Genomic DNA, 72,089 nt, shown 5'->3' on the forward strand with positions numbered 1-72,089 from the left:
CCGACCATATGGTTTGCAATTAACAACTCTTTGGGAAATAAGGATTCCCTTTTTGAACGTTTCAGGACTATAGCTCACCTGGATAAGCTGAAGTTGCAGAGCTTATTACACCAGGAGGTAGCCAAGCATCGAATAAAGTAGTTGCATGACCTTAGAGCGAAGAAATATACCTTTAAAAAAGGGCAATTAGTCCTCTATTATGATGCGCGTAGGGAGCTGTTTCTAGGGAAGCTGGAACCTAAATGGGATGGTCCCTACAAGATTGTCAGGTTAGAGAAGAATAGGTCTACGGCCCTCTTAGCTAATCTACAGGGAGTAGATCTTAAAAATAAGGTTAATCTTAATAAGATTAAACCTTATTATTTCTAAGTATGCTCATACAAAAGAAATGCATTGCAGGTCCATGCTAGGGATGATTTGAGACCTGCGGAAAAGACCTTAAAAGTTGGTTGATGGGTCAGTTAATTCCTTATTTGGAGCACCCATATCTGGAGCAAAGATACCATCAGGGAAAACTCATCTGGTGGAGAAAAGGATACAAAGTGATTGAGAAAGAAGATGGAACCTTTGTGTGGGAGATTAAAGTCTTCTGCCATCACTGCTTACGACTATTGACAAGTATCCCTATTGAGTTCAATGAAGAAGGTGGGATGAAGCCATCAGTTCATCCTCTCAATATGCTAAACTTTGATTATCATAATTATGAATAGAGGAGTTCGTGATGGCAGACTATGTAAACCCATCGTGGACGTACACATTATATTTTGATGGAGCGTCCAGAGGCCCTAATAGAAAAGGGAGTGTTGGAGTAGTAATCCAAGATCCCCGACGTAGAGTTACAATGAAGTTAGCTTCTTATCTCGGGGTAGGATTCACTAACATTATGGCGGAGTATAACGCCTTGATTATGGGACTACATATTGCCAAACAAGGTGGTATTCGTCGGTTGTTAGTAAAAGGGGATTCCCAGTTGATCTTGAATCAGCTAGATGGGACATACACAATGCGATGGCCCTACTTGAAGAGTTTGAGAGAGTGTCTTTTCAGCTGATTCCACGCTACTAGAATCAGTTTGCGGATTCATTGGCAAATCTTTCTTACGAGGAAGACCTCTTCTTTAATTGTGGTCCTAGTTTGGATATTGTGATCAATGATGAAACAGGACCCGATCGCTTGTGGGGAACGTTATCAGAGCATGCAATATATAGCAGACAATGGTTGATATGGGTAATGCAAAGAGTAGCCGAGACCAATCTACCATTATTATCCTGGACCCACAGGCTAATTAGACAACATGTTATGCGTACGCCTCTTGCTATCTATGCAGGAGGGATGGGTCATAACCTTATGCATTTAGTTTAGGGCCCAAGTATGGAAAAATAAAACCCTAAAAGAAGAAATGTGCTACAAGAAAGTACTTTTTTATCAGGCTATACGTGTCCTCACCTAGTAGGAGCTCCTAGATGTGTTGTCTTTAGTTAGGTAGGTAGTTCAGACCACCACTTAGGGAAACCTCTTTGATAGTTCTTTTTAGTTTGGCCGTGTTGGAGCAGTTGGTTAGTGACTAGCTTCAGACCTTTTATCAGATTATGCTAGGCCTACTCCTTGTGGATGTCATGCCTTGGTTTTGTCAAGGGGTAGGGTGAGCATTGTGCTGTGTTTAATATCTATCTATTTTGTATAAGCTTGACGCTTCCTTTCGTTGTTTTGTGCAGATCTATTGTGGGATTCGACGGGCTAAGTCGCCCTATCCCGTAGTCGCCAATGAGAGTAGAATTTTGATGCTGAGAAGTGCTTAAAAATAGCTAAAAATTACGAATATCAAGGGAAAAATATTCAATGTCGAAGGCGGCGGCTCGATCTAGGACGATTTTAAGCGTCAAAGTGCTCTAAGGACACCGTGCAACACTTGTGGATTTTTAGTAATTTTTCCATGTACCTATGTGAGTCAGGGAAGCTACCGGCCAGTCCAGGATGCCAAGACGAGCTCACAAAAATTTTCAGAACTGAATTCGGACACCGTATGCGAGAAAGCCCAAAAAAGGGCCAGAAATGAAAGGGTGGCCAAAGGGGGTGCCTCTTGGGACCCCCCCACCCCCAAAAAATTAAACGTGAGGGGAGGAGGGCGGCATGCAGTAGGCGCACGTAGAAAAAACGCCCCCCCCCATAGGTAAGATTTTGGGTTGTGAATAAGCCATATCACTGACAAGGCAAGGTTGCTCCTCTCTTCCTTCGCTCTATATTGCCGTCTCTCATGTGTCCAATGGCAGGCTATAGAGAGAGGACAGAAATCAATCTTTCTCTCTCCTCCCTCTCTCTCCTCTAAGGGCAGATTCATGCGGTGAAGAAGAAGAAGAAGAATGGATGACGGATGCTTGTCCAATGAAGACCGGATTGCTTCGTGGTTCAAGAGGAATGAAGATTGCTGATTGTGGACTGTCGTGGACATTAATGGCTGCTGGAAATCAGTCCTGAGACATGGCAAATAAAAACCTGCAACCTGCAAAGAATAGTAATTTCATTTTTACAAAGGAAATTGATGTTTTATGCAATTTGCTTCATGAATATTTGTTCCCATGGGATGATTATGCATCATAATGTTGTTTTCTATGATCTTGATCAGTTTATGCTCAGAAAATCAGAAAATCATAAGTGTTGTGATTGAAATTAATGGTGTAAAACCCGTAAAACAAGTGAAATATGGGAAAATTGGGTGTTTTTGATATATAAATGGAAAATATAATAAGACACACCAACTAAATTTGTGTTTTTTCTGCAAATGAACCTAAGGGCCATAGCCCACAACTCATTTTGTATTTTTAGTTATTTAATATTGTAAAAAATACAAGAAAAATAGGAAAAAAAAAGGAAAAAATAGATTTTGAGTGCGGAAAATTAAGGAAAAACAAAAACCATGCTTGTGAATGTTTGGGGGGTCTAAAGTATGAGGTCTAGCCTCATTTCAGTCCTACCTTTATGTTTTAGTGAGTTTTTATTGTTTTTTATACAAAAAAAACATGGAAAATATTACCCTAAACCTATGCATCGTGCTGAATCTAAACGGCGAGGGGATACCAAGTGTGATGGACCAACCCTCAGAGACCCTTCCGGGACCCTTTCGGGACCCCGTCTAGGCCCCGGGGCGGCACTAGACCCTTTCTGGAAACTTTGCATTTCGACCCCGGAACGCGTCACGGGGCACCTCGACACGTCACGGAACACGTCACGGAACGCGACACGGAATGGAGCACGACGCGAGGTTTTACCAAAGGGCCCATCTTGGGGGCTTTACGTCATATTCATAGCTAGGAAGCATTTACAAGCTTGCACGGGCTCAGCAAGGGACCATGTCACGGAGGGTGGGTGGAGCTATCAACGCGCATCAACACGACGCCCAAACCGTGGGTGAGGGAGTACAAGGAAAGTGCTGAGAGAAAGAAAAGGCTGATTTTTTTCATCTATGCATACCATTTAGATCGATCATTAATTTAAAATAAGGATCTAGTAGCACGAGGGTTTCTCGGTGCTAGGTTCATGCAACGCCGCATACAAGCGATAGTCAAATTCATTGAAAGAATGTTTTTGCACTGAGCACAATGCTGATTTTTCTTAATTGTTTGAGCACGTGGGCATTCACTACTTGCATAAATCATAAAGAAACATTAAGATATCAAGAACTCTTGGATGCATGGCAATTGCTTTCTAGAGGAACATGACCCGCGTGGAGTGAGAGACAGGATATCCCAAGCTGTAGGCTAGGCATTGGGTCTAAGGGGAAAGTAAAATGAGGTAAATGGTACATTCCTGGATACGATCAATTGGTACCTTGAGTGGAAATATGTGCGATATTGTGTTTTATGTTGAGCTACGCATCGAGGGGCGAATCCCCAAGATGTAAGAGAGTCGCAGTGAGGTAGCGGCAGTCAGCCGTGGGAGGACCTCCTATGTTTGTGCTTCGTGCTATTTGACAATGTGTTGGGACTCCCTCTGAGGAATATTAATTGGGTTAGAGTTGGACTACGAGACGTGATACAAACGCAAGATGTTTAGGAAGGCAATGTATGATGTATGTGTCATCCATGCTCCTGGCCGTGAGGCCGTGGGGTTGTTGAGCGCATGATAGAGGTCCGGCTAGTGCATGAGCCAGTGCCGGCCCGTTTTAGGTCCCATCATACCTCAATTAATCAATCCCCGAAGAAAATTGTATTATCCTATAGCTCAAGGATCCTCACACTCTCATCATTGGTCAATAGTTTAAACAACCAATTGTTATGCATCCATGAGACTTTCTCTTTCTTGATACCATGTATAAGAATGAAAATGCAAGATGCAATGTGATATAGTGCTCAAAAAAATTAGCAACAAATTAGCCAATGTGTCTTATGAAAACATTATTTCAATGATTTCCTTTCTAACATATTGTTGCGTTGTTTGGAAACAATACCGGACTAATCCATGCTATTGTCCCTTTAGACTTAAAGAAATGAAGTCCTATGTATCATGATATGAATGAAAATCAAAATTTAATTCACACTTAACTTTTCACAACTCCTTTTCCCCTACCATTTAGGTTTTGCAATTGTTTCATGTCAAATTTTCATGTAGAAAAGCAGTAAAAACATGCTTTTACATAAAGATGGAGATAGACTGAGGCAAATCTCCATGCCCTACCTTTACCATACATCCACACACATATACCTAATTTACTGTAAAAAAATTTACACATGAAAACTAAATTTTCATTTATAACTTTATTTTTTTATTATTTCTCATAATTTATTTTAATACTAATTGTTACTTTTTTTAATCTTCATAGTTATGAAGGTTCTATGGATTATGATTAAATATTATATTCAATATAACTTCATAGGAACACCATTTGAATCATCGAAAGCCATAAAATTATTATTTTTCTATTAAATCCCACATTGCGAGTTTTACAAATTTGATTTTAATTACGTGACTTGCTGAAAGATATTGATTATTCTATAATTTTAGACATATTCAACCATATTCAACAATTTTCAATCATTTTCTATAAAAAAAATGAAAGATTCATAATAAAATTCTATAAAAGATTACTTATGCTATAATTATTTGCAAAATGAGAAGCTAATGGCTCTCTTTTACAGTTGCTAATGCCTCCTTTACACTTTCTTATTCCATTTCTCATATGTCATCATGAACTCACACCCATTTTCCCTTGTCTTCTCAGCCCATATGAATCATGTTTATGGCAAGGGAGAAACACAAGAGAGAAAGACTAAATTTCTTTCTTTTCATTCAATGTGTCAAATTGTTGGTTGTTTCTCGCAATAGAGAGCAAAGAAATCAATGAATACATGGCCAAGAGCATAAAGCCTGATTCTAAGAGTGACAAAAATCAAAATTTAAGGATTTGAGGGGTCGTTAAAAAAATCGCACCCCTTCCCCCCTACATTTGTGATGTTCATGCTTCATAAGCATATTTTAATCAAGATTAAGCTCTAATTTACAAAAAAAAAAGTTTATCCTCATACATTCACGTTATATTGCAAGTGGTTTTTGGTCAAATAGAGGGGCAAACAACCTTGGATTCTCGATCCAATTGGATGGGTGGCTTTCTAGCATCGAGATCTATTACAATAGCCTCTATCACTTGCTTTCTGGCTTCCAGATCATGTAGCTACTTCATAATGCCAAACCATGCAACCATTAAATAGGGGGTCAATCAAACTCTGATTGACAAGCGCACACTTGCATAAGGTTTTTGGCGTCTAAATGCATCTAGAAGAGGTGACACTAAATCCTTTTTCTTTTGCTCACTTTTGTTTGTACTCCAACCATCCTTATTTATTTTTTGGCTAAATGCTAGTCCTAAGAAGACAAGCTATCTCTAACTCATCCCTAGGAATCCACCATGCCTTCACAAGTCAATGATTATCTGCTCTTGGAAATTTTCTTCCTTTGTTTTGTTATTTTATAGGTTAGAATCCCTTTTACACGTGTCTATATTATATATATTATATATATATTAATTGATTTTCTCCTCTTTTATTTGGCAGGTTTCCCTATCTACCTCACAACTAATAGGGACTACCCAAAAAAATAACTCTTACAGTACTCGATAATGTCTTTTACAAGAGGTGGAAAACTACCCAAACCTCTCTAGATGCACCTAATGTACTCTTGGGACTTCATACCTTGAATGGTAGTCTTGAAAAAAAGAAAAATATCCCACATACATATACACATATAGCATAAAGGGAACAAACACGTAAAGGAAGAATATTACCTCAACTTGGCCATAAGAAGCTTCTGCATAGCAAGACACTCTACAAAAACAAAGGGCCCTCTTGGCCTAATGAGATCAAACATTAAATCCAATTGGAATAGCCCTCTTGGACTAGCAAAATATAACCATAAAGAACATAATTCGAGAACCATTTTGTTGAAAGTAAATCCTTGGTCCCCACATAAATCCTACTCAAGCAAAAAAATAGACAAAGGAATGGCCACTCAGGTCCTACACTAAATGCATTAAAGTATTAGCTAAACCCGGTGCATAAATGGGGAGGGCTATCCAAAAAATATGGCATTGAATGATTCAATGTGTCCATGGTAGAATAGAAAGATGGTGAATCACTACCTGGCTCATAACCCATACTAACTATCGACGTCAAAAATAGGATATCTCAGCAAATAGTCCCCACAATAGTCCTAAACTAACATTAAGAGCCACTTATAAAAGTCCTTCTGGACCACAATTAAGAAAGACATCTTCAACAAAGGTATAATTAGCCAGGGAATTTGCAAACCAATTCCACTACTATCAAGGAATTAACTGGCAAGTCATTGCGTCAAAGATCTCAAGGGTGTCCAAGTTACACGATGGTACATCCTTAGAATGGGATCCCTCACACTATAGGTTCCATTCAATTCATTGATGACTAAGTGTGAGTCACCTTTCACCAATAATCAACAAATACCATCGTGTTTGGCTAGATTTAACCCCATAAGCAAGGCCTTGTATTTCTCCATATTATTTGTAAAAGCAATGCCTAAATAACTCTTATGTTTAAAAGCATCAATGATTGGAATCTTTTTTGACAACCCCTACACTCGCATGCTCATGTGTATGTCTATGCCTATTCTTGCTATGGTTGTCACACCACCTGAAAAACAGACTGTCCAAGATATGGTGGAGGAAATTTAAAAGAACTTAAAAAGACCTACAAATTAAGATGACTAGATGGAGCAAAATCCACTTAGTCTAGCTTCAACTTCAGCCCCAACTTCTTCTACTCCTACAAATTCTTCCAGGAATGATTTTATTCATCATTGAATGTGGTGTGACAGTCTTGATCATTACTGGGAGGATTGTCAATATTTTGAAGAGGCAAGAAGGCTAAAGTTTGTAGTTTGGAAGGACAAGATGATATGTTTTGGAGATACATAGCAACCAATCAAACCAAATTTCGGTAAGGGTGGTATGAAGAAATTGTTGGGGGAGTCCCTTTTTCACTCTTCTTATGTGATGTGAGAGGTGGCAAAGGAAGTTACTGCCTATGGCCTTCAGTGGTGTAGTTGTTGAAGGTTTGTACTCACAGGTGATACGATCAGGAAAGGGAGTGGATGGGATGATCGAGTTGATGTCTTTTCTATCTATGCTTATATGGCAAAATCTCAAGGATTTGAAGTGCTTGTTGAGGAGAAGCACAAAAGAGATAATGATTAGCCTGAAGGTTCAAAGAGGGTGACAGAGGAGGAGTGATCTAGTTTCTTAGCCTTCTTCTTCAGGTCCAGAGTAGAGTATGGCTGATGCTCAAAAGCCAAAAGTTCAAGAAGATAAGAAAACCTCAAAGACAAAGGATTTGAAGCTAAAAAAGCAATGTGGATTCAAGTTTCTTTCTAACATTGAGATGACTACGGACTTGAAAAAGGTACTTGAGGAGTAGATTCTTAATTGGGAAATTGAATTCACTCTTGGATAAGTCTTGGTAATTACCAAAAGATAATTTCACGATGTTATTATTGACATCATTAAAAGAAAATGAGAGGTTATTCAAGAGACAACACAGGATATGATCCATCGAGAGGCTTTAGTAGTTGTTAAGGCTATTATCTATATGGGTTGCAGATTGAGGAGATTGATTTTGATGAGGAGATTACTGAGGAGTCTACAGATGTACTTTTATGTATGCACTCTAAGAAGACTCTTCAGCCTTTACTTCAGCCGTACAGTATGTTGAGAGTGATGATCCGCCTAGATTGGTGCCTCATAGAGCCATTTTTATTGTAGTCACTGGGCTCATGTGACTACAGAGACTACACTCAAAGCTTGGTGAGATAGAGACCCCTTGTGTTTCTCTTTTGGATCATGGCCCCAAGATTAATGTCATAGTACGTGGACTATATGATAGTAGTAGATGGTCAGTTGATGTGGATCATGGTTGGCACATGCATGCTATCAACAACACTGCATGAGATTTGTATGTTGCTTGCCCGAACTTGAAGATTTCTATTGGAGATGTGGATGAGTCTTATCATTTCTTTGTGAAAAATTCTTATTCATATCCTACTATTTTGGGGAAGCCATTTATTACCAAGTCACGGATGGAGACTAAGCTTCTGGATGATGGGTTTGCCTATGCACATATCCAAAGCAAAGATGGAAAGAGGGTTGTCTAAATCATGACCATTTGTGTCAACCATCTCGAAATAAGAATTCTTTGAGGGATTCCCCTCTTCCAGTAGAAGAGCTGGAATTTTTTTAAGTACCATTGTCGTGTGAGATGATGGTGGTACAAGATAGGAGAAGCTCTCGCCTCCTGGTAGTGGCAATTTTTCCTTATGTGTTTATGGTGTATTTACTAAAAGTACTTTTTGTTTCCAATATATTTTGGACATGCCTAGAGCTGCCAAGGAGTATGTGAAGAGAGAAGAGAAAGAATTGAAGCTTGTAAGTGTTTTATAAGAAGAAGACAGGGCAGATGGTCTCTATGATGGACTTTCATGCTCAGATACTATGGAGGATCTTTCAGTATTGTTGAAAACTGACAATCAAGAGTTGTCATATGTCTTAGAGGTCCATTCTCTGGCGATGTATTATGAAATTACTGATTTCATGCTTCAAGAAAATTTGGGTGTTGAGAATACTCAACAAAAAGTGTTCTTTACTGAAATATTTCAGCAAAAAGAGTTGGATGTTGCTATTTATACACAATAAAATGTGTGTTTACCAGGGTATATACAACAAGGGCTGAAATTTGTAGGTTGTAGCAAAGAAGCCAGAGTATAGAAAAAATATAAGACAATTGACAAGGAGGTTAGACCAGTTGTAGAATCGCTATCTTTAGACAGTGATGAGATGATTAGGAGAGTCGCTATGCAACCTCCTTTACAAGATCCTACAAGTATTGGGCACAAGGTTTCAACTGAGATACTGAAAGAGATAAAGATTGGGACTAAAGATTTTCTGATTCTAGAAGAGGTGAGATGTTTTGAAGAGATGTTGTGTAGACATGCGAAAGCTTTTTCTTTTTTCCCACATGAGATTGGATGCGTTGATCCTAGGGTTGTGACGCCTATGGTTATTTTTACCATTCTGCATGTCCCTTGGAATCTAGGGCCTATTCCTATGCCTAGGGCTCACTTGCCCAAATTGGTGGAGCTTTTCAATGAGCAAATCATGATGGGGATTCTAGAACCATCTTCAACTCCATATTCTAATAGATGGTTCACAGTTCCTAAGAACAATGGGACACTGGATTCATACAGCACTTACAGCCAGTGAAACGGGTCTCTATTCGAAATGTTGGAGTAGGACCTATTGTGGATGAGTTTGCAGAAGCTTTTGCTAGGCGTGTAATTTATTCACTTGGAGATCTTTATTCTGGATATGACAAGTTCTAGCTTTCCCTTGAGATTAGAGATTTGACTATGACAAAGACACCTTTGGACCTTGTCCGGATGTGTACACTTCCATAAGGAGCTACTAGTTCAGTTGCTCATATGATGAATGGGATGAACAAGGTCTTAGGGGATTTTATTACTAAGCTTACCATGCCTTTCATTGAGGATCTGCCTATCAAGGGTTTCTTGGAGAAAGAGAAGGATGATACTTTAGACGATCATGGATGTACGTTCTTTGTGGCTACGCATATCAGAGATGTTGAGAGGATTCTTTTCAAGCTAGAGAAAATGAATTTGACCTTGTCAGGCTTGAAGTCTATTTTTTGTGCTAATGAGGTTTTGATTGTTGGACATATGTGTGGATATTATAGCAGTAGGCCTTCCCCTTCTAAGGTTAATGCCATAGAGAAGATTGTGGAGATTTTCTCTTCTACTTCGGAGGTTCATTGGTTTCTTGGAGCTCGTGAACCCAATAGCCAATATGCTTTCATGAGTGAGGTATGATGACATGGATATTTCTAGCATTGATGATGTTGATGATGGGGCTAATCTTTGATCCATGCATGCTGATCATATTTTTCATATATCTACTTTGGAAAGCTTTAAAGAGTCTTTGTATACAGAAGAGTATTTGTAGATTGGTTGTTATTTGAGCAGCATGTCTAGATAGGATGGATGGACTAATGCAAACTTCAAAAAGATAAGGAGAAAAGCTTATGGTTTCTTGTTGCAAAGTGGGATACTTTTTGGAAGCATCCACGAAAGCAAGGAGGACAACCATTGAGAGTTGTATGTGATAGAGCTTTGCAAGTGCAAATCATGAAAGAATTTCATGAAAGTTTTTGGGCTTGACATTGAGTTGTTTGGGCGACCTATGAGAAGATTAAAGAGCACTATTGATGGAGAGACATGTATAGAGATATCTCATAGTTTGTTGAGACATGCACTTATTGTTAGTTGGTTTTTTTAGTGAGGCATAGACATGAGCTTCATCTCACCTACCCTCTATGTATTCACTACAAGTTGGTTCTTGATTTGATTACTATGCTTGTTGGATTATGGAAAATGTGTTATATTGTTTCGGCATGCAAATATCCCACAAATCAAGTGGAAGGAAGAGCATTGAGGACAAAGTCTACTTCATTGGTTTATAAGTTTCTATTGGAGGAAGCTATTTGTAGGTATGGATGCATTGGGAAAATTACTGCAAATAGAGGTGAGTTGGATCGTGATGAGGCTAGGGAGTTTTTCTCTCGCCTTGGCATTAAACTTGCTTTAACTTTGCTATATAATCCAGAAGGCAATGGAAAGAGTGAAAGAGGCCATCCACTAATTGTGAAAGCCTTAGCCAAAGCATGGAGTGAACGGGTTAGAAGGTGGCCTAGGTTGTTGCCTTGCACCTTATGGGCTGATCACACTACTCATAGTGTGACTACAGGATATATGCCAAACTAAGTTGATGTATAGAAAAAAGCAATTCATGCCTACACAGAGTTGCACACTCACTTGGAGTGCTTTACCATGGCAGCAATAAGGGATGACTAGAGAGGATCTTTTGGCTCTTCATATTTGTTGTTGGAGAGGAGATTTGAAGATATTGAGAGAGCTGTTCAAAAGCTCAAAGAGACTAGACCCCAACAAAAACCAATTTGATAGTAGACACAAATTGAGACCTAGAGAGATTTAGGAGGGAGATTGGGTGTTGGTCTATGACAGTAGTCTAGACAATCAGTAAAGTTTTGAGACAATGGTTTGGGCCTTATTTGGTGTAGTATGTCCATGATAATGCTACGTATTCCTTAGTAGAGCTTGATGGTATGGACTTGAGAATTCTGATTGCAAGAAAGAGAGTCAAATTGTTCAAGAGGAAAGATGATACATTCTATGCAGTTGAGGAGTTAGACGATGAGATATATGATGGACTTCAGCCAGGAGATGATATAGATGAAGATGTGTGTTGAGATGGTAAGCTCAACACATGTGGACATGGATGATGGACCGCCTCGTTAGATGGGTCCACACGTCTACACTTATCACGTCGGTGGTCATTATGACTCTCACATGGCCACTGACTCATTACTTATTATATTCAGGTCGTTACACCTATTTACAGCTGGCATAGTCATAGCGCCAGTCGACTAGTGTAGTCGGTTATGCATTGTTTGACTTAGTAGGTCACTTTCCTTTTATGTTGTATCTTATCTATACTTTGTATACATTAAAAAATTGTGTGGAAGAAGAAGTAGAAATCAGCAAGAAAACGTTTTGGCCTCCATCTCTCTTCTTGTCTCTTGAGTGAGCTTCTCCTTGTGCATTCTGTGTGTGTTCGGCGCAGCATCTTGAGCAACTTCCCCCACCACGCAATTCTTGACATGGTATCATAGCCACACCACTGAGAGAGGCCGATTTTGAAGGTTGAAGCAAAGGAGAAGAAGCAAGGTTCGAGCAAGCAAGCCACGGGTAAGAAGCTCTCCCATCCTTCCACTCTTTCTCTTGGATAGTGCCTGTGGAGGCACCGGAAGCAGGGCAGAGCAAAAATCTCAGATTGCAGTGAGATTTGGTGTGCGTGAAGAGTGCTGTGTATTATGCAAATGAACCCTTTAGGACCTTCCCGTAGTTATTTTGGGCATCTAAGGCCGTTTCAGGGACAGTTTTAGAGCCGCAAGGTTGCAGACAGCAGTTTCAGGATGCGCTGTGACTTGGACTATATTGACCGAAAGTGGGTGCGCAGGTTATAGATTTCAGATCAGTAAGTTCAAATGTGTTTACCAGTGAGTAAACACAAGGTTTTTCTGCAAACAGGTTGCAGATTGCATGTATTGTTAAGCAGACAATGAAAAAGGCTGTTTGGTGTATTGCTGTGCACTACAGGTCCAGGGTTGCAGAAGATTTGCTTGCTGTTGGTATTAATTTTGTGATAATGGCAGAGAACAGTGGAAGCCCCATCATTGAGAAGCTCGACAAGAACAACTACCCTTCATGGAAGTTCCATGTCACGAACTTCCTTATTGAAAAGGCCTCTACGAGTTCGTTTCAGGTGAAGAAAAGGAGCCGGAGATGAGTGATCCTCCAACTGCAGAAGAGACAAAGGCACGGAAAGAATGGAATGCAAAGGATAAAAAGGTCATGTATTGGTTGTCTGCAGTAATTGACAATAATATGCTGGGTGACAACACCTAAAAACATGCCATTTATTGCAACAATTTTTTGGCAAAACTATATACAATTGACACCTTATTACTAAATTTTTACATGAATTCAATGCAGATGCGGTGTTCGTTGTTGCTGTCCTTGGAGACCATGTCCTTGCAGTCTAGCTAGGAGATGTGGTACAATGAAGTTCTTATACGAGAGGAAGGTGGAGTTTTAGACAAAATTTGATAGGTTTACTTAGTGAATCTCAGCTATGACTATTTAAAATTTTCCTGTAGGGATTATTATCACTTAGAGGAGATAAGACCTTGTTATAAATTAGGAGTCTTCGGGGGAATTTTAGACTTGACAAGGTCTTGACAAGTTGATAGGATATCTTAGTATTAATCTCAGGGATGGAGGATTTCATTAGTTATGCTACCTCCTACCTCCTAATGATGAAATTCTTTATGAAAAATACACAGCATCATGATTGTGATTATTGTCTATTTATTGAGACTGCAAAAAGTCAATTTAGCAAGAAGGTTGTTGGAACTCAACACTGTTTGGGTTTGGATCCACAGTGGCTTTCAACATATGCAATAGGACTCGGAACAATAGAGTTCAATATCACAATCGGAGTATTTGTTGGCTTTGACACTCTACTGTCCAGCATAACAGTAACTCCATCAGATATTATTGCTACAACTGAAAACAGAACAGTAATTGCGAGGCTACATGGAGATTTTGTGTTCTATACACAATTTCCAGTTTTTCCAAGTGTGTACTTGTCAAAACCAGTTAATTACGTGAGACGACTCTTGAATGGATCAGAAGGGCTTTTGATTGATAAGCTAAAATATTCCTTCAATGGGCAATTGTGTGATCACATTGGAACATTATACTATGCATTTTGTGATGAGTTAAATCAATGTACATAAGGCTCCAACTATTTAAGATTTCAAATTCAAGACTATATAGAGGAGGATTATGAAAGAGTGTTAAAGGGACTAAAACCCCGTTATGCAGTGATATAGTATGGTGTAGAGTTTGGTTTCAAGGATGAAGGTGCTTTTACACGTTTACCTCTACTTTTTTAAGATGTCATAAAATTTGTTATCACATTGGAATTCAATGCAGATGATGTCAAATTTATTATAAATAGGAGTCCAAGGAAAATCATATCAGGGGTCTCGTCAAAATTTGAAGCACTCTCACGAGATGGAATTGCAAAGCTGGTGGTGTCTAACGTTGGGGAGCTTGTAGCTGTTTTTTTATCTAGGTATGAATTGTTCAATTGGAATAAGGGCTTCCCCAAAGTTGATACTTAGCTTACAACCTAACAAACCAGAAACTTACGAGTTTGCTTTAACCACCACAAGTGATAAAGCTAGTTCAATAGAATGTGTAGCTAGGTTAAAGGACTCACGGGGTGAAGTTTTGGACAAGGTATCAACAATGGTCATGGTTACAGCAACAACATACATCATTGTATCAAAGTTTGCAAATAAGGACATAGATCCAATAGAGAGTACAAGCTTTATATCAAGTATATTGTCATCATTAATAAGCTTTCTTACAAGTGCTTTCAATGGTATTGCAAGCTTGGGGGAACGTCATTATTTCTTTGGAAATGTCATGAGAGGAGGGAAAAGAAGAAAAAAGGATATTAAGTGTGAGAGAGCAGTTGGAGAAAAGAAAAAAAAAACAACCATCGTGGAAAATGAATGCGCCTATCACGGGGAGAAAGAAGGAGGGGAAAAACGGTTACGAATGGGAAGAAGAAGAAGAGACGAGGGAGCAAGGGTCGTTGAACGAGGGGGGAGAGGGTCCATCTCTATCTGCCATGGCACACCCCAAAGAAGAGCTTTGATCTTGCCATGCAACGGAGGAGAGCATCATCCACATGCTGCCGTAGGTCCTGCCGACGGAGGACACGCTGAAGGCCATGGATACGTGGCAGGATCAGCTCCTGGCGGACGACGCCATGACAGAGAGAGAGAATGGCAGAAGTCGGCGATCTGCGGCTAAACACCACGTTGTCTGAGGAGAGGGGCCAAGATGGTGGAGAGAGAGAGAGAAAGAGCATTGCTGGCGCAGTAGCTGCAGCAGCAGCAGAACGTGATTAATAATGGCGACCTGTAGATTAACAAGCAGGAGATTAACGGCATCACGACCAATGGCGACATCAATGGAAATGGCAGGAGGAGGATTAGTGAGGCGCAACGGCCACAGCAGCAGAGACATATACATATATCACATTTGATATGGGAAAGAGGATGAAGGCGTGAAGAAAATCATGGTTGCCTTGATTGAAAAGGAGGTGCCTTCTTCTGCATGCTTGTTGGAGAGAGAGGGAGAGAGAGAGGTTCGCCATCACCGAGTTACAGGGACGTATCTGAGAAGGAAAAAGAATGATGCTTTGGGACAACGTCGAGAGCGTCTACAACCTCATCCCTCCTTCCCCTTCCTCCACTAGCAAGCACCGCTCTTACCCCAAATCCAAGTACAATGCAGAGGAAGATACATTCTTGACATATGCCAAGTTGAGGCGGTCCAAAGCAACATTTGGGCATCTGCCGGGGTTGCAGAATCCCCACACCGATGAGTTTCTGAAGAAGCATTCGAGGGTCAAACTTCGGCCATTTGTGATTCGGACTCCAAAAAAATACGCTTCAAGCCGCCCATTCCACACGATAAGCCAGTTCTTAAGCATCCCCACAAGGATTTTATCACTTCAAATGCTGTTGAGATAATCCATTCGACACCAAAGAAATTGCCGGTTTATGTGCGGCCATATGTTGAAAAGCCTGATTACGGAAAAGTTCCAAAGTATCTTGTGAACTATAATAAAGTTTTGAAAGAAAATCAAAGTAAAGCAAACTCAGAAGGATCTAAAAGGCAGGGAGTGGGAACTCAACCAAATATCAGGAGGTTGGAAGAGTTTGAGAAGCAAGAGCTAATTGAAGGGCTTAAGAAGAAGTGGTAGCAAGTGAATACAACATATCAGAAAACCTCAGTAACACTTGATACCTTGGCCAGACTGCAAGAGGACACGGTCTCCAAGGACGTGACGACGACCCGCGGGTTTTCCAAGTAAGTGCCTAACTGGTTTATCTAAAATAAATGATATGGCATGATAATTTCTTTAGTTTAATATTTTTAAAATATGTCTTTAAACCCGTTTTCTTATGCTACATGGTTGTTTGTATTTAGCTGAACTGGTTTTTATTTATTAAAAATCAAAAACAGTCGAAAACACTAAAAAATGACTCAAATTTATCATAAATAAACTTTTATAAAATTACTGACTGAAAATTTATAAGTTTTGATATTTTTTCCTATAAAGCTTATGAGTCAGGGAATTTACTGAATTTCTATAAAGATTTTTAAAGATGTTTTGTTATATTTAAAAATTAGAAAAGAGTTATATTTAGGGAAAAAGCATAGTTTTCCTTTACGTAAAATGTGTTATTTATTGATATAAACTATGGATTCTTAGTGAAATATTGGAAACAAAATCTTTGATTTGTTAGTGCATTTTTGTTGTAAGGGTTAAAGTAAAGAAATAATGATTTAATAATATTTTACTTAAGAAATGCTCGTATAAAGATATGGTGTTTTGGTTTTGAAAGGAGAGATTATACGCGGTGTGAGCATTTAGGAAACATTGGGAAGTTACAAATAAAAAGTTTGACAACACTTTATAATGATTTATAATGTTAGGTTGCAGTTATAAAATTTAGTTTAAATTAAAACCAAAATAAAATCAAATAATTTGATGATTGGATGGCATGGGGGAAAAAGTCTCAGCATCTATATTAAATTTTTACATGTTATTCATTTTACAATCAACTTCTTAAATATATGGAGTGGAGGGCTACTAGGACTCATTGATAAATTAAAGGGTGTTATGGGAATTTAAAATAAATTATGAATGTGGACATGTGAGAGTATGGAAGAACTTGTTTTATTCTGGTTGATGTTTAATAATAGAAAAGAAGGAAAGGACGTTATATTCGCAAAATGAATTAAGTACTTAAAAACTAATAAGCAACGACGAAATTTATATACGGAGTAGGAAACGTCTACCAAGGGAGATTAAAATTTAGGGGTTTATGGTATGTCAGAAAATTTGATTTGAATGTTTGTTTAAAATTAAACAAATAAAAAGAATTAATTTTAATCAGGTGGAGAAAAACATAAAAAGGAACTTTAAACGGAGATATACAAATAGATCCAAGAGATCTATATCCCTGAAACAACCTTTCCAAAGTCAAACATTAAAAACATTTCCTGGATAACCGCCACTAGCATGGCAGGAGAACATTATGAGGAGCTGCCTCTGAGAGATGAGGAGAAACCATAGTTATCTTAGGTTTAGCAATTTAGTGCCCAGTATAATTTACTGAAGTTTAGAATCTTTGCAGTTGGACTACTACAAACAACGTTGTAGATATTAGGGAAGGCTAAGTTGAGTTAAATTAAAACAATTAGTGCAAATAATCACTTGTTTAGTGCAACAACTCTTAGGAGTTGGCTTGTTAACCTGGGTAAAAGTGGCTTGGTCTTTGGCGAGTCATTTTTGGTGCGTCTGCCGGGAGCCAAGTGCGCTCGAACGAGTGATAAATCTTCCGAGGGTATTTTAGATCCTAAGTGTTATTTATGAGTGAATACGCAGTCTCTTTTCTAAGGGACTATTTTCCTAATTTGCCCCAGGAGTGTCAAAGAAAAGTGCTAGACTGGGCGAGAGATACGGAGTTAGTAGAGGGAGGCACATATTTTGGGCCACAATTAACTGTGGACGTTGAACAATTATCCTCTTGGAGCTGGGGTTATAACGACTGTGCGCAAACCATAGTTCTACTAGCGACACACTTTGGGTTAATAGACGCGGTAGAGATAAATACAATCAGTGTATCGTACCACTTTGATTGGTATTACCGCACAGCTTATCGGACGTTTAGAAGAGTAGTGTGGGATGACGTGTTGCCTTGGATACGTGTATCCAGAGGTTTAAAATTTGCTTTTGACACGAAAGACGTTAGAGAGGTTGCTGAAATTCTAGGTTTAATCCCCGAGCAAGAAGAAAAGTTACCTTTTGGGGAGATAGACCCAGAGCTGCCGACTATTTTGAAACTTCTAAGTGCGCATACAAGCGACAACCTAATTTTATAGCTTCAAATAAAACGAGCGTAATTTTGGAGTATGACAGTAACAGCTAGTTTTGTACTCGTGGATGAATTCAGAAGAGAGACGGAAGCAGCAAAACGAAGCTAGGGATCAGCGAGTTAGAGAACGAGCAGTGCGACAAGAGGCTTGGCTATTAGAAAGGCTAGAGAGGGTCAACGCATTGCTGAGTTTGGGAGTAGACGCTGTGTCTAACTCAACGGTAGAACCTCTTCAACCTAGCTTATCAACTGATAGAACACTATCAAAGGAAAGTGAAGCAGCTTCATATCAATGGGATCAAGTTGTCTCCAGTACTAGCAGTGTCACTGGGGAAAGAGGTAGGAAAAATAGTGAAACTAGGGAGAGTGAAGCTAATGCTACGGTCGGGAGTATTGAACTGCTCTTTGACTGGGATTTAGAGTCAAATTTCGGATTGCGTCAATTATTTAAGGAACCTCAGGAACCTCCGTGGTTTGATACTATCAACGATTTAGGGTTAGGGCTACTATTTAGAGAAACAATGGCTCGCAACCCAGTTAGATTAGCTGATTTCACGCAATTCGGGGGGCTATGGGACGAAGATCCCGATGCCCATTCGCAAAGATTTGAGGTGACTTGCGTCGCCAATGAGATAATAGATGACGACCAAAAGCTTCATATCTTCCCTGCAACATTAAAAGATGAAGCAGCGAAATGGTATGGGAATTTAGATGCTCAACATAAAGGGACCTATGATGCCTTATCAAGAGCTTTTCTAGAAAAATTTAGACGACAAGGTTTTCAAGATAGATTGGCTCTTCAACTGGATTATCTGTCCCAAGGAGCAACTAAAAGTGTTGAACATTATATTGAGCGCATGGAGACAATCATTCGTAAGATGAATCCTGCTCCTGACGATCCCACGCAAAAACGTAAGTTTATTGATGGACTTAATCCTGAAGTTCATCAGCATGTTAGTTTACAACGACCAGCTACGTTGGCAGATGCTAAAACACATGCTAGATGGTGGGAAGAAGTGCAGCTTAGTCAACAACGACGGAGAGATCTATTCAAAGAATCTCGGACAGAATATCCAAGCACTTCAGGTGGGGTACCTAAGAACGTGTCTTATGTGACCGTTCCTTTAAATCCCTCGGTAACCGCAAGCTCAAACATGTCGAGTGTACCTCTAAATCCGTACACTTCAATTCCAGCCTATATGATGCAGACAAGAATGCCTTCTATGCCGCAATCTCAATCTCCTTTGGATGAAGCAAAAGTAGCAGATATTATTGCGAAATCCCTAGGAAAATTAAAGGAGGAAATTATGACTGCAGTACAAGCACCTTTGAAGGAAATTTATTCGATAACGACACAAGGATCTAGTGCTCAACAATCATCGGGAAATTCGACTTCAAACCCACCTCGATCTAATATCTGGTGTGGTAAGTGTCATGGTTACGGTCATGTGGCTACAGAGTGTCCGACGCCTTCAAGGTTAATGCCCGATCATCCACCGTTTTGCTCTTTTTGCCACAAGACTGGTCATTTAGATACAAATTGTTGGCATAAATTAGGTCAAGAGCAACAACAAGCTCGTTCAATGCAAACGAATTACAATTACATGGATCGTAATAATAGGACTTATGAGATTGGACCACCCAATCAACCTTTTAGGCCACGAGGATTGCCCACCCAGGGTAGACCCCCAGTGCCTCGAAACAATTACAACAGTGATGGCAATCGAGGGAGAAATTCTCCTTTTAGAAGAAATAATGGAAATTTTCGTAATCCAATGGGACAAGGTGGTCAACAAAGACCTAGGGGACCAGTAATTTGTTATCGATGCCAACAAGAAGGTCACATAGCCACATATTGTCCAAATGCGCGTAAAAATCAAGACTATACTCCTCTTTGTAGGAGGTGTAGTGGTGAAGGACACTATGAAGAGAATTGTCCTAAGCGAGAGGATAATAAAATGTCTGACAAAGGGAAACAAACCTCTAACGAACCTTCAACGTCTGCTGCAAATTTAGTTGAAGTAGAAACAATAAGGAAAGATATTGGAGTTAAGTCAAAATTTATACCTCGTAAGGTGACCTTTAGGGCTGACCCTATGATTGGTGTTATTACTCGGGCATAAAAGCAACAACAGAAGGAGCAAGGTTTAGAGGAAGAGAGTTCACAATTAAACGGAGTAGTGAAGGATAAGTCTAAGGACATAGATCCTAATATAGAACTACCTGAATCGGATTCTCCGCAGCATTCCTCTGACCATCCATTATTACCTGTGCCCTTAGTAAATCCTAAGATTCAAGTGGGAGTAGCTCCTTTTCCTGAAAGATTGGTTCCTCCTAAGGAAGGGAGTAAAGATTATGTAGAATCCGTAAATAAGACCTATGATCTTTGGGCTGCATTAGAAGAAATATCATTGACTATTAACCTTCGGCAATTGCTAGAAATAGCGCCTGTTTGTCGGAAACAACTTTACCATAAATTAGTTCGGCGTCGAAGGAAGAGGATTGAGATAAACGCTTCTAAAGTTCGTGAAAATTCTTCCAAAGGAAAAACAACTAAGGATGTAAAAATAGTAGATTCATTTGTGGACCCAAGAGCTCCAGTTATCGATACTACTATTAATGGCCACTTGCTACATGAAGTGCAGTTAGATGGTGGTTCAGTAGTTAATTTGATGACAGAACAAGCTATGCAAGAATTAGGGTTGAAGGATCTAGAACCTACTCATATTGTTTTACGTGTGGCTGATCAAAGGAAAGTAACTCCTTTGGGGTTACTGCGAAATGTGAAATCTGTAGTAGCTGGATTAGAATTTCATGTGAACTATTTGATCGTTCGTTCGCAAACAAATATTTCATCGTATTCTGTCCTGTTGGGAAGACCTTGGTTATACCAAGCAAGATGCATTCAGGACTGGTATAAAGGTTCAATTGTGATTGGTCCTAGAGACGATAGGGTTAAGATACAAGTTATTTCAAAAGGATTTTTGAAAGATTCAGGAGATGAAGCAGTTAGTGAAATGGATGAGAGATCCAACAGTGAGTTTTATGATTCAGAAATGGAGGGGACTGATCATGAAGGGCCTTATGCCTGGTTATTTAAAACACCACACCCAACAGGAGCAGAGAAAGTAGAGGTCAATATAGTACATCAGCCTCACAAGGTAGAACAGATGGGTATTGGTGAGTATGCTGTAGCGTTTTCATCTGACAATGATTCGGATAGCGATATTACTCAGTGGTTATCCACATCCGAAGATACAACCCTCGACTGCTTAATGCTTTCAGCAGAAGAAGCAGAATATCTTGATGATTCGTTTGAAACATGTTTTCAATTGTCTACGGATCAAGAAGGAAATGATCAGGAAGATGTATTTTCTGCTTACAACAGGTCGGAAGTGATTTCTATGGATGAATTAGAGGAGGAAGAAATGCCTGAGTTAATGATATCTGATGTGGCTGACATTTCAATAACCTCTTCAGAAGGTATGGGAGAAGATGATGTTACTGATAATCATAATAGTATGCTGGAGAGTAGGATTTTAGAAGCTCTTCCTTATGAGGAAAATGCTTTACCCTTTGGATTTGGACAATTGCCAGATAGAGCTAAAAGGATTTATTACTACCAGCTAGAAGCGAAGGAAAGAGAAAGGAGTAGTAGGCATAGGTGCAAACCCTTACAAAGACCACTATCTCGTGAGGATGAGGATGATTCAGCTTCGGCTTTTAACAGGTTTTCACAGACTTCTCGTGAACATCATGGTAATTACGCTAGGATTATTAGAGAATTGGAAGAGGCATTGGAAGTAGAGCGTGAGGCAGCGTTGACTGCTGTAAATGAAGCAATGAAGAAGATTACTGAGTTGCAAAAGGAAAAGGCAGAGTTTCAGTTTAGAGAAATGCGATATCTAGATGAAATCTCGCTTTTAGAATTTTATTTAGAAGAAGAGAAATCTAAATTCAGTAGGGGTGAGTTACAGATGGACCAAGCGTTATCTATGGATACAAATTATTGGGAAGAACATGAAGACACTGATAGGTTTTTGGAAAAAAATAAATCTAAGAATATTTTTGAACCAGAGACTCAAGAGAAAAACCCTACAAATGTTCCCTGGTTGTGTCATTCTTTTAGGCGTTCGACCGGAATTGTGCAGAAGATTTATCGCTGTTCTAGGGGACCGATAATTGGTTATCAACGAGTCCAATCTGAACCTACTAAGGTTAAATTGCACAATATGCAAGCGGTGGTGTTGCCTCATCCAAAAGAAAGAGTAATGGATTTTACTATTTATGGGGATGGGCAAGAGCCACAACTTAGATGGTTTGAACCTGCAGTACCTAGAAATTTTGTGGAACTGAAACAAGTTATACATTATTTGGGCTGTCGAATTCAGGGCGAGGAGGATGAGAATCTACATTCATTAATTCTCAAGCTTAAAGATAATCAATGGTTTTGGAGTTTAGATGATCAGGAATGTCTAGAAAAGAATAACGACATTTTACGTCGATATCGCCGTAGGTTACATGCTCAATATCCATGTACTTCAGAGCAGATACCTAGCGTAATTGACTCTGTAAGAATCTCATTTACCTTGAAATCTCGTAAAAATGTAAATGTCAATAATGGCGATTTAGATAAATATGGAAAGAGATATACTGAAAAATCCTTTCCTGAGTTAGTAAATGTCTATGGAGTAGAAGTTGATGGTGCTACGCAAGATAACCTGGCTATTATTCCTTATAGGGCTTTACCCTTAGTAAATTCTGTGAATGTGGGAGAAGAAGCACTGGAATCAAGTACTAAGAATAACCTGCTTGAAAATGTATTGATGCAGATATCCGAAGATGTGCCCACAATTAAGTCACGAAGAATAGACTCTCTATTTATTGAAGAGCCTGAAGTTGAAGTAGTTAAGCTTAAAATGGCAGAAGGAAAATATTTAAATTTAGGAGACCAATTGGAATCGCCACATCGTGAAAGATTCGAAGAAGTCTTACGAGTGCATGTTGACGCTTTTGCTTGGTCATATAGGGACCTTAAGGGTATCAAAGCTGAATTATGTCAGCATTTTATTGATCTAGAACCAGGCACAAAACTTGTATGTCAACGTCAACGACGAACGAACCCTGTGTATGCAGAGTTAGTGAAAGCTGAAATTACTAAGCTTTTAGATGCTGGATTCATTTATCCTGTTGCATACAGTGAATGGGTATCTCCTATTGTGGTAGTACCCAAGAAGAATAGTAAGAAGATTCGCATTTGTGTCGATTATAGAAAGCTGAATAGCAAAACACGTAAAGATCATTTTCCTTTGCCATTTACTGATCAGGTACTTGATAAGGTTGCTGGTCATGAGCTGTATTCTTTCATGGATGGATTTAGCAGTTACAACCAAGTACTAATTCATCCTGAAGATCAATCCAAAACTACATTTACTACTGAATGGGGTACATTTGCTTATAGAGTAATGCCTTTTGGTTTGTGCAATGCACCCGCAACATTCCAGAGAGTTATGATTGCAGCTTATCAAGATTTTCTACGTCAATGGATGGAAGTTTTCTTAGATGACTTTTGTGTCTATGGTACGGCAAAAGAAATGCCTGAGTTACTAACGCAAGTATTTGAACGTAGTGATGAAGTAGGTATATCCTTGAATCCTGATAAATGTGTTTTTGGAGTACCAAAAGGAACCTTATTGGGGCATATCGTTTCTAAAGAAGGTATTGCCATGGATCCAGCTAAAATTATTAAGATTTCTGCACTTCCACCTCCAACAAATCTTAAGCAATTGCGTGGATTTTTAGGACATCTAAATTATTATCGGAGATTTATTTCCGATTTTGCAAAGGTGGCATCACCTTTGACAAATCTACTACAAAAGGATACTCCTTTTATTTGGGATGGTGTTTGCCAGAAAGCATTTGAATTTCTTAAACATAAGTTAATTGAAGGACCAGTACTCGCACCCCCAGATTGGACAAAAGAATTCCATATTCATGCTGATGCATCTATGTATGCTGTAGGAGCTGTTTTGTGTCAAGCAGATGATAATAAGGTGGATCATCCAATTTATTATGCGAATCGAAATTTAAGTGATGCAGAAAGGAATTATACCACCACTGAGAAAGAATGCCTATCAATGGTATTTGCGGTGGAGAAATTTCGTCATTATTTATTAGGGAATAAGTTTACTATATATGTTGATCATGAGGCGTTAAAGTATTTGCTTAATAAAGCAGAACTTTCAGGACGTGTGATTCGTTGGATGTTGTTATTCCAAGAGTTTGATTTTCAAATAGTTACTCATCCTGGTAGAGCTCATGTTCTAGCAGATCATCTATCACGATTATTAACATCAGACAAGGAGGAAGGTGTGGAAGATGATTTGCCGGATGCATCACTTTTTACTGTGGAGACACAAGTTCCATGGTATGCTGATATTGCGAATTTTCTTAGTACTGCTCGATATCCACCTGGTGCCGATAAGCGCAGGAAACGTCAGATATTAATGCAATCACGCTCCTATGGATTATTAGGGGGTTACCTTTATAAATTTTTTCCACGCGAAGGTATCTATCGACTTTGTGTAAGGGAAGATGAAGTACCAGTGGTTCTTAAGGCATTGCATGATGAGCCGTGTGGTGGCCATTTTGCCGGTGAATTGACTGCAAGAAAAGTTCTATTAGCTGGTTATTGGTGGCCTACTCTATTTAAAGATGCTTATTATTATTGTCGCAAATGCGATGTATGTCAAAGAACTGGTCGTCCCTCTAAGAGTTTTGCTACACCTTTGACACCTATATTAGCATTAGCACCTTTTGAGAAATGGGGAATTGATTTTGTAGGCCCAATTGATCCGCCTACTAGATATCGATCGAATCGTTATATCTTAGTCTGTACTGACTATATTACAAAGTGGGTGGAAGCGAAAGCGCTTAAAACGGATAAAGCCATTGATGTGGCTAAGTTTATGTATGAGAATATTATTACGCGTTTTGGTTGCCCACTGGAATTAGTAAGTGATTGAGGTTCCCATTTCTTGAATGGTCTTATCAGCGAGTTAATGGAACTCTATAAAATTAAACATCGCAAATCAACACCTTATTATCCCAGAGCTAACAGTCAGGTTAAAGTAACCAATCGCATTATATGTGGGATTTTAACTAAAACGGTTGCTTCCCACAGGCGAGATTGGGATGAACGTTTATATGAAGTGTTATGGGCCTATAGAACTACTTATAAGGTGACAGTGCAAAATACACCCTTCAATTTAGTTTATGGCACTAATGCTATATTCCCTATTGAGCAAGAGTTGCCCACTTTACGAGTAGCTCTATCATTACGACTAGGTGAGGTTGAATCTTTGAAACAACGGATTTTACAATTGGTAAAGTTGGATGAGGAAAGATTATTAGCTCTACAAAGTCTAGAAGCAATGCAAAAACGTCGTAAAGCATGGCACGACCAGAATATTAAAGTACGGGAGTTTAAAGAAGGCGATTTAGTTTTACTTTATGACAGTCGTTATTATAAATTTCCTGGGAAGCTTAAAATTCGTTGGTTGGGACCTTTTAAGGTGATTAATGTTTATGATAATGGTTCTCTTGATGTACAGGATATTAATGCTGAAAATGAGATATTTAGGGTTAATGGCCTGCGCCTTAAACATTTTGTGACTTAGGCTAGCTAGGTATAGTTAGGTTAGTAGTTACAATAATATTTTGTCTAATCCACCCTTGGATATCTTTTCTTTCTTGGGGGGGTTTTTTTTAAATGGGATGCATGTATGGCCTTTTTGTGGATGGATGCGCTTTACCCTCGTATTGATGCCGATAGTACTGATCCTGTTCATGCTGGACCTTACGATATTCTGCGTTTTCAGACGCATGACAGGTTTTTATATGCACCGAGAGGGGAGGCCTGTTGTGGTTCTTCTTTTGTGATTATTTTTTGTTTACAGTATCATCCATCTTTTGGTTGTAGGTCCTGTCAGCGGCATTTATTTGTGCGTGCTCAGCTCTTGTGTTGGCAGTGTCGCACATACTTTCGACGCTATGGTACCACTGCCATGCAGGAAATGATTGGCTATACCTACCAGCGTCATGATTATAATAGTGTTTTTTCTCCTGAGCGCGGCACTGGTCAGTCTAGGGTAGGTCGAGAGCAAGCAGAATTTGCGAGATATCGTTCCACTGTCTACCGCCTTACTCCATCTTACCATGATTTACAGACTAGTGTTCCCTGCCCATGTTGGGATTATATTTGTTGGTACATGGATGCGACCGAGGGGCATTCCTTAGATGCTTTACCAGTGGCCCCTATGCCCTACTATGATGATGCAGCTTCGGCTTTGCTCCATGATGTGATGGAGGTTCTTAGCGATGCACCTGATAGCAGATCTGTGACTTCTGATATGTCTACGTTAGAGGCTATTCTTGAGCATCCTATAGATGATAGTTTAGTTAATAGGTTTGACTTAGATGGAGTTGATGATTTCGGATTAGGATTATTGTTTTCACTAGAAGATCTCAGAGATTTTGAAGATTTTAGTCTTGATATTTTATTTTCTTAGTCTTTTATGTTTTTCTTTTATTCTACATTTTGAAAAAAAACACCAAACAAACAAACAAAAATATATATATCGTTTAAAAAAAAAAACATACAATGCTTTGAGTTATTGATATCCTGTAGGTTTTCATGCACTTTAGTTTTATTTTCCACGTAGTTAGGTAGTTAGTTGCACGCACGGTCAGGATATTCCTTTCAGTGCTGGAGTTTGGGATATTTAAGTTAGTAAGAAGGACAGTTCTCTATGTAAGACTGGTTATCAAGTGGAGAAATATACTGCTTCTTAAACAACTAAGCAGTGGGAGCGTTACGACAGTCTAGTTGATCGAGATTGTGACATGAGTATTTGATAATTCTTTTGTACATGAAGAAGTTTTATCTAACCCTTTAACATTGTACTGGCTAGTGTATGTTTCATGTGCAGATTTGACTATGATTTTGCGTTACACACTGTTGTATGTTTCTAATTGATTCTTGGAGTTGCAATATCCACAAACATACAAGGTTGTTTCATACCTAAACTTTTTATTTCATATTCATTTTGAAAAAATACATGAATAAAAAAATTGATGGAATGGAATTAGAGATGTCGAAGAAGAAGAAAAAAAAGGAAAAAACACTTAAGTAAATTACAGAGGAATTATAAATAAATATTTTAAACAAATATGAATGATATATATATACAATTGTATATGAAGTCCACGCACAAGGGATGGGACTTAGCATTAGGGAGTGATTAAAAAAGGGGGTGATGTGTGTGCATAACATAGTGAATTTCATTGTATGGGTGTCCGATTAGGAATCCTATAGAGTTTTTCCCTATCTTTTGGTCGCTTTTCTAGCGATATGTGGGATAGCTGAATAACAAGGTTCTCTCCACGAAATTTTGACTAGGAGTAGCGTGAAAGAAAGATGCTGAGCTGGTGAGTATTCTTTGCTTATCATTTGCCTAGGCAGAGTGACTAGTATTGTGCGTTAGATTAGATTCCTCGAGCAAAGTTGTTGAGCTGAAATGTTTGACCGTTCAATTAAGTGATGTCTTCTTAGCTTCTTAGTTGATCCTTTAAAAAAAACAACAACAAAACAATCCTTAAAATCCAATCCCAATATTAAAAGTTTGGAAGAGTCTATATATTTATTCTTTTAAAGAAAGAAAGAAAGAATAAAAACAAACAAGAAAAAAACACCCTGAGACTACAGGGTTTGAAAAAAACAACCAAAAGAAGATAACCATCGCCTCTGAGGTCCTGGTAGGCTGTAGGGATTTCCTTGACGGGTGCCCTGCATCCGATGCCTTGTATCTCTTTGGGGTGGGACCTTTTGGGAAAAAGAATCAATGTATATACTCTTTTGACATTTAAAAAAAAAACCATTAAAACATAAACTTAAAAGAAGAGCCTTGGACACTTAGCAGTTACGAACCATTGGCTGGTTGTTCTAGTAGAACATGGATGGTTAGCAGCTAAACCCTAGGAGTCCTATTTAGTGTTGTAGTATTAGTTTACCTTGTTTGGGTTCTTTGTTAAGTAACGACCTTATCAGTGATGCTATTTCAGAAGCAATATTTTTAGGAGGATAGTAGTGTGGCAATTTATTGCCTAGAGGGATTATTGTTGTTTAGCGGCTCTAGACATTTTCCTAGTTGGTATATTCTATGCAATGGATGAAGCTCTGTTATGCATTTCAGTGGGGAGAGTGAGTAAGGGAGAATGTTAGTTTGCATAAGTTTTTATACAATTTACTTGGAATGTTTGTATGGTTTGTGTTTTAATAGGACACCAACAAGTATTTTTTCCTATCTTTTTAGTGTCTACTAGTTGTCCATGTGCGGTTTTGCAGGTCATGTAGTTGTGCTCGCGAGGACGCTTCGCAATTAAGTGGAGGAGAGTATATTTTTTCTTTCAAAGTTTGGTAGTAGTGCTCGTGGTAGCAGTGTTCGTGATGCTGAATGTTCGTGATGTAGTTGTGCTCGCGAGGACGCTTCGCAATTAAGTGGGGGAGAAATGACAACACCTAAAAACATGTCATTTATTGCAACAATTTTTTGGCAAAACTGTATACAATTGACACCTTATTACTAAATTTTTACATGAATTCAATGCAGATGTGGTGTTCGTTGTTGCTGTCCTTGGAGACCATGTCCTTGCAGTCTAGCTAGGAGATGTGGTACAATGAAGTTCTTATACGAGAGGAAGGTGGAGTTTTAGACAAAATTTGATAGGTTTACTTAGTGAATCTCAGCTATGACTATTTAAAATTTTCCTGTAGGGATTATTATCACTTAGAGGAGATAAGACCTTGTTATAAATTAGGAGTCTTCGGGGGAATTTTAGACTTGACAAGGTCTTGACAAGTTGATAGGATATCTTAGTATTAATCTCAGGGATGGAGGATTTCATTAGTTATGCTACCTCCTACCTCCTAATGACGAAATTCTTTATGAAAAATACACAGCATCATGATTGTGATTATTGTCTATTTATTGAGACTGCAAAAAGTCAATTTAGCAAGAAGGTTGTTGGAACTCGACACTGTTTGGGTTTGGATCCACAGTGGCTTTCAACATATGCAATAGGACTGGGAACAATAGAGTTCAATATCACAATCGGAGTATTTGTTGGCTTTGACACTCTACTGTCCAGCATAACAATAACTCCATCAGATATTATTGCTACAACTGAAAACAGAACAGTAATTGCAAGGCTACATGGAGATTTTGTGTTCTATACACAATTTCCAGTTTTTCCAAGTGTGTACTTGTCAAAACCAGTTAATTACGTGAGACAACTCTTGAATGGATCAGAAGGGCTTTTGATTGATAAGCTAAAATATTCCTTCAATGGGCAATTGTGTGATCACATTGGAACATTATACTATGCATTTTGTGATCAGTTAAATCGATGTACATAAGGCTCCAACTATTTAAGATTTCAAATTCAAGACTATATAGAGGAGGATTATGAAAGAGTGTTAAAGGGACTAAAACCCCGTTATGCAGTGATATAGTATGGTGTAGAGTTTGGTTTCAAGGATGAAGGTGCTTTTACACGTTTACCTCTACTTTTTTAAGATGTCATAAAATTTGTTATCACATTGGAATTCAATGCAGATGATGTCAAATTTATTATAAATAGGAGTCCAAGGAAAATCATATCAGGGGTCTCGTCAAAATTTGAAGCACTCTCACGAGATGGAATTGCAAAGCTGGTGGTGTCTAATGTTGGGGAGCTTGTAGCTGTTTTTTTATCTAGGTATGAATTGTTCAATTGGAATAAGGGCCTCCCCAAAGTTGATATTTAGCTTACAACCTAACAAACCAGAAACTTACGAGTTTGCTTTAACCACCACAAGTGATAAACCTAGTTCAATAGAATGTGTAGCTAGGTTAAAGGACTCACGGGGTGAAGTTTTGGACAAGGTATCAACAATGGTCATGGTTACAGCAACAACATACATCATTGTATCAAAGTTTGCAAATAAGGACATAGATCCAATAGAGAGTACAAGCTTTATATCAAGTATATTGTCATCAATAATAAGCTTTCTTACAAGTGCTTTCAATGGTATTGCAAGCTTGGGGGAACGTCATTATTTCTTTGGAAATGTCATGAGAGGAGGGAAAAGAAGAAAAAAGGATATTAAGTGTGAGAGAGCAGTTGGAGAAAAGAAAAAAAAAAACAACCATCGTGGAAAATGAATGCGCCTATCACGGGGAGAAAGAAGGAGGGGAAAAACGGTTACGAATGGGAAGAAGAAGAAGAGACGAGGGAGCAAGGGTCGTTGAACGAGGGGGGGAGAGGGTCCATCTCTATCTGCCATGGCACACCCCAAAGAAGAGCTTTGATCTTGCCATGCAACGGAGGAGAGCATCATCCACATGCTGCCGTAGGTCCTGCCGACGGAGGACACGCTGAAGGCCATGGATACGTGGCAGGATCAGCTCCTGGCGGACGACGCCATGACAGAGAGAGAGAATGGCAGAAGTCGGCGATCTGCGGCTAAACACCACGTTGTCTGAGGAGAGGGGCCAAGATGGTGGAGAGAGAGAGAGAAAGAGCATTGCTGGCGCAGTAGCTGCAGCAGCAGCAGAACGTGATTAATAATGGCGACCTGTAGATTAACAAGCAGGAGATTAACGGCATCACGACCAATGGCGACATCAATGGAAATGGCAGGAGGAGGATTAGTGAGGCGCAACGGCCACAGCAGCAGAGACATATACATATATCACATTTGATATGGGAAAGAGGATGAAGGCGTGAAGAAAATCATGGTTGCCTTGATTGAAAAGGAGGTGCCTTCTTCTGCATGCTTGTTGGAGAGAGAGGGAGAGAGAGAGGTTCGCCATCACCGAGTTACAGGGACGTATCTGAGAAGGACAAAGAATGATGCTTTGGGACAACGTCGAGAGCGTCTACAACCTCATCCCTCCTTCCCCTTCCTCCACTAGCAAGCACCGCTCTTACCCCAAATCCAAGTACAATGCAGAGGAAGATACATTCTTGACATATGCCAAGTTGAGGCGGTCCAAAGCAACATTTGGGCATCTGCCGGGGTTGCAGAATCCCCACATCGATGAGTTTCTGAAGAAGCATTCGAGGGTCAAACTTCGGCCATTTGTGATTCGGACTCCAAAAAAATACGCTTCAAGCCGCCCATTCCACACGATAAGCCAGTTCTTAAGCATCCCCACAAGGATTTTATCACTTCAAATGCTGTTGAGATAATCCATTCGACACCAAAGAAATTGCCGGTTTATGTGCGGCCATATGTTGAAAAGCCTGATTACGGAAAAGTTCCAAAGTATCTTGTGAACTATAATAAAGTTTTGAAAGAAAATCAAAGTAAAGCAAACTCAGAAGGATCTAAAAGGCAGGGAGTGGGAACTCAACCAAATATCAGGAGGTTGGAAGAGTTTGAGAAGCAAGAGCTAATTGAAGGGCTTAAGAAGAAGTGGTAGCAAGTGAATACAACATATCAGAAAACCTCAGTAACACTTGATACCTTGGCCAGACTGCAAGAGGACACGGTCTCCAAGGACGTGACGACGACCCGCGGGTTTTCCAAGTAAGTGCCTAACTGGTTTATCTAAAATAAATGATATGGCATGATAATTTCTTTAGTTTAATATTTTTAAAATATGTCTTTAAACCCGTTTTCTTATGCTACATGGTTGTTTGTATTTAGCTGAACTGGTTTTTATTTATTAAAAATCAAAAACAATCGAAAACACTAAAAAATGACTCAAATTTATCATAAATAAACTTTTATAAAATTACTGACTGAAAATTTATAAGTTTTGATATTTTTTCCTATAAAGCTTATGAGTCAAGGAATTTACTGAATTTCTATAAAGATTTTTAAAGATGTTTTGTTATATTTAAAAATTAGAAAAGAGTTATATTTAGGGAAAAAACATAGTTTTCCTTTACGTAAAATGTGTTATTTATTGATATAAACTATGGATTCTTAGTGAAATATTGGAAACAAAATCTTTGATTTGTTAGTGCATTTTTGTTGTAAGGGTTAAAGTAAAGAAATAATGATTTAATAATATTTTACTTAAGAAATGCTCGTATAAAGATATGGTGTTTTGGTTTTGAAAGGAGAGATTATACGCGGTGTGAGCATTTAGGAAACATTGGGAAGTTACAAATAAAAAGTTTGACAACACTTTATAATGATTTATAATGTTAGGTTGCAGTTATAAAATTTAGTTTAAATTAAAACCAAAATAAAATCAAATAATTTGATGATTGGATGGCATGGGGGAAAAAGTCTCAGCATCTATATTAAATTTTTACATGTTATTCATTTTACAATCAACTTCTTAAATATATGGAGTGGAGGGCTACTAGGACTCATTGATAAATTAAAGGGTGTTATGGGAATTTAAAATAAATTATGAATGTGGACATGTGAGAGTATGGAAGAACTTGTTTTATTCTGGTTGATGTTTAATAATAGAAAAGAAGGAAAGGACGTTATATTCGCAAAATGAATTAAGTACTTAAAAACTAATAAGCAACGACGAAATTTATATACGGAGTAGGAAACGTCTACCAAGGGAGATTAAAATTTAGGGGTTTATGGTATGTCAGAAAATTTGATTTGAATGTTTGTTTAAAATTAAACAAATAAAAAGAATTAATTTTAATCAGGTGGAGAAAAACATAAAAAGGAACTTTAAACGGAGATATACAAATAGATCCAAGAGATCTATATCCCTGAAACAACCTTTCCAAAGTCAAACATTAAAAACATTTCCTGGATAACCGCCACTAGCATGGCAGGAGAACATTATGAGGAGCTGCCTCTGAGAGATGAGGAGAAACCATAGTTATCTTAGGTTTAGCAATTTAGTGCCCAGTATAATTTACTGAAGTTTAGAATCTTTGCAGTTGGACTACTACAAACAACGTTGTAGATATTAGGGAAGGCTAAGTTGAGTTAAATTAAAACAATTAGTGCAAATAATCACTTGTTTAGTGCAACAACTCTTAGGAGTTGGCTTGTTAACCTGGGTAAAAGTGGCTTGGTCTTTGGCGAGTCATTTTTGGTGCGTCTGCCGGGAGCCAAGTGCGCTCGAACGAGTGATAAATCTTCCGAGGGTATTTTAGATCCTAAGTGTTATTTATGAGTGAATACGCAGTCTCTTTTCTAAGGGACTATTTTCCTAATTTGCCCCAGGAGTGTCAAAGAAAAGTGCTAGACTGGGCGAGAGATACGGAGTTAGTAGAGGGAGGCACATATTTTGGGCCACAATTAACTGTGGACGTTGAACAATTATCCTCTTGGAGCTGGGGTTATAACGACTGTGCGCAAACCATAGTTCTACTAGCGACACACTTTGGGTTAATAGACGCGGTAGAGATAAATACAATCAGTGTATCGTACCACTTTGATTGGTATTACCGCACAGCTTATCGGACGTTTAGAAGAGTAGTGTGGGATGACGTGTTGCCTTGGATACGTGTATCCAGAGGTTTAAAATTTGCTTTTGACACGAAAGACGTTAGAGAGGTTGCTGAAATTCTAGGTTTAATCCCCGAGCAAGAAGAAAAGTTACCTTTTGGGGAGATAGACCCAGAGCTGCCGACTATTTTGAAACTTCTAAGTGCGCATACAAGCGACAACCTAATTTTATAGCTTCAAATAAAACGAGCGTAATTTTGGAGTATGACAGTAACAGCTAGTTTTGTACTCGTGGATGAATTCAGAAGAGAGACGGAAGCAGCAAAACGAAGCTAGGGATCAGCGAGTTAGAGAACGAGCAGTGCGACAAGAGGCTTGGCTATTAGAAAGGCTAGAGAGGGTCAACGCATTGCTGAGTTTGGGAGTAGACGCTGTGTCTAACTCAACGGTAGAACCTCTTCAACCTAGCTTATCAACTGATAGAACACTATCAAAGGAAAGTGAAGCAGCTTCATATCAATGGGATCAAGTTGTCTCCAGTACTAGCAGTGTCACTGGGGAAAGAGGTAGGAAAAATAGTGAAACTAGGGTGTTATGGGAATTTAAAATAAATTATGAATGTGGACATGTGAGAGTATGGAAGAACTTTTTTTATTCTGGTTGATGTTTAATAATAGAAAAGAAGGAAAGGACGTTATATTCGCAAAATGAATTAAGTACTTAAAAACTAATAAGCAACGACGAAATTTATATACGGAGTAGGAAACGTCTACCAAGGGAGATTAAAATTTAGGGGTTTATGGTATGTCAGAAAATTTGATTTGAATGTTTGTTTAAAATTAAAAAAATAAAAAGAATTAATTTTAATCAGGTGGAGAAAAACATAAAAAGGAACTTTAAACGGAGATATACAAATAGATCCAAGAGATCTATATCCCTGAAACAACCTTTCCAACGTCAAACATTAAAAACATTTCCTGGATAACCGCCACTAGCATGGCAGGAGAACATTATGAGGAGCTGCCTCTGAGAGATTAGGAGAAACCATAGTTATCTTAGGTTTAGCAATTTAGTGCCCAGTATAATTTACTGAAGTTTAGAATCTTTGCAGTTGGACTACTACAAACAACGTTGTAGATATTAGGGAAGGCTAAGTTGAGTTAAATTAAAACAATTAGTGCAAATAATCACTTGTTTAGTGCAACAACTCTTAGGAGTTGGCTTGTTAACCTGGGTAAAAGTGGCTTGGTCTTTGGCCAGTCACTGGGACACATTAGAAATGCAGAGAATTCATATGCAGCTTGGACCATACTTGAAAGTATGTTTTCTGTAAATACAAAGGCACGAAAGATTCAACTCAAGCAAGAGTTGAATACATTAAAGAAAGGGAAGATGTCTATCAATGAGTATGTACTGAAGGTAAGAAGCATTGTAGATGCATTGGTAGCAATTGATGCAATGCCCGATGATGATGATTTGGTGTCGTCTACCTTGGGTGGACTTAACAATGAAAAGGCTTGGAAGTCTTTTGTAACTTCTGTATATGTTAAAAAGCCATTTCCAGATTTCGATGAATTGGTCTCCCTTATGATCACTGAAGAGATCAACATGCAGAGTGAGACATTTGAAAGAAGTGGTGAACAGGTCCAAGCTTTCTACTCCAGTTTAGGAAGGGGACGTGGTAGGTTCTCTTCAAGAGGCCGTGGTACAGGACGTGGTAGTGACAACCAGCAAAACAGATTGAATTAGCAATTTGGCGATGTGCAGGTTTCAGGAGGTCGTGGCAACTTTAGAGGCAAGGGGAGCTTTAGAGGAAGAGGTGGATGGCAGAACAGAGGTTCTAACAACTCTGGTATTGTGTGCCACTACTATGGCAAAACAAGTCATATTGCAGCCCAATGTTATGCTAAGAGAGATGATATCTGGAGTGGTAAGTTGCAGCAAGGAAACTATGCATCATCTACACGACAGAATGAAGACAAAAATGAACGTTTGTTCGTTATGCAGCATATGCTGAATGCTGTTACAGGAAAGGAAACACATGAAGATGCTTGGTATGTTGATTCAGGTGCATCCAATCATATGACCAGCTATGCAGAATGGTTTGGAGAGATGCAGGATTTGCAGAATGCAGGTTATGTGCACACAGGTGATGACTCATGCCACCCAATTTCACACATTGGAAAAGTTCCCTTGTCCTTGCATGATGGTAAGACAAAGAGTCTTTCAGATGTATTACATGTTCCATCTATTATAAAGAACTTGGTGTCAGTCGATCAAATGGTAGAGCAAGGGCTGCAAGTCAGATTTAATGCAAAGGGCTGCTTTGTAGAGGACTTCAATGACAAGTGCAGGTTGGTAGCAAAGGGAAGTAGAGTTGGACGTATGTTCACTCTAGATGCTGGAATTCCTACTATGAATGCTGCTATGTATGCCAAAGGAAAAGGTGTTGTTGCAGACATTGAAATTTGGCACAAACGCATTGGACATGCAAATGTACAAAGGCTAAAATTAATGCAGTCCAAAGGGTTGGTTACAGGTTTGCCTACATTTAAAGTTGCAAAATTTCAGAAGGTATGTGAAGCATGTCAGTTTGGTAAGCAGGCAAGACAACCCTTTTCACATGACAGAGATGTAAGCAGAAATATCCTTGATGTTGTGCATACAGACATTTGGGGGCCTACACAAAATGTATCTCTTGGAGGTAGTTCATACTTCGTCACATTCATTGATGATTGTTCTAGAAAGCTGTGGGTATATTTTATGAAGGAAAAGAGTGAAGCATTTGAGCACTTTAGAACTTTTAAGGCTGCAGTTGAAAGAGAAACAGGCTTGAAAGTAAAGTGCCTGAGGTCAGATGGAGGGGGAGAGTACCTCTCAAATGAGTTCAGTGATTTTCTGAGGTCTCATGGGATAAAGAGACAGTTCACATGCAGGTATACCCCACAGCAAAATGGGGTTGCAGAAAGGAAAAACAGGCATATTGCAGAAGTTGCACGCGCCTTGATGGCTGAAAAGAATATGCCTAAGCATTTTTTGTCTGAGGCTATTCATACTGCTGTTTATATTATGAACAGAACTCCCACAGCTGTAGTTCATGGTATGACCCCCGAAGAATGTTTTACAGGTAAGAAGCCTGATGTTTCACACTTGAAAGTATTTGGCTGCATTGCGTATGTTCATGTGCCAGATGAGTTGCGGAAGAAACTGAATCCAAAGGCTGAAAAGTGTGTCTTTATTGGATACTCTTTAGAGTAGAAAGGGTATCACTGTTACAACCCTGTCACATGTAAGTTCAGAGTGAGCAGGGATGTCATCTTTGATGAAATGAGCAGTTGGTATGCATCTAGTGGTGATGCATTGGATGATGATGATGATCATGACACTCATGTGCAGGCTGAAAAGCAAGAATCACGAACTCTTAGCGGACCAGAGACATCATCTGGTAGTCCTTGGTCTGGGAGACTAAGGAGTACCTCTACATCTTCGGGTGCATCTAGTAGCACTATAAGTAAAGACAAAGGAAAGAATAAAGTGTCAGAAGGCATTGATGCAGTTCTTGATGGAGACTCCAGTGGCTCAGAGAGCTTGGATGATGAGCTTGGCATTCCTTCAGTGAGGACTCCAGGTGTGCAGAGAGCACGCATTAATGCAAAGACTCCATTGAGTGATCCAGTGGTACGCAGGTCTATCAGGGTGAGATACCCTGTTAAAAGATTTGGTTTTGAAGGTTATGCAGCTCACCATTATGCTTATATGGTGAAACTAGTTGAGGATGTTGAGCCCACATGTTTTGAGGAGGCTGTTGGTCATGCTCATTGGGATGTAGCAATGGATGAGGAGATGGCTGCATTAGAGGCCAATAAGACTTGGGATCTAGTATCATTGCTGAAGGGAAAGAAAGCTATTGGATGTAAGTGGGTTTATAAGATTAAGCACAATGCAGTGGTTCCATTAGCAGGTACAAAGCTAGGCTGGTTGCAAAAGGCTATGCCCAGACATATGGCATAGATTATGATGAAACCTTCAGTCTAGTTGCTAGGATGGCAACTGTCAGATGTGTGATTGCTTTGGCAGTAGCCAAAGGTTGGAGGTTGCAGCAAATGGATGTAAAGAATGCCTTCTTGCATGGTGATTTGCAGGAAGAAGTGTATATGGATCAGCCAGCAGGTTATGAAGATTTAGAGCATCCCACGTATGTGTGCAGGTTGAAGAAGGCACTCTATGGGCTCAAGCAAGCACCTAGAGCATGGTCTGACAAGATAAGAGAGTATCTTGTCAATATTGGCTTTTATGTTTCTGATGCTGATCACTCACTTTATGTGAGAAAGGGAGATGCAGGTTTGGTCATCATAATCATCTATGTGGATGACTTGATTATTACAGGTGATAGTGACAGTGGGATTGCTGAAGTCAAGGGCTATTTGAAGATGAAGTTTGAGATGAAGGATTTAGGTGAGCTAAGATACTTCCTTGGCATTGAGGTGATCAAATGTGATGATGGTATATGACTATCCCAAAGACAGTATGGCTTGGATATGTTGTCCAAGTATGGTATGACTGCATGCAAACCACTTTCAGTCCCGTTGGAGCAGAATGTAAAGGTGAGTGCTGATGTTGGGGATGAGATAGAAGACCCTACTATGTTCAGGAGGATAGTGGGGAGTTTGATCTACATGACCATCACAAGGCCAGACTTGAGCTACGCTGTTGGTCTTGTGAGTTAGTTTATGCAAGTACCTAGAAAGCCACATTTGGATGCAATCAGACGCATATTGAGATATGTGAATTCCACATTACATTATGGACTTTTCTATGAGGCAGGTACAGATGTACAGGTATTTGGATACACAGATGCAGATTGGGCTGGTAGTATGTCTGATAGAAGATCTACCAGCGGATACATGTTCTATCTTGGTAGTGCAGCAGTTGCATGGAGCAGCAAAAAGCAATCTACAGTTGCTTTGTCGAGTACAAAGGCTGAGTATAGAGGTGCTGCTGTTGCAGCATGTGAGGTAGTATGGCTGCAAAAGCTATTGGTTGATTTGGATGTCCAGGTGGAAGGTCGAGTTGTCATTTATTGTGACAACATGAGCAGTATACAGTTGGCTAGGAACCCTGTGTTCCATGCCAGGACAAAACATATTGAGGTACACTACCACTTTGTGAGAGAGAAGGTACTAGTAGGTGAGATTGACTTGGTGTATGTCAGCACACAGGATCAGATAGCTGACATCTTCACGAAGGCATTGGGTACAGAGAAGCTTCAAAAGTTTCGAAGCTTACTTGGAGTTGCAGAGATGCAGTTGAGCTTGAGGGGGTGTGTTAAGATGGCAAGCTCAACACATGTGGACATGGATGATGGACCGCCTAGTTAGATGGCTCCACACGTCTACACTTATCACGTCGGTGGTCATTATGACTCTCACATGGCCACTGACTCATTACTTATTATATTCAGGTCGTTACACCTATTTACAGCTGGTATAGTTATAGCGCCAGTCGACTAGTGTAGTCGGTTATGCATTGTTTGACTTAGTAGGTCACTTTCCTTTTATGTTGTATCTTATCTATACTTTGTGTACATTAAAAAAGTGTGTGGAAGAAGAAGTAGAAATCAGCAAGAAAACGTTTTGGCCTCCATCTCTCTTCTTGTCTCTTGAGTGAGCTTCTCCTTGTGCATTCTGTGTGTGCTCGGCGCAGCATCTTGAGCAACTTCCCCCACCACGCGATTCTTGACAATGTGGATATTGTAGATGATTTTGTAGAAGATGAGGAGATCACATTGACCGTCGAGCTTGATGGTGATGAGGATGGGTAGTTGTGGCCCATCTAGAGGATGTGCAGGTTTGGAGGGGGCGGATGTCGTGTCGCTGCGCGTCCACCATTGTAAACCTCAGGGCAGAGTTTTTTGCCAATAAATTGAACACATTAGTTAGCATCATTAGGATTTTGTTTTTGGTTGTGTGTATCTTTTTTGTTTGCATTTTGCATGACACATGAGCACATGTAGTTAGGCTAGGCACATTATTTTCAATGCATTCATAATTTTTAATGGAGCATCATTTGATTGATTGCATTGCATGGATCCAACAGTGCATAATTTCTCAATTCATGAGTGGATGCACACGAAGTTCTATTTCAAAGCATATTTTCTTGTTAGGGCACAATGCATAAATCAAGGTAGGAAGTGATGACAATGTTGCTTCTTTGGATACTGCTCTTTCTAACACATTCAATGAAGGAAAGAAATGGGAGAAACATTTGAATCTTAGAGAATCCCACAACAGACTTGAACATTGGCTTGCACTTTTTGTTAAATGGTTTCCCTTTTGTTTTATGAAGTTAAGATCAAGAGTGATTTGTGTTGTGATGGATGTTGTACTGCTTTCAAAACAAGAGCAAAGTATGAACTTGGATGCTTCTTTTAGTCAATAGTTGAATGTATCAACAAATTTTGATGAGGCACTACTACATTGTGTGGGGAGTCTTCAAGTTCAACGTCAATTGAAGCTAGAATTTCTATGTGGTAGTCTTCCATTTACCACAGACAATGATGCCACAACTTGAGGAATCTCATCGAGCTTAGATGCAACAAATGTTTATGCAATAAGTCTCCAAAATGAGAGGAACATTGCACCTTACTACAGGATGCTCCCTTCATAAACCGTCTTAAACACTCTTCTCTTGTCATGGAAATTCATGAGAAATGATGTTTTGAAGAAAAACAATGCCAATGACTCAAGAAAAAGCTTGAATGCAAGTAGAGGAGGTTCACAAAAGATAATAATCAAAGGTTTTGCAATTTTTCACAACCTACAATAGAGGAGAATCAATTTTTAAAGCCTTATCTTTATTTTAAAAAATGCAAGTTTTTCGGCAACCATGCACTAAAAGTGAATTTGTGATGACAATTTGAGAGGGGGCAATCGGAATTATTGAAAAGGGAGCAAAAAATGTTTTTTTTTGGGGGGGAGAGAAACTACAATGGAGGGGAAGAAAAAACTGATTACTGGATGTGACGCAATCGGAGGATGTTGATGGACATGAAATATACACTGATGAATAACATGCTTTAGTGTTGTTTTTTTGTGATGCTATCGACAAATGATGGACAACAAATAAATTTCGGATTGACCAACAACAAATTTTTTGTGAAGCTTGAGAGCACTTGGACTAAAAAAGTATAGGGAGATCACTTTAAGGAGGACAACTTTTTCCAAATGGATGTACAGAGTGACAATGATTGAATTGTCATCACTCAAGAATATAGAGTGGACAGAAGCTTTGTCAGAAGCCTCATGTTCAACCCTATCCCAATAGCACTACCACCCCTTTAGCATGGCGACGGCTAATATGTTCAACAATGTGCATGGATATGTGGAGAGAACGCTTTATGAAGATTGTATTGACCACAACTAAAGATTTGAAGGCTGCAAAAGCAAGAGAAATGTGATCAACAAGACATGATGTGCTGGTAAAGGTGTGAGAGCAGAGTTTTGATGCCGAGAAGTGCTTAAAAACAGCTAAAAATTACGAATATCAAGGGAAAAATATTCAACGTCGAAGGCGCAGCTCTCGATCTAGGATGATTTGAAGCATCAAAGTGCTTTAAAGGCGCCCGAGCGACACTTCTTAATTTTTCAGACTGTCATACGGGTTGACAAGAGTTACCGGCCAATGCAGGATGCCGAGCCGGACGCCCAGGATTTTTCAGAGCTCGATTCGGAGTCCGGACGGGGAAATGGCCAAGAAACCAGGCAAGATGTGAAGAGGTGGACATTAGAGTGGTCAAATGGGTGATGCCTTTTGGGAGCCCAACATTTTATGTCACTTAACAAGAAAGGCATGAAAAAAAAACATGATCAAGAAGGAGGAGGGCGTGAGCAGAAAGGCGCCGAAAAATGCGCTATGTTGATGGAGGGGCATCCTGCCTGCTTGCAAACAACCATGGCAATTGATCATGGGCCTTCATTCCCCCCTGGATGCCAATCCTATCGCCGGTCTTCGCTCCTCCAATGGCAGTCTCTATGAAGAATTTTGATTTCAGTCTTTCTCTCTCCTCCCTCTCTCTCCCCTAAGGGCAGATTCATGTGGTGAAGAAGAAGAAGAAGAATGGATGACGGATGCTTGTCCAATGAAGACCGGATTGCTCCGTTGTGCAAGAGGAAGGAAGATTGCTGATTGTGGACTGTCATGAGCATTAATGGTGGCTGGAAATCAGTCCCGAGATATGACAAATAAAAACCCGCAACCCGCAAAGAACGGTAATCTCATTTTTACAAAGGAAATTGATGTTTTATGCAATTTGCTTCATGAATACTCGTTCCCATGGGATGATTATGCATTATAATGTTGTTTGCAATGTCTTCCAACTGTTTGAAATCAAAAAATCAGAAAATCATAAGTGTTGTGGATGAAATTAATGGTGTAAAACCCGTAAAACACGTGAAATATAGGGAAATTGGGTGTTTTTGAGATATAAATGGAAAATATAATAAGACACACCAACTAAATTTGTGTTTTTTTTGCAAATGAACCTAAGGGCCACAGTCCACAATTCATTTTGAATTTTCAGTCACTTAATATTGCGGAAAAAATACAAAAAATAGGAAAAATGGAGAAAAATAGGTTTTGAGTGTGCGAAAAATACTAAAAAGTAAGATTCATGTTTGTGTATGTATGGGGGGTTTGAAGTATAAGGTTTAGCCTCAATTCAGCCCTACCTTTATGTTTTAGTGAGTTTTTATGGTTTTTAATACAATAAAAACATGGACATGAACTCTAAACCGATCAATAATGCACAACCTAAACGGGTGAGGGGGTAGAGTGTATAAAAGGTGTTTAAATGCTGGATGGAATTATGAAAAGCTTGCTGGTTTTTATGCATACCATTTAGGTTGGTTGATAATTAAAAATTAAGGACCTAGTAGCACGAGGGTTTCTCAGTGCTAGGTTCATGCAACGCCGCATACGAGCGATAGTCAAAATCATTAAAAGAAATGTTTTCCACATGTACACTACTGCTGATTTTCTTAAGTGTTTGAGCATGTGGACATTCACAATTTGTATGAAGCATGAAATGATAAAAGGTATCAGATAATACCTCCTGTATACATGGCAATTGCTTTCTAGAAGATCGTGACCAAAGTTGAGTGAGAGACAAGATATCCCAAGCTGTAGGCTAGGCGTTGGGTCGAAGGGGAAAGAAAGTGAGGAATGGTACATTCGTGGATACGATTAATGGGTACCTTGAGTGGAAATGTGTGCGATAATATGTTATATATGTTTAGCGACGCATCGAGGGTCCAATCCCCAAGGTGTAGGAGAGTCGCAGTGAGGTAGCGGCAGTCAGCTGTGGGAGGACCTCCTATGTTTGTACTTCGTGCTATTTGGCAATGTGCTAGGGACTCCCTCTGAGGAGTGTTAATTGGGTTAGAGTTGGAATACGAGACGTGATACAAACGCAATATGTTTAGGAAGATGATGTATGTGTCATCCACGCTCCTGGCCGCGAGGCCATGGGGTTGTTGAGCGCATGATAGAGGTCCGGCTAGTGCATGAGCCAGTGCCGGCCCATTTTAGGTCCCATCAGTGGTGTGTCTGCCGGGAACCACTTAGAAGTGGCGGTCCTCGAATCGTGGTTGTCTGGGCACCAGTTAGCAGTTTATGCCAAAGGTTACTAAGATTGACCTGTTATTCATCGATAAGCATCATCTAGCAGAAATCCAAAAGTAAGAGAGAGACGAAAGAGCTAGGCGACGTGTTGAAATTCTTAGGAGGTATTCCCCTAAGCGTAGCGGTGTTGAACCCTTACGAGGGAGTGGATCTAGTGGTCTTGGTGCCACAAGCAGTAAGTTAGGAGAAGGTGGAAGCTCTAGTGCTCCCCTTTCTTCCATAAGGCAGTCTACATCAAGTATAGGAGGTGTAACCCCACTGTCCCCTATTTCTAGTGCAAATCCAATTTCCGTCATGGCGCAGCCTATTGCAATTCCTGCAAGAATGATGGATTTTCCAGCTGTAGGTTACCCGCTACCCATTTTTAATGGGCTAGTTGAGGAAGATGCGGAACTCCACATCAGGGGGTTTCAAAAGCTGATGTTTAACTATCACATCCAAGAAGAAGGACATTTAATGATGTTCTTCAACATGACTCTCAAAGGAAGAGCTGCCATATGGTATCATGGTTTAGAAGCCGAAACCATATTGAATATTGATTCATTTTATGGAGCTTTTTGAAGGGAGTTTGCCCCTGAAAGGGGTGGGCAATATTGGTTGCGTGTACTCAACGTGACCTGCCAAGAACCACATGAGGATATTCGTGCTTATGCGAAGAAACTAAAAGAGGTTTTCCGTAAGTTGGACACCTCTATTCCTATCCCCGCAGCGGCCCAATTACAATATTTTCTACATGGTTTGGACTTTAATATCCAGTTGCAGTTGAGTAGTGTCCCTTTGGGGGATATAGATACTGCCATTACACGAGCACAAGAAGTGGAATCCTGAGTACAAGCAGCCTATGCCTCTCGAGGCAATTCGAATATGGGTCTAGCATTGGGAAATAATAGGGCGATAGCCAATGGCAGTGGTAGCCAAGGGATAGCGATGGCTAATCCTAATGGGAGAGGGAACATGATGCAGAATGTGCCTTTATTACCAGCTCCCCCTAGCATGACGATGCCTACGGGCAGTCAAATGGCTCCAAATGGTGGAGGCCAGGCAGTTAATCCTAATACCATGACTATGGTTCAACAACCAGTGCCTAATCAAATTGTTAGGCTGATGGAACGACAGGGTAATGATCAAGGCTACGAGTCGAGCGCTTCCAATGTTTATGGTGAGGTTAAGGACATGATGAAGCATTATATCGACATGATTACGGAGCAATATCGACAAATAGCCGTTGATGTCAACTTTCTTAAAAAACAAAAAAAATTGATAATAAGTAGATACCCGGATGAGGGTGCACCTTCGAGGTTTAGCTGCAAATGGTGTGGTGGGCAACATTATCCACAAAATTTCCCAAATGTCAAGTGCGACATCTGTGGAAAATCTGACCATTTAGCAGCCACTTGCTAGAGTAAGATTAGTTTCCTCCAGCGAGGTAGTCGGCAACTAGGGCCTGTTAATCATCGTGCGCAAGGAAATGATTCCCAGTGAGAAGACGGGCCTAAACAAATACTCCAATGACCAAAGACTACAGTGGAGAAGCTGCCTAGTGGTAGTGGGGTTAGTTTGATTGAGGCTGTGCGCGTTAATGATGCTGAAACCTCTAATCTGCGAGCTTTCCTTACAAGAGGTCAAAAGGGTAGAGAGGCCGACAAGGATAAGCCTGTCGACGGAAACCCTAAAGAGGGCGACAAAGGAATGCAAGTTATGGATCCTGCCATGGAAGGGGAACCTCTGAAGCCCGTGGAGAGTAAATCCGATGTTAAGAAGGATAAGGAACCACCGAGGAAGAAGGTGAAAGTTAAAAAAGAGGCAATAAAGCCAGCCTAGCGACCTAAAGAGCGGATGGTTTGGCGTGAAAAGCGAACTCTACCGAACTATCATGAATTCGATTTGGCGAGCTCTCTTTGTGTAGTCAAGCTGGATGTTAACCTTTTACAGCTTATTAAGCTTTCCCCCGGAGTACGCAAGGAATTTAGAAAGATCATGAGTGTCAGGTATATCGTAGAACCTTTGGGTACTACACGAGTTGGTGATGACTGGTTCGAGCATGCTGAGAAGCATTACCCAAGGGTTGCAGCCTATGTCGATGGGATAGTAGTAGATTATGCCATTGTCGACACGGGATCATTTGTTAACATTATGAGTTCTGAATTGATGGAAAGGTTGGGTCTTGAAATCTAGAAAGATACCTCCACAATTCTCAGAATGGCGGATGATAGTTTGAGACAGCCGAAAGGCTGCATTACTAAGGTCCATGTCACTGTTGCAAATATAGAATGCCTGTTGGACTTTAGGGTGATTCGTTTTGCTGGGCGTCCAAGTTACCAAGTATTACTTGGACGACCTTGGATCTTGCAAGCAGATTGTCAAGTGGATATACCCGCCGCTGATATTTGGCAGAGTTGCTCAACGCGTGGTGATTGATGCCTATCCTGAGTCCCCGTAGAGTGAGAGAGCTTCTCTATCTTCTACAGAATTGGAGACATTAGAGGATTTATCCGCTAGTGAGACATCATCGAGTGATGAGTCCAAAGAGGGATCCACCACGAAAGACATCTATCAGATCACTTTGAATGAGCCGATAGAGGCCCAATATCATATAAGAGATGCAGATGTTATCGAGCTAGACCTTGGCACGCCAAATGATTTGTGACCAATCAAATTAGGTTCTATGCTCAGTTCAGTAGAAAGGGAGGACTATGTGTCCCTAATTCAAGAATTCCCGAATATCTTTGCTTGGAATTATGATGAGCTGAGAGGCATTCCTCCCAGCCTGGCTATTCATACTATTCCTGTAAAAGGGGCAGTCGTCTTGTGCGTCAAAAAGTAAGGCGTATGCCTTCCGAACTGAGGGACGGGTTGTATGAGGAGCTACAAAAGCTTCGAAAAGCTGGTTCAATCTTCCCGGTTCAACACACAGAATGGTGTTTGCCAGTTGTGATCAGAAAGAAGAAAAATAATCAAATCCGATTATGTGTAGATTTTAGAGAGTTGAATAAGCAGACGGTTAAGGATTACTACCCGTTGCCATTTATTGACCAGATTTTGGATCAATTAGCGGGTAGGGAGATATATTCATTTATAGATTACTTTGCAGGATATAACCAGATGGCAATTGCAGAAGAGGACAAGTTGAAAACAACTTTTATTACTGTCTTTGGTACTTTTGTGTACCATGTGATGGCCTTTGGTTTATGCAATGCGCCTGGTTCGTGGCAACGAACATCAGATAAGACATTCGGTGACATATCCCCTGAAGAGTTGAAGGTGTTTATTGATGACTTAGGGGCCGCCACCATTAGAGAAAGGCAGTTGATCATTTTAAGAAAATGCTTTAAGCACTGCAGACAATTTTGTATCACTCTAAACCCACAAAAGTGTGTTTTTGGTGTACCTTATGGGCTATTGCTGGGTCATGTGGTCAGTTCGGTAGGTATTGCGACAGATCCCGAGAAGGTCAAAGTCATAGTTGCCATGGGTCCACCACGCACTCTGAAAGAAGCTCATAGCTTTCTGTCTTCGGTTGGTTATTACCGTAGATTCATAAACGCCTTGGCAAAAAGAACATTGCCGCTTATAAATCTATTGTCCTTTAGCTGTTTGTTTGTATGGAGTGACCCCTGTAAGGTAGCTTTCGAGGATGTGAAGTAGGAGCTAGTAAAAGCTCCCATTTTAAAAGCACCTAAAAGAGGTGAGGTGTTCTATATATTTTCAGCCACCATGCATAGTATCAGCTGCTCTTTAGCCCAAATTTGGGAGGAAAAGTGGTATCATCCGATAGCCTTTGCTAGTCGAAAATTGGGTATCTCACAAATCAATTATACCTACATGGAGAAGTTGTGTCTTGCGATGGTCTTTGGGACCAAGAAATTCAGGAACTATATCCTCTATGAGAAAGTTGTGCTTTATACGAAGGCGGAGGGGCTTCGATTATTGATGAGAGAAGGAAAATTAAGCTGAGAGAAGGAAAATTAAGCAGTAGGCGTTAAATTTTGCCTTGATCGTAGGTGCATTATATCAGCAAGGGATTGATGACATCTATCACCGATGTGTGATGCCTGACAAGGTGCCATTCATTTTGGAAGAGTGCCATGATTCCGCTTGCAGAGGTCATTTTGCTGGACGGCTTATAGCACAAAAGGCTTTAAGAGCAGGTTACTGGTGGCCTGCCATCTTCCAGGATGTGTGTGCATATGTTAAGAGATGTGATATTTGTCAATGACATGATAGTCGAGAGAATAGGAAAAGACCACTCACCCCTATTATGGTGATAATTCCATTTGAGAAGTGGGGAATAGACTTTGTGGGTCCTATTACTCCGTCGTCGAACTGTGCAAAAGAGGTATATTATGGTAGCAATTGACTACTTCACAAAGTGGTCAGAAGCACGTGCAACAAGGAAAGATGATGCTAAAGAAACTGCTAGTTTCCTTTTAGAGCAGATAATATGCCATTTTGGTCCCCTGAAAGAATTAGTGTCGGATCGTGGAACCCATTTCCTGAACAAGGTTGTCAAAAGTTTGACTGAGGCTTGGCAAATCAAGCACAATAAAACCACTCCTTATAATCCGCAAGCAAATGGGCAAGTTGAAAGTACCAATAAGCAGCTTGTGGGTATCCTATCGAAAGTCGTATCTGAAAAGAACGAGACTGGGATAAGAAGCTGTATGTAGCAGTATGGGCATATAATACCACGTTCAAGCGAGCCACTGGCCACACACCGTTCAAACTAGTTTATGGTGAGGAGTGTGTTTTACCCTTAGAAATTGAGTTACCGACCATTAGATTCACAATAAACCATTCTTTGGGTAGTGAGGACGCCCTATTAGAGCGATTTACGACCTTAGCGCACCTAGATGAACTTAAGTTGCAAAGCCTCTTACATCAAGAGGTGGCTAAACGTCGCATGAAATAGTTGCATGACCTAAAAGCGAAGAAGTATACCTTTAAAAAAGGGCGACTAGTCCTCTATTATGATGCGCGTAGGGAGTTGTTTCCCGGGAAGCTGGAACCTAAATGGGATGGCCCCTACAAGATTGTTAGGTTAGGGAAGAATAGGTCTACAACCCTATTAGCTGATCTACAGGGAGTAGAGTTTAAGAATAAGGTTAATCTTAATAAGATTAAACCTTATTATTTCTAAGTATGCTAATACAGAGAAATGCATTGCAAGTCCATGCTAGGGATGATTTGAGACTTGCGAAAGAGCTTAAAGACGGTTGATGGGTCAGTTAATCCCTTATTTGGAGCACCCATATCTGGAGCAAAGATACCATAAGGGGAAACTCATTTGGTGGAGCAAAGGATATAAAGTGAAAGAGCAAGAAGATGGAACCTTTGTGTGGGAGATTAAAGTCTTTTGCCATCACTGCTTATGGCTGTTGACGAGTATCCCTGTTGAGTTCAATGAAGAAGGTGGGATGGAGCCGTCAGTTCACCCTCTCAATATGCTAAACTTTGATTACCATAATTACGAATAGAGGAGTTCTTGATGGCCGGCTGTGTAAACCCATTGTGGACGCATACATTATATTTTGACGGAGCATCCAAGGGCCCTAATAGAAAAGGAAGTGTTGAAGTAGTAATGCGAGATCCCTGATGTAGAGTGACGATGAAGTTAGCTGCTTATCTCAGGGTAGGATTCACTAACAATATGGTGGAGTATAAAGCCTTGATTATGGGATTGCATATTGCCAAACAAGGTGGTATTCGTTGGTTGTTAGTAAAAGGGGATTCCCAGTTGATCTTGAATCAGCTTGATGGGACATACACAGTATGGAATCCCATTCTTTATATGTATCATCGAACTGCGATGAGCCTACTTGAAGAGTTTGAGAGAGTGTCTTTTCAGCTGATTCCACGTTACTGGAATCAGTTTGCGGATTCATTAGCAAATCTTGCTTATGAAGAAGACCTTTTCTTCAATTGTGGTCCTAGTCTGGATATTGTTATCAATGATGAAACAAGACCAGGTCGCTTGTGGGGTATGTTATCAGAGCATGCGATATATGGCAGACGATGGTTGATATGGGTGATGCAAAGAGTAGCCGAGACCAATCTACCGTTATTATCTGGGACCCATAGGCTAATTAGACGACATGTTATGCATACGCCTCTTGCTATATATGCAGGAGGGATGGGTCATAACCTTATGCATTTAGTTTAGGGCTACGAGCCTATTTTTTCTCCTTGGAAAGGAGTCTATTCTTGTATATCTAGATTCTTCCAGGGAAGGTTGTGTGGGTGCTATTTTGTTTGATCTCGTTAGGCCAAGAGGGCCAGTGTTGCGAGGTTTTGAATGCTTTATCTCGTTAGGCCAAGAGGGCCGATTTAGTTTTGTAGTGAAGTGTTTTATTTCATTAGGCCAAGAGGGCAAGTTGTCTGTTTAGTGCAGGTGCGGTTAATGGTTTCTTGTTTGAGTTCTGTGCTAGACAAGTTTGAAGAAGAGCTTGGAAGGAGCCTTTTGTTGCATGGAAGCTTCTTGTGGCCCTATCCAGGTGATATCTTTCATTTATGAGTACTGTGGTTTTTATGCTATATGTGTTGTGTACTTGTTAAGGGGGACCGGCTCCAAGGCATGAAGTCCCAGGTTTAGGTTTAGTATGTTTGAGGGAGGTCTGAGTAGTCGTTGCCTCCTGTCAAGACATTGTCAAGCCTTGAAAGACCTGTTTTAGAAGGGAGTCCTAGTGACCCTGTTCTGCTAGCCTGCTAGGCAGCCATTCTAGGAGTTCTTGTTATTTGTGAGGTAGTTAGAAAAGCATGCTAGAAGAAAATAATGATGATGAAAAGAAACCCTGAATATCTTAAAGAAAATAAATAAATATCCAAAGGTGTGTAAAAGTGGGTTCTAACCCCTATCAAAATAGAAAAGGAAAGAGATGAAAATGTATACGCAGTTGATCATCACCTTGCGTTGGTAGGTTCTTGGGTACCGAGACAAGTCCTGAGGCCGATGCCTTGTTCTCCGTGGGTCACTACGCTCAGCTCCCTCCTTTTTACATACCTGAGTATGTCAATAAAATAAATCCCTAAAAGAAAAAATGTGCTACAAGAAAATACTTCTTGATCAGGCTATAGGAGTCCTCGCCTAGTAGGAGCTCCTGGTTGCGTTGTCCTTAGTTAGGTAGGTAGTTCAAACCACCAGTCAGGGCAACCTCTTTGCTAGTTCTTTTTAGTTTGGTTGTGTTGGAGCAATTGGTTAGTGACTAGCTTCGGACCTTTTATCAGATTATGCTAGGCCTACTCCTTGTGGATGTCATGCCTTGGTTCTGTCAGGGGGTAGGGTGAGCATTGTGATGTGTTTGATATGTATTTATTTTGTATCAGCTTGATGCTTCCTTTGGTTTTTTATATGCAGATGTGGTGTGGGGTTCGACGGGCTGAGTCGCCCTATCCCATGGTCACCAATGAGAGTGGAGTTTTGATGCCGAGAAGTGCTTAAAAATACCTAAAAATTACGAATATCAAGGGAAAAATATTCAACGTTGAAGGCGGCAGCTCAATCTAGGACAATTTTAAGCATCAAAGTGCTTTAAAGGCGCCCGAGCGACACTTGTTAATTTTTCACACTATCGTGCGGGTTGACAAGAGTTACCGACCAATGCAGGATGCCGAGTCGGACGCCCAGGATTTTTTAGAGCTCAATTTGGAATCCGGACGGGGAAATGGCCAAGAAACCGGGCAAGATGCGAAGAGGTGGACATTAGAATGGTCAAATGGGTGATGTCTTTTGGGAGCCCAACATTTTATGTCACTTAACAAGAAAGGCATGAAAAAAAAACATGATCAAGAAGCAGGAGGGCGTGAACAGAAAGGCGCCGAAAAATGCGCTATGTTGATGGAGGGGCATCATGCCTGCTACAAACAACCATGTCAATTGATCATGGGCCTTCATTCCCCCCTAGATGCCAATCCTATCGCCGGTCTTTGCTCCTCCAATGGCGGTCTCTATGAAGAATTCTAATTTCAGTCTTTCTCTCTCCTCCCTCTCTCTCCCGTAAGGGCAGATTCATGTGGTGAAGAAGAAGAAGAAGAATGGATGACGGATGCTTGTCCAATGAAGACCGGATTGCTCCGTGGTCCAAGAGGAAGGAAGATTGCTGATTGTGGACTATCATGAGCATTAATGGTGGCTGGAAATCAGTCCCGAGATATGACAAATAAAAACCCGCAACCCACAAAGAACGGTAATCTCATTTTTACAAAGGAAATTGTTTTATGCAATTTGCTTCATGAATATTCGTTCCCATGGGATGATTATGCATTATAATGTTGTTTGCAATGTCTTCCAACTGTTTGAAATCAAAAAATCAGAAAATCATAAGTGTTGTGGATGAAATTAATGGTGTAAAATCCGTAAAACACGTGAAATATGGGAAAATTGGGTGTTTTTGAGATATAAATGGAAAATATAATAAGACACACCAACTAAATTTGTGTTTTTTCTACAAATAAACCTAAGGACCACAGCCCACAATTCATTTTGAATTTTCAGTCATTTAATATTGTAAAAAAATACAATAAAAATAGGAAAAATAAGGGAAAAATAAGGGAAAAATAGGTTTTGAGTGTGCAAAAAATACTAAAAAATAAGATTCATGTTTGTGTATATATGCGGGGTTTGAAGTATGAGGTTTAGCCTCAATTCAGCCCTACCTTTATGTTTTAGTTAGTTTTTATGATTTTTTATACAATAAAAACATGGACATGAACCCTAAACTGATCAATAATGCACAACCTAAATGGGTGAGGGGGTAGAGTGTATAAAAGGTATTTAAATGCTGGATGGAATGATGAAAAGATTGATGGTTTTTATGCATACCATTTAGGTTGGTCGATAATTAAAAATTAAGGACCTAGTAGGACGAGGGTTTCTCAGTGCTAGGTTCATGCAACGCCGCATATGAGCGATAGTCAAAATCATTGAAAGAAATGTTTTCCACATGTGCACCACTGCTAATTTTCTTAATTATTTGAGCACGTGGACATTCACAATTTGCATGAAGCATGAAATGATAAAAGGTATCAGATAATACCTCCTGGATGCATGGCAATTGCTTTCTAGAATATTGTAACCAACGTTGAGTGAGAGACAAGATATCCCAAGCTATAGGCTAGGCGTTGGGTCCAAGGGGAAAGAAAGTGAGGAATGGTACCTAGATACGATTAATTGGTACCTTGAGTGGAAATGTGTGCAATAATGTGTTATATATGTTTAGCGACGCATCGAGGGGCCAATCCCCAAGGTGTAGGAGAGTCGCATCAAGGTAACGGCAGTCAGCCATGCGAGGACCTCCTATGTTTGTACTTCGTGCTATTTGGCAATGTGCTAGGGACTCCCTCTGAGGAGTGTTAATTGGGTTAGAGTTGGACTACAAGACGTGATACAAATGGAAGATGTTTAGGAAGATGATGTATGTGTTATCCACGCTCCTGGCCACGAGGCCGTGGGGTTGTTGAGCGCATGATAGAGGTCCGGCTAGTGCATGAGCCAGTGCTGGCCTGTTTTAGGTCCCATCAAGGTGACTGTGAACAATTTTATGGGATGTGGAGGCTGCTTAATCTTGGAAGATTGCCATCATGAAGCACCATGAGTAGCAGTGCAAATTGGAGGATAGATTTATCGTGGTAGTGATGCCCACTACAAGTGACACCACATGACTATGGTTTTATGAAGCCTTATACTACAATTGAAATATGGTAGATGCATATGGCACCACCATCACAATGAAGAAAACAAGGGAAGATGGCTAGGATTGAATGAGGGCTATGTTAAACTTAAACTATTGTTCTAAAACCACCACATGCTACAATGGTCCTCAACATGTATTTATATGGAAAAGGGAAGATTAGTTGTACATGTGCCATTGCAAGGTGGTGACAATGTCAGCTTGTCTCTGAAGAAGATGCTCTAAAGTAATGTTGACGTGCATGCTAAGTGACATAATCAATATGTCCTTAGAGAGAGGTCTTTCTCAACCTTTGGAACCTTATTACTTGAAAGTACCATATCAACATTGTGTTCCAAATATATATTACTTGAAAGCATCATATATTACTTGAAAGTACCATATCAACATCATATATCTTTTCATGTGTATCCATGATATATGATGCTCTCTTGTGTCTAAAATTTGAAGCTCTCTTGTGAATTGATTCATTGAACTTCTTCTAATCTATCTTTGTGTGCATCAAATCAAGAAATCTATATATGGGAACTTGTGTTATGATGTATTGTGAAGATTGAATTCCTTGTATTCCCACTTCTCCTTTTTATGCCAATATATGCAATCAATCGAATATGAAACCCAAGCATTATTTTTTATCCATGTATTTATCTTGAGCTGAGTACTAAACATTAACTTTTTCTACCATCTTGATAAGCATCCATGTGGCAGGTGACTTTCACAAACCCCCATGCGAATCCCATGCGACAACAGGTTCAATAATTTTAAGAGACCATGGAAGATAGGAATGCAAATTTTGACCATTGCAATGGTTACGGATTTTTAATTAATTTTTTGACTGCCAGATTGAAGGAAGAAGACTTCTCGACTGTTCGTGGGATTTCGAGCTGTTTCGGATTGCCAATTGGGAACCAGGCAGAAGAGAAGCCAGAAGTCAAGCACAAAGAGCCAAGAGGAAGTGTGAAACTGACTAGGGGGGAAGAATTGAAAGGTCATGACTTAAAGGCCTATCATGATAACAACTTGATAGGAGAGAGGGTGGAGAGGTTGGAAAAAAGGCATAGAACTGATCACATCAATGAGACCCATGATTTTTTCACCTCCAATTGTGTGTTCAATCTCATAAAATGGCTGCCCAAATCAAGTTCTGAATTTCTAGTCTTTCTCTCTCCTCCCTTCTCTCTCCTCTTGATGGGTGTTTTCATGGATCAATCTATGAGAGAAGGCAGTGGGCTGAGATGTGAGATATGGATCACGGGATGATGTTGGAGAAAGAAGGATCATAGATTGAGGTTTGTAAGAGTGTCATCAGCTATTGGAAAGTGTCATTGGGCCTCCAATCACAAGATGCATACGACATAAAGTGTGGTTCTATGAGTAAATCGTAAATTTAATCGTTTTATGATAAATTTCGTTGATAAATGGTTGCATATGGTTGTCAATTCTGTGATATATCAAAAAAATTAAGAAAATTAGGAAAAATTAGTCATCTAAGAATTTCTCTATAAATACGCAAAAGCAGTTTTAAGGAAAATCATGAGTTTTTGGGATTTTGTTGTGTATATGGTGTTCATATAGAATGGAATGTGATTTTTTTAAAAAAATCAGCAAGCTTAATCAGTCCAAATTAGAAAATAAGAAAATATTGATATTTATCAATAAATAAATAGATAAAAACAAGAAAAAAGAGAAAAGTAGATTTTTTGTATCTAAAAAATAAGAAAAAATCACATTTGTGTTTGTGAATGTATGATAAGGTTGAGGCATGAGGGCGAAAGCCTAGTTCAGCCCTATCTTTATGTTAGAGTGGATATTTAGTGCTTTTTTGAAGATAAACAATACATAAAAAATGCTATCTAAACCTCTAGCAGCACCGAATGCATAGTTGTAAGCAATAGGGAGAAGTGGGTGGTTAAGGGCTAATAATATACTGAATTTTGATTTTTTTTTAATGCATGGCATATAGGACACGTGATTTTTTAAATTTGAGGGTCTAGTAGCACAAGCATGCTCAGTGCTGGCCCAATACAATGCCACAATTACATTTAGAGTAAAGGCATGAAAAGAAATGTTTTTACACCTTCACAATGTTTGTTGTTGATGAAAAAAATGTTTGAGCACCATGAATCGTACACAATTGCATTGCATGGAACACATGGTACCATCCTAGATGCATAGTTTTCATGAATATTGATCCACATTGAGGAGGTGAGGTACCCTAAGCTATAGGGCTAGTGATCAATTTCCCTAGGGAGTACTCAATGAGGACTATATTATGTCTATTGGAATGATTCATTAAAAGAGTGGAGTATGTATCATATGTGTTCTATGTATGAGGAGCGCATCTTAGGGCCAATCCTCTCGAGGTGTAGGAGACCTGCAATGGTAATCAGCTAAGGGGCACCCCCTTTGTCTGTGCTGACATGGTGTATTAGACCCATATGTGCACGGACTCCCTCTAAGGAGTGTGGCAAGGGTTATCTATTGGATTACAGTGGGGTGGTTTGGGTGTGTAGTGGAGGCTCGACTAGTGCCATAGATCCAATGTCAAGCCTACTTTAGGTGTCAATAATCTACCAACCTTTAATCTCATGGACCAATTGATCAATCTATTGGTTTACTGCTACTTTATCATACCTCAAATTGAGCTATCTACCTGTTGTTCATGCACAAATTACCTGAAAAAATTATGCATTTTGCTCACTTGATTTCCAATTGAAGCTACACTTTTTTCATTTATCAAATTTTTTTGTCTTTGTTGTTGGCTATTATAGGTCCTCTTTGGCCAACATCACAATGAGTTGACGATAAATCAAATTAGACTTGAAATGGCACAAGTCTTATACTAGATACAATCTCTCTAGTCTACTAAAAGTTGTGCATGTTTATGGTGGTGTTTACCGCAACACAGAGGATCGGAAAATGGAGTAGAGGAGCGGAAAAAATGGAAGAAGGAGATAACCAAAAGGGCACAGGACAAAGGAAGGAAAAGGCGCCCCAGATGGAGGTTAGACCCTAAAAATTTGAATGATGACCTCACTAGAAGGCCTCAGTGTTGCCTCGAGAAAAGAAAAGAGTAAAAGCGCGCCATTAAATGTGAAGGCCCTCCCGAATCCTTGTAAAATAGTGCCGGGCTCACTCCTATGCAAATTATATGCATTAGTTAAGAATGGGATAAGTTAGAACAGTGGAAAATAGGAAAAGAGGGCCTAGGCTAATGGCTGGCCATGTAAAAAGTGGGGATGACCGCCCAAAAAGTAGGACATGTATATAAAGTTCAAAAGTGATTGAGAAGCTCATTCTTGTGTGTGGCCAATGCTTCTTCTTCTTCTTCTCTTGTTTCTTGCCTTCTTGCTTGTGCTTGAGTGAGGGATTGAGGGAGTGTGAGGGAGTGAGGGAGTGAGTATGTGAGAGTGAGGGATCGTGGAGAAAAAGATCCCCATCTTCTCTCTTCATCTTCTCTTCTTTTGCTTTCTCTTCTCTCACACGGCTATGGAGGATGGAGCTTGATGGAGAGGGCTTGAGGTTGCTTGAGCTTTCCACAAGGATCATGGAGCTACTGGAGTGCAAGAGAGAGGAGGGAACTCGATTGAGCATCAAGGTAAGCTCACTACACCCGTAAAGGAGGCATTGCACGTCAGCTATGTGAGAGGTAGCCATGGCCACTTGACTTGAAACGCTTGATCAATAAGTAGTCCGTAGGTCTCTGGGTAGAGCTCCGTAGCTTCCCTCCATTTTGGTTTCGTTGCCGGGACCGACGGAATCAAGCCTTGAGCGCCACGCACATCGAATCGAGCATAGAAGTAGGGTTTGCAGCCTGAACCGATGCTTGAGATAGTAAGGAGATTTAGGAGGTTTTGATCCTTGGAAGCAAGTAAGTATTTAACACAATATTAGTGAGTTTGGAAATCTCCCAATTCCCATTTTTTGAATACTAAAAAGGTGGCACCCTGATAACATGCCCATAAGTTTCTTAAAACCATATGATGTGAACTATCATTGGAAAGCACTTGAAAAATGGAATCTATTGAGCTATAGAGCACTCGATTTGGAGTTATAGTGTTCAAGTTATGACAAATCCAAATATTTGACCACGTGTCTCAAACTTATGGGAAATTTCCATATTCCCCAATATGGTGTTATTTTGATTAGCTGGAAGAGTATGAGGGATTTATGAGGTTACAGCAGGCTGGGATGGGGCAATAAGAGGCCCATGGAACCAGGAAACACCACATTTGACATTATGCCTTCTGAGAAGAGAGTGAGCTTGAGAGCCAAGAAGAGAGCGAGAGAGAGAGAGAGAGAGAGAGCTGCGAGGAGACTGTTGAAGTGCTAATCGATTTGGGTGCCACATCGTTTTCAGGTGTGCTCGGCAGTTCCTTGCATTGTTTTACACCTATTTGGACAGCATGGGATGATTCTAGGGAGTAGACATTGACCTTGAAGCATCGCGCGCAACCCATGGGCCGTCGTCCGCGCTATCGGACCAGTCCATTCGATCTTGTAATGTGTCCACTTGTATCTTCAGGACACTCTTAGCAGCCCATCTGAAAGGATGTCTAGAAAGCTCCGCCCGGCAATCCCATGGAATGTTACGGGGTTTGCGATCTAGGACCTTCCGCGCCTGCCACGTAGTGGAAGTATTCCCGCCTTCCCACTTAGGACCAACCTGAATTAGGGTTTTGCTTATTGGTCATTTCCTAACGGCAACTAGCGTCAGGTCTGAAGCGGATTCACGCTGCACTTAGTTCAAGGAGAATGGGAAACGAGAGGGATGCGAAGCTCAACCTCTCTGCCATAAGGCATAGTCCCATTCCATTCCCCTAAAACAACATAAATCGGGATCAATTATAGCTCTAGGTCAACACTTTTGTTGTTCATGTTTCTTGATGATCTTTTGGCTGTCCATCTTGATTGAGAAAAGTTTCCAGCTAACCGGGACCACCCATCCGTAGGACGGACCTATGGCCACATCCACCGCACTTTTCTCAAGTTATTTTAGTTATTTAATTATATAACACATTTAGTTGGACATGTATCAATCAACTTCCTTAATTAACCTGTTAGGCACTAGTTCTTTCATGTAATCATATCACTTGACATAGAAAAGCAATGTCAAACAAGTTCCTTGTTAACAGGTTATCATATTTATATTTGAAATACATAAAGTCCAATTGTAGGCTTATCCACAATCCACCCGAAGGCTATCCAGCAATCCACAAGGATCACTAATCCAAGTTTCCACCCATAGACTAGTATGCGGGCCTCGAGATCCAATCTCGAGTCACGTTAGCCTCTTGTGTAGGGGCCAGAAGGCTAGGGATTTACAGCCAAAGTCCCCCCCTGGCACCCAAGCGTCCTCTTGCTCCAAGTAGCACTCAACGAAGAGACCTCTCGCGGGGGTTCGGTCCACCTTCCCGGTGCGGTTAACAACCCCCTTGGTTAGGGTCAAGCAGGCAGTCGAGGGTAACTGAAACTGCCTCTCCCTTCAGGCCTTCAACCTGAAGCATTAGATATCCATTTATCCTTTAATTCATTGATAAAAAAAAGTAAAACAATGCTCTTAAATCTATAACAAGCACAATCATTTCCATTGGTCGTTATTGTTGGCCAACTGCTAAGGAGTGAATCCTTCTTCCCGAATGCATCCAGCAGTCGATTCGGGATCAATTGCAGTTTGGCAAGATCCCCTATATCTTGGGTTAGGGCGTACCCTATTAACCCGACTTGGTCAAAACCTTAAGTTCATATGTTATTCCAATTTATCGGCTGGTCTTTTGCTTTCAAGCAATTATCTTTACTCAAGAAAGATACTATATTAGGAAAACTATTCATCCTCTTGCAAGATAACTTGCGTAATAGTCTACCAATCTCATTCCGAGGAATTTGGCCATTCCCTTGTGATCAAATCACAAGAACATGCGACTCTACCACTTGTTGCACAAGTGTCGCATCAACTATGGGACTATTTACCCATCGAATGGAGTCATGAAATAGTCTTTTCTTGATGGCATTAGGCCGACTTGTCAGTCCTAGGGTTTCGAGTTTTATCATTTTAGTGAGAGGTTCTTAGGAAAGCCCTAGATCACTTCTCGCAAGTAGGTCCTACTGTCCCTACATTCCGTGAATGTGGGCAAGTATTTAGGGTTTAGGAGTTTCAGTTTTTGGCAATACGTGCGACTAGGTAAATGTCTCCACAGGGCTAACCCTCGTCAATTCCTTGGGATACATCGCATTGAATTAACCCTTTTCTAAACATGTACTCCACGATTTTTAGGTGTTTAGGTTTATGCCAGATAATTACACTATTATTTCCATAACCACGTGACTCATTGTCTACGCATAAGTTGATTTTCAACCCTAACTTTTCGATTTAAGATCAAGCATAGGTTAGGTTATAACCTAATTCTAATTAATCATCCTATAACTTGCGAACAAGATTCATGCTAAGACAAGCAGTCTTTTACTAATAATTATGCAGTTGAAAAACGATAATTGACTAGAGTTATGCAATGTAAGAATCATTTCATGCCTTGCAACTTCCTATGGATTATTAGCACTTTCCATAATGACTCATTTGTGAAGAAGGTATGTCCTAATAATGCGACATGCAAATTATACTCCCATGCCTAAACGGAGTGTACTATCTTCCGTTTTGTAAATTAGTCCAAGTTCAATTCATTGAAATGCACAAAACTTCTTGCTAGAAACGCATATCAATCTTCTGCTTACTTTATTTGTTCGTTTTATTCAAAATACTAATGATTGAACTTTTCTATCTCGTGAGCTAATTCTTTCAGAGTTAACCTAAGTATTTAAGACAAAGAATGCATCCTATCTCCAACAATTATCCTCGCATGATTGAATTATAACAATACCAAATAAAAATTAGGAAGGAAAGCCTGGACTTGGGGTGAGATGTCCACGTGGATGTTAGGAGATGATCCTCCTGCGGCTGCGCCTTGGGCTTTCTTAGGAGTCATCCCGAATGTAGCCTTTCTGTCTTGGATACGGCTTTGTGAACTCCTTTTTGAAATTCCATTGTATCTCCCTTTGTGATAACTTGCATCGTCCATCGGAAATGGTTTTAGAAGGCTTTCTCCTTGAAGTAGGGATTTCACAAAAAAGGGGGTGCTTAAACCTCGGGAGGGTTTTAAGCGGTCTTAGTGGATTGGAAAAGGAAGGAAGGAGAATGTATAACCCGCTAGTGAGGGGTTAAATCACCGAGTAATTGGGTTTTCAACCCACTTGAAAGGTATTACGAATGGGCACGAGAAGGGGCTTGAATCCTAGGGGGGATAAAGGAAAATAACTCTTGGCTGAAAGGAAAAAGGGGGGAAACAAAGGTATAAAAGGGCTAAGAAGGAATCTTTTTCATGGGGGAAAAGGGCTTAAGGACAACTTAAAGGTCCTTCAATGGCAAATCAGGGGGGGAAAAGGGGCCTAAGGGAGCCCTTAGGAGGATTTAAGGTACGAGGAGGAAAAAAAGGCCTATAAGCCCTTGGGAGGACTTTGGTGTGGGGGAAAAGGGGGCTTATAGATCTCTTAGGAGGGGCTCTCATGTGGGGGGGGGGGGGGGGAAATAAGGGTGTTATAGGAAAGGGGGACAGCCCCCTTTTTGAAGCTTCTAGAAGCTTCTACAAGGCCACGTGGAGGCGGACTGCAGTGGCATGTCGATGGACAGGTGGATTGACGGCAGCTGTTGGCGTGTCGTGTTCCCTGCGGCAGTAGGGCCTTGGCTCTTCCTCTTCACAACCACCCTATCCCTCTATGGTATCAGAGCGGTGGCAGAGTGGCGGCACCCCTCTCCTCTTACTCAGTGGCGATGTCTTCAACCTCTCCCTCCCTCACGATTTTTCACACACCGTGCCCCCCTCATCAAGCACACCTTCGATTTATATAGGTGAGGGGAGGGGGATCCTCCCTACCCTGCGTGGCATCACGCATGGTTCTCTCCCCTAGAAAGCTCCAGCAAGGAGCTTGGTGGCCTCGCTAAACCCTTCTCCTCCAACACAACAGTCGGTTGGAGGAGGAAGGAATTTTTTTTTGCCATTATCCCAATTCAATTATCCAAACCAAATGTTATTATCCCCATGACCCCTTCCCAAGAGGGGATTCATGCAGCATATGCAGTTTTGTAGACCCGGTTTTTGTCAAAGGAGATAATGCTACACCGCATCTAAGTTCGTACCGTCCGGGATCCAATGCAAGCATTATCTTTTTCCGAGAATTCACATGGCCTCAATATATATTTTCGGTAGAAATATTACAGATCCTCAGAATAGGACCACCCAATTTTTGGAGTCGGACCGTCCGACTCTGAAAATCGGACAACTTTTTCGATCCGACTCCCAAAATTAGACCACTCCAAAAATTGGACCACCCCATCCGACTGCTATAATTGGACCCAATGTCAAAATCCAACCACGTGTCCTAGTCTCAGAATTGGACCACTCGACCCATCGCAGTAGTCAGACCAAAGTAAAGTTTGACCACCCTGTGTGAGTCTCAAATCAGATCAACTACTAAGAGTGGAGTTTTGATGCTGAGAAGTGCTTAAAAATAGCTAAAAATTACGAATATCAAGGGAAAAATATTCAACGTCGAAGGTGGCGGCTTGACGTAGGACGATTTTAAGCGTCAAAGTGCTTTAAAGGCGCTTGAGCGACAGTTGTTGATTTTTGATAATTTTTTAGACTGTCGTGCAAGTTGTCAAGAGTTACCAGCCAATGCGGGATGTCAAGCCAGATGCCCATGATTTTTCAGAGTTATATTCGGAGTCCGGACAGGGAAATGACCACAAAATGGTCAAGATATGAAAAGGTGGACACTTGGGAGGCCAAAATTTGGCATGCCTTTTGAGTTTGGAATCCCCCCTCTAAAATTGTATGCACCTTATGAAGCAAAAAACGTGGAGAGAGAATGAGGGATGAAGAAAAAACATGGAGCAACATGGCGGCTGTTTTTTTGCGCCCTCTCATGATGGAAATGGAGTATGCAAGCTGAAAGCAACCCATACAATCGATCATGGGGCTGATCTTCCCTCTCTTGGCTGGTCTTATCGCTTGTCTTTGCCTGTCAAATGGTGGTCTCTATGAAGATCTCTGATTTCAATCTTTCTCTCTCCTCTAAGGGCAGATTCATGCGGTGAAGAAGAAGAAGAATGGATGACGGATGAAGAGAAATGAAGATTGCTGATTGTGGACTTTCATGAGCATTAATGGCTATTGGAAATCAGTCCCGAGACATGGCAAATAAAAACCCGCAACCTGCAAAGAACGGTAATTTCATTTTTACAAAGGAAATTGATGTTTTATGCAATTTGCTTCATGAATATTTATTCCCATGGGATGATTATGCATTATAATGTTGTTTGCTATGAGTTTGATCAGTTTATGTTCGAAAAATTGAGAATCATAAGTGTTGTGATTGAAATTAATGGTGTAAAACCTGTAAAACACGCGAAATATGGAAAAATTGGGTGTTTTTGATATATAAATGGAAAATATAATAAGACACACCAACTAAAATTGTGTTTTTGCTGCAAATGAACCTAAGGGCCACATCTCACAACTAATTTTGTATTTTTAGTTATTTAATATTGCAAAAAATACAAGAAAAATAGAAAAAATTAGTAAAAATATGGGAAAAATGGATTTTGAATGCCAAAAATTAAGGAAAAATAAGATTCATGTTGTGTATGTATGGGGGGTCTGAAGTATGAGGTTTAGCCTCAGTTCAGCCCTACCTCTATGTTCTAGTGAGTTTTTATTGCTTTTCATAGAATAAAAAACATGGAAATGAACCCTAAACCGATCAATAATGCACAACCTAAAAGGGTGAGGGGGTAGAGTGTATAAAAGGTGTTTAAATGCTGAATGAAATAATGAAAATCTTGCTATTTTTTATGCATACCATTTAGGTTGGTCAATAATTAGAAATTAAGAACCTAGTAGCACGAGGGTTTCTCGGTGCTAGGTTCATGCAATGCCACATACGAGCGATAGTCAAAATCATTGAAAGAAATGTTTTTCATATGTGTACAAATGCTGATTTTTCTTTGTTTGAGCACGTGGACATTCACTACTTGCATAAATCATAAAGAAATTTAAAAGTATTAGAACCTCCTGGATGCATGGCAATTGCTTTCTAGAGGAACATGACCCGCGTTGAGTGAGAAAGGTTGTTCCAAGCTGTAGGTAGACATGGGTCCTAGGGAAAAGAAAGTGAGGAAAATAGTACATTCCTGGATACAATCAATTGGTACCTTGAGTGGAAATATGTGCGAAATGTTATATATGTTTAGCGACGCATTGAGGGGCCAATCCCCAAGATGTAGGAGAGTCGCAGTGAGGTAGCGGCAGTCAGCCGTGGGAGGACCTCCTATGTTTGTACTTCGTGCTATTTGGCAATGTGCTAGGGACTCCCTCTGAGGAGTGTTAATTGGGTTAGAGTTGGACTACGATACGTGATACAAACGCAAGATGTTTAAGAAGGCAATGTATAAAGTGTCATCCATGCTCCTGGCCGCGAGGCCGTGGGGTTGTTGAGCGCATGATAGAGGTCCGGCTAGTGCATGAGCCAGTGCCAGCCCGTTTTAGGTCCCATCAGTGGTGCATCTATCGGGAGCCACTTATAAGTGGTCGTTTTTGAATTTAGGGTTTCTAGGGACCAAAAGGAAGTTGGTTTATGTCCTCTGACAAGGACCGTCAAGCCAAAATTCAAAAAGCCGAACGTGCTGAGAGGGCTAGACGGCGGTAAGAGATCGTAAGCCGTTATTCTCCTTAAAGGAGTAGTCCAGTACGTATACGAAGCAGTGGTCTTAGTCATTTAACCACTCCACCTATTCCATTAGGGGCAGGAGGAAGCATAAGCTCTTCCTCTTCTCCATCAAGTCTACCCACTTTGAGTGGGGGTGTGAATCCGTCACTTCAAGCTCCTATTGCTAATTCGATAGTCACCATGGCACATCCTATTGCGATTCATGCAGGGATGCCAGATTTACCAGCCTTAGGAGTTCCCTTTCCCATTTTTAAGGGGTTAGTAGAAGAGGATGCAGAATTACACATTTGTGAATTTCAGAGATTGATGTTCAATTATTGCATCCAAGACGAGGGACATCTCATGATGTTCTTCAATATGACGTTAAAAGGAAGGGCTGCGGTTTGGTATAATAGCATTGAGTATGGAACCATAACCACCATTGATCAATTCTATGTAGCTTTTCGAGTGGAATATGCCCCTGAAAGAGGTGGCCAATATTGGTTGCGGGTTTTGAATGTGACACGTCAAGATCCTCATGAGAACGTAAAAGCATATGCCAAGAAGTTAAATGAAGTATTTCGTAAGTTGCAAACTTACATTCCCATTCCACCAGCTGCCCAATTGCAATACTTTTTGAATGGGTTGGACTTTAATATCCAAGTACAATTGAGCAGTGTAGCCTTGGAAGATATAAACACCGCTATTACGCGGGCAAAGGGAGTAGAAGCACAGATGCGAATGGCCTACTCCTCTCGAATGAATGTTAATGGGGGTTTAGTACCTAGTGGCAATCCATCATTGACAAATGGAAGTCAAGGGATGCCCATGACTGACCATGTTGGGAGAGGGAGTATGGTTTCGAATGTACCTTTATTACCGGCTCCTCCTAGTGTGACTATGACCATGGCAAGTCAGTTGGCTCCATCTAATGTTGAAGGCCAAGTTTCAAATTCGAATGTTGTTCCTGTGGGTCAACATCCAATGCCAAATCAAATTGTTAGGCCAATGGAATGACGAGTTGATGATCGAGGCTACGAGTCGAGTGCATCTAATGTTCTTGGCAAAGTTAAGGACATGATGAAGCATTATACCGATATGATCTCCGAGCAATATCGACAAATAGCTGTCGACATTAATTTCTTGAAGAAGCAACAAAATCTGATAGGGAGTTGACGCCTTGAAGAGGGTGGACCCTCTAGATTTAGTTGTAAATGGTGTGGTGGACAACACTTCCCCAGAAACTATCCAAATGTGAAATGTGATATTTGTTGGAAGTCAAGCTATCTAGTTGCTACCTATTGGAGTAAGATTAGCTCTCTCCAACAAGGGAGTAAAGAGCCAGGCCCAGTGAATCATAGAGCGCAAGGAAATAACTTGAAGCAGAATGATGCACCAAGACAAATATTGCAGAGGGGAAAAACAAATATAGAAGAGTTGCCACAAGACAACGGAGTCAGCCTTATTGAGGTTGTACGAGTCCATGATGCTGAAACCTCTAACTTAAGAGCCGTGACAAGAGGCCAAAAGGCTAAAGAGGTTGACAAAGATAAGGAAAAACCGGTTGAGGCAAACCCTAAACAAGGGAATAAGGGGATGCAAGTCCAAAATCCTACATAGAAGGGGGACCGCTAAGACCGGTTGACAAGAAATTTGACCCTAAAAAGGATGAGGAAGTGTCAAGAAAGAAGGAAAGAGCTAAGAAAGAAGCACCAAAACCGGTCCAAAGACCAAAAGAGAGGATGGTTTGGCAAGAAAAGAGAGCTTTGGCTACTTATCGTGACTTTGATTTAGCGAGTTCTCTTTGTGAAGTTAAACCAGATGTGAACCTCTTGCAATTGATCAAATTATCTCCAGGAGTGTGCAAGGAATTTAAGAAGATCTTGCGTATTGGGTATATTGTGGAACCTTTGGGCATAGCGCGAGTAGGGGAAGATTGGTTTGACCATGCTGAAAAGAACTGCCCTAGGGTTCCAGCTTATGTAGATGGAATATTAGTGGAACATGCCATTGTAGACACTGGATCCTCCGTCAATATCATGAGTTCAGAGTTGATGGAGAGGCTGGGTCTAGGCATCCAAAAAGATAGCTCCACCCTTCTGAGAATGGCTGATGATAGTCTAAGACAACCAGAAGGTTGCATTACTAGAGTCCATGTTACAGTTGCAAGTGTAGAATGTTTCTTGGACTTTAGGGTGATAAGATTTGCAGGACGTCCTAGCTATCAGGTGTTGCTAGGTAGGCCTTGAATCTTACGAATAGACTGTCAAGTTGATATACCCGCCGATCGAGTAGTTTTAGGTAGAGGTGCTAATCGAGTAATAGTCAATGCTTATCCTGAGTCTCCTCAAAGTGAGAGAGCTCCTTTATCTTCTACTGAATTAGAAACAGTAGATGATCCATTTGGTACTGAGACATCATCCAGCGATGAATCTAAAGAGGGGCCCACTACAGAGGATATCTATCAAATAACTCTAAATGAGCCAATAGAGCCTCAAGATAGGATAAGAGACGCGGATGTGATTGAGTTAGACCTTGGCACACCGAATGATTCACAGCCAATTAAATTAGGTTCTATGCTCAGTTCAGCAGAAACGGAGGACTATGTGTCCTTGATTCAAGAATTCCGCGATATCTTTGCTTGTAGTTATGATGAGCTGAGAGGTATCCCTCCCAGCCTGGCTGTTCATACTATTCCTGTAAAAGAAGGCAGTTGTTATGTGCGTCAGAAAGTACGGTGTATGCCTTTTGAATTGAGGGACGGGCTGTTTGAGGAGTTACAGAAGCTAAGGAAAGCTGGGTTAATCTTCCCTGTACAACACACAGAATGGTGTTCACCCATTGTTATCAGGAAGAAGAAAAATAACCAGATCCGATTATGTGTAGATTTTAGAGAGCTGACTAAGCAGACAGTTAAGGATTACTAACCGTTGCCATTTATTGACTAGATTTTGGATCAATTAGTGGGTAGGGAGATATATTAGTTTATGGATTACTTTGCAGGATATAACCAGATGGCAATTGCAGAAGAGGACAAGTTGAAAACGACTTTTATTACTGTCTTTGGTACTTTTGCGTACCATGTGATGGCCTTTGGTCTGTGCAATGCACCTGGATCGTGGCAACAAACAGCTGACAAGACCTTTGGTGACATCTCCCCAGATGAGTTGAAAGTATTTATCCATGACCTGGGGGCAGCCACTGTAAGGGAAAGGATGTTGATTATTTTAAGAAAGTGCTTTGAGCGCTGCAGATAATTTTATATCACTCTTAACCCACGGAAGTGTGTCTTTGGAGTACCTTATGGGCTATTGTTGGGCCATGTGGTCAGTTCAGTGGGGATAGCAATTGACCCTGAAAAGATCAAGGCCATAGTCGCTATGAGTCCGCCACGTACTCCAAAAGAGGTACACAACTTTCGGTCATCAGTAGGGTATTATCGGAGGTTTATCAATGCCTTGGCAGAAAGAACCTTGCCACTAATGAATAAATTATCCTATAACTATCTATTTGCATGGAGTGATGCTTGCAAAATATCATTTGAGGATGTGAAGCAGGAGCTCACTAAAGCACCCGTCTTAAAAGCACCTAAAAGGGGCGAGGTGTTCTATATATTTTCAGCAAACCACTATGTATAGTATAAGCTGTTGTTTAGCCCAAATCTGGGAGGAAAATTGGTATCATCCGATAGCTTTTGCTAGTCGAAAATTGGGCATTTCAGAGATCAATTATACCTACATGGAGAAGTTGTGTCTTGCGATGGTCTTTGGGACTAAGAAATTCAGGCACTACATCCTCTATGAAAAGGTAGTATTATATACAAAGGCAGAAGGGCTTAGATTGCTTATGAATAAGCTACAGCTGTCTGATCATTTGGCAAAGTGGTTAATCACTTTGCAGGAGTTCGATTATGAGATTAAGAGTAAGCCATCGAGGTTGCAGGGTATTGTGGAATGCCTTGTGGATTTCGGGGAGCCGAAAGAGACTTTGGCTGAAGGAAGTGATATTTAGGAAATGTTTAAATTAATACAGCTTCTATTCCATCTTGGTATGTTGCTATTATGCATTATCTATCAACAGGAGAGACGAGAGTTGGTTTATCAAAGTCTGAAAAGAGAAAAATCAAACAGCAAGCTTTGAGGTTTTCTTTGATCGCAGGGATGCTATATCGGCAAGGTGTTGATGATATTTACCGCCGATGTGTGATGCCTGACGAGGCTCCTTTTATCTTGAAGGAGTGCCATGATTCTGCATGTGGAGGGCACTTCACGGGATGGTTGACAGCGTAGAAAGATTTATGAGCTGGATATTGGTGGCTGTCTATCTTCCAAGATTCTTTTGAGTATGTGAAGATGTGATACATGTCAGAGATATGACAGTAGCGAGAATAGGAAACGCACACTTACGCCTATCATGGCTATCCTTCCATTTGAGAAGTGGAGCATTGATTTTGTGGGTCCTATTACCCCGTCGTCTACTACCCAAAAGAGGTATATTATAGTAGCCACTGATTATTTCACAAAATGGTCAGAAGCGTGGGCGATGAGGCAAGACAATGCAAAAGAGACTGCAAGTTTCCTGTTAGAGAAGATTATCTGCCGCTTTGGTCCACCGAGAGAATTAGTGTCGGACTGTGCAACTCATTTTTTGAACAAGGTGATCAAAAGGTTGACTGAAGCTTGGCAGATCAAGCACAATAAGACGACTTCTTATAATCCGCAAGCAAACGGACAAGTTGAAAGTACTAATAAGCAGCTTGTGGGTATCTTGTCTAAGATAGTCTCTGAGAAGAAACGAGACTAGGACCAGAAGCTGTATGTGGCAGTATGGGCGTATAATACCATGTTCAAGTGAGCTACCAGCCATACTCCATTCAAATTAGTTTATGGGGAAGAGTGTGTGTTACCCCTTGAAATCAAATTGCCGACCATATGGTTTGCAATTAACCATTCTTTGGGAGATAAGGATTCCCTTTTTGAACGTTTCACGACTATAGCCCACCTAGATGAGCTGAAGTTGCAGAGCTTGTTACACCAGGAGGTAGCCAAGCATCGGATGAAGCAGTTGCATGACCTTAGAGCGAAGAAATATACCTTTAAAAAAGGATAGTTGGTCCTCTATTACGATGTCTGTAGGGAGTTTTTTCCAGGGAAGCTGGAACCCAAATGGGATGGCCCCTACAAGATTGTTAGGTTAGGGAAAAATAGGTCTACGGCCCTATTAGCTGATCTACAGGGAGTAGAGTTTAAAAATAAGGTTAATCTTAATAAGATTAAGCCTTATTATTTCTAAGACTGCTAATACAAAGAAAATGCATTACAGGTCCATACTAGGAATAATTTGAGACCTACAGAAGAACTTAAAAGTTGGTTGATGGGTCGGTTAATCCCATATTTGGAGCACCCATATCTGGAGCAAAGATACCATCAGGGGAAACTCATCTGGTGGAGTAAAGGATATAAAGTGATTGAGCAAGAAGACGGAACCTTTGTGTGGAAGATCAAAGTCTTCTGCCATCACTGCTTGCGACTGTTAACGACTATCCCTATTGAGTTCAATGAAGAAGGTGGGATGGAGCCATCAGTTCATCCTCTCAACATGCTAAACTTTGATTACCATAATTATGAATAGAGGGGCTTGTGATGGCCAGCTGTGTAAACCCATTGTGGACGTATACATTATATTTTGACGGAGCGTCCAGGGGCCCTAATAAAAAAGGAAGTGTTGGAGTAGTAATCCGAGATCCCCAACGTAGAGTTACGATGAAGTTAGCTGCTTATCTCGGGGTAGGATTCACTAACAATATGGCGGAGTATAAAGCCTTGATTATGGGACTGCATATTGCCAAACAAGGTGGTATTCCTCGATTGTTAGTAAAAGGAGATTCCCAGTTGATCCTGAATCAGCAAGATGGGACATACACAGTGCGGAATCCCATTCTTTGTATGTATCATTGGACTGCTATGACCCTACTTGAAGCATTTGAGAGAGTGTCTCTTCCGTTGATTCCACGTTACTGGAATCAGTTTGCAGATTCATTGGCAAATCTTGCTTATGAGAAAGACCTCTTCTTTAATTGTGGTCCTAGTTTGGATATTGTTATCAATTATGAAATAGGACCTGGTCCCTTGTGGGGAATGTTATCAGAGCATGCAATATATAGCAGACGATGGTTGATATGGGTGATGCAAAGAGTAGCCAAGACCAATCTACCATTATTATCTTGGACCCATAGGTTAATTTGATGACATGTCATGCGTATGCCTCTTGCTATATATGCAGGAGGGATGGGTCATAACCTTATGCATTTAGTTTAGGGCTATGAGCCTATTTTTCCCCCTTGAAAGGAGCCTATTATTGTATATCTATTCTCTTTTAGGGAAGGATGTGTAGTTGTTATTATGTTTCATTTCATTAGGCCAAGAGGGCCGATCAAGTTTTGTGGTGAAGTGGTTTATTTCATTAGGCCAAGAGGGGCAGTTGTCTGTTTAGTGCAGGTGCAGTTAATGGTTTCTTGTTTAAGTTTTGTGCTAGATAGGTTCGGAAGAAGAGCTTGGAAGGAGCCTTTTGTTGCGTGGAAGCTTCTCATGGTCCTATCCAGGTGATATCTTTCCTTTATGAGTACTGTGGTTTTTATGCTATATGTGTTTGTATACTTGTTAAGGGGGGTTTTTCGTTTCTTGTTGGGGACCAGCGTCCAAGGCATGAAGTCCTAGGTTTAGGTTCAATATGTTTGAGGGAGATCGGAGTAGTCATTGCCTCTTGTAAAGACATTGCTCGACACCGAAAGACCTATTTTAGAAGGGAGTCCTAGTGACCCTATTTTGCTAGCCTGCTAGGCAGCCGTTTTAGGAGTTCTTGTTAGTTGTGAGGCAGTTAGAGAAGCCTACGCGCATGATAGAGGTCCGACTAGTGCATGAGCCATTGATGGCCCGTTTTAGGTCCCATCAATTGCAATAATCAAACAACTTTTCTTATTGTGAAAATCGAACTAGCCCGTCTGATTCCTAGAATCAGACCAACCTGTCCGACTCCCAGAATCGGACCACTTTACCAAAACTTTAAATAGAGGGTTTTTAAACTTGCCCTATAGTCTTGGCCACCCTGTTCACACCTCTGATCCCTCAAGAATTCCAATTTAGCCCTTAGAAGCCAAAGGCCAGAGAGGATAACTGAGGATTCGCCCCGAACAACTAGACACTGAGCATACCAAATTTAGAATTTGACTTGACTTTCGGTGACCAACTAACCCTAAAGTAGAATAGAGAGTGCAATTCGGACTTTCAATAAAACCTTAGATCAACTAGAACCTATGCTTAGAGCCATATTAGGCTACAAACGTGAGGGGAAGAGTGGAGTTTGCATTGAGCATTTTGATGGACCTAAAAACGGGCCGGCACTGGCTCGTGCACTAGCCGAGCCTCGTCACTATGCACAAGACAACCCCTCGGCCTCGCGGCCAGGAGCGTCTATCAAAATCTCTGCCTTCCTAAACATTGCGTTTGTAATACGTTGTTTGTAGTCCACTCTTCTCTCACCCACTACTCCTCAGAGGGAGTCCCTTACACATTGCCTAATGGCACGAAGCACAGACATAGGGGGTCCTCCAACGGCTGAATGCCGTCAACCCTCAGCGACTCTCCTACACCTTGGGGATTGGCCCCTCGATGCGTCGCTCAACATATAGACATTTCTCACAAAACTCCACTCAAGGTACCATTTAATCGTATACAAGAATGTACCATTGTCCTTACTTCTCTTTTCCCTAGACCCCATGACTAGCCTATGGCTTAGGGTGTCATGTCTCTCACTCAACGTAGGTCAAGGTCCTAATGAAAACAATTGCTGTGCATCCAGGATTTCTGATACCTTTAAATATTTCCATGATTTATGCATAGTGTGGATGCCAAGTGCTCAAACAGTGATGGAATCAATATTGTGCACATGTGGAAAACATCCTTTTAATGACTTCCAACTACCGTTCTTATGCGGCGTTGCACAGACCTAGCACCGAGGAAACCCTCGTGCTACTAGGCCCTTATTTTATAATTATTATCCGTCCTAAATGCTATGCATAGAAATTAGCAACTTTTCCATCATCTCACACAGCATTTAGACATATTTCAACTACTCTATCCTCCCATCGATCAAATGTTGCATTGTTGTATAGATTTATAGGGTATTTTGCCATCATTTTATGTGTAGAAAGCGGGAAAAACACACTAGAACAAGAAGATGGGGTTGAACTGAGGCAAATCCTCATGCTTCCATCCCCACAAACATTCACAAACA

At 40.4% G+C, this 72,089-nt stretch overlaps 2 pseudogenes; both read left to right on the top strand.

Annotated features, from left to right (window-relative positions):
- The first annotated feature begins 15,443 nt into the window (after positions 1–15,443).
- On the top strand, positions 15,444–30,063 carry LOC148038937 (uncharacterized; annotated as a pseudogene).
- Positions 30,064–31,151: 1,088 nt separating this feature from the next.
- Positions 31,152–31,834, top strand: LOC148038938 (uncharacterized; annotated as a pseudogene).
- The last annotated feature ends 40,255 nt before the right edge of the window (positions 31,835–72,089 follow it).

Source organism: Lygodium microphyllum, chromosome 3 (genome assembly GCF_053477565.2).
Source record: "Lygodium microphyllum isolate KBCC chromosome 3, Lygodium_microphyllum_v1.1.10, whole genome shotgun sequence".
NCBI lineage: Eukaryota > Viridiplantae > Streptophyta > Polypodiopsida > Schizaeales > Lygodiaceae > Lygodium > Lygodium microphyllum.